We start from the raw sequence: 72,089 nt of genomic DNA on the forward strand, positions 1-72,089 counted from the left end.
CTTTCTAGCAATATGGACTCAATATTGTGCAAGAATATCAGGCCATTTCCAGATGTTTTAAATAGTGCATACAGAAGCCCAATATCCTTCTTTCATAAACTGGTTGTTTTCGATTTATTTGTTTGACTGTTGGTTTGTTGGATTTTTTTAAAAAAAGAATTGAATCATTATGTACACAGCTTCCTTCCCCAGTTACCCAGCATGCCATGTCATCAAACTCCATACCATCAGATTTCAGCAGGAAATTCAACAATACAGTTAGAGCTCAGAACATTATTTTATAAAATAAATTTGCTGTATTGCTTATTGGTTCTTGGCAGCCAGGGTGCTGTTATTGGTAACGTGCAATTATTTCGTAGAGCATTATTAATATACTCTGTTTCTTGGAAAACACTCGTGGGAAGTGTAGCTCTTTGAGTGTTTGCTACATATATCCCAATGGACAGCAAAATTACATTTTCCATAATATCCTAAGTCTCCCAGGAAGCACTGGGGCAGTAAGTAGGACCTAGACAGCCTACTGCCCTATTCAGCTGAGCAGCAACAGCAGCAGAGGGAAGGAGTAGATGCAGAGTGAGTAAGGTAGGTGCTGGGGCCCATGAAGGAGAATTGTTTTGGGGGGGACGAATGAAGCAAAGTGAAAGGCCAACAATGAAAAAGTTTCATGCTCTGTTTTGCTTTGTAAAAATGCAGTTTCCCAAACCACCCACAAATTATTTTTTCTTTTCTTTTATGATTTGTTTCTATCTCTACTCAGGAAACTGTATAGTACATCCACTCTGGGCGAAAACAAAAAGCACTATTGTCATTGTCAAATATATTCTCCGTCTTTTTCTGCATTCTTTTTGGATATTATTGGATGTGCTGGCAATGTAAAACTGAGTCAAGATTTAATGTTGAATTTAATTACCACTGAGCATAAGAAGCTTGAAACCATGATACAGATAGAAGCTGAGTGACAAACAATAGTAAAATGTACCAATAACTACCAATAAATGTACCACTTGGCAATGGTGTTGCTCTCTTTTATTTTGTATTTGTCTCAACTACATACCAAAATAGTTTAATCTTTAGAATATCTCTTCTTCATCTTGCAGTTGTGGGTATTGTAAACAATCAATGATCTTTCACTGAACTGTAAGGTAAAGGTAAAGGTTCCCCTTGACATTTAGTCCAGGCATGTCCGCCTCTAGGGCACAGTGCTAATCCCCATTTCCAAGCCACAGGGCCAGCATTTGTCCGAAGACAGTTGCCGTGGTCACATGGCCAGCGTGACTAGACACAGAACTCTGTGACCTTCCCACCATGGTGGTACCTATTTATCTACTCACATTTTTACATGCTTTCGAACTGCTAGGTTGGCATGACCTGGGAGAAGCCATGGGACCTCACTCTTTTGCATGGATTCGACCTTAGGGCTGCTGGTCTTCTGATCTTGCAGCACAGAGGCTTCTGCAGTTTAACCTGCAGTGCCACCACATCCCTCTGCAGTGCCACCACCTCCCTGAACTGTAGCCTTCTGTTTTATGTCTTCTCATCTCTTTGCATTAGTCCTGTTCAGTGTGGCTGCAGCAGGCATATATATGCAAGCTTTGAAACAGAAAGTTTAAAGTTATTTTTTAAAAAGAACTTCTTACATTTGTCATTATTTCTTGTCAGCCAAGTTGTCAGTATCATTTTTTTTTGGTATGCATAGTAAACAGGATTCTACAAGCAAAATCAGATGAGGGGAACCAAGCAAAAAAAAATTGCAACTATGAAACCGGACCTCAGATTTGCAGCAATTTGGAGTTAACATAGCAGAAAGTCTGCTCTTGCCTTTTCCCAAATTTGGGGTTGTTCAAGCAAAGTATTTTGAACTTTTGCTTTTTTAAAAAAATAACACTGTTTTACCCCAGTGCACATGCAAGTGGTTTTTCTCTGCAGCTGCTAGAAAAGAGATAAAATACGTAATGGTGCTAGGAGATTCCTGTTCAACACCTTGACCATTAGCCTGTGCAGTGTCTCAGGGTTCTATGATTCTCCATATTATTTCACATATACATAAAAAAACCTGAAAGGGGCTGTCCAGAAATTTGTAGTCTGGTACTACAAGTATGCTGATGAGACCCAATTCCATGTGCCAGGACTATATGTTTTATTTATTTAAAATATTTTACCCCATTGTTCTCCTAAAATGGGACCTAAACTAGCTTATACCATTAACAGCTAAAATCTGTAAGTGATTCAAATATTTACAACGAATTAATAACATTATATTAAAATTTTTAGATAAAAACAATATCAAAAGCAAATTTAAAAGGAATAAAATCTACACCGTCCCATTTAATGTCTCACTAAGCAAAAAGCCTGCCTAAAGATAAAGGTTTTTGCCTGCTTGTGGAAGTACAGTGGTGCCTCGCATAGTTAGGTTAATCCGTTCCGGATTAACCTTCGCTATAGCGAAACATCGCTAAACGGAAATTAAAAAGCCATAGAAACGCATTGAACAAAGTTCAATGCGTTCCTATGGCTTTAAAACTCACCGTTAAGCGATCTTCCTCCATAGCGCCGCCATTTTCGTGCCCTCGGTAGGCGAGGGCAGGGCGTGAAAATGCAGCGCGGACCTTCTGGCGGCCATTTTGGAACCGCCGATCAGCTGTTCTCCCCCGCTTCATTATGCGATATTCGCTAAGCGGATCGCTTAGCGAATATCGCAATGCAAACAAACGCCATAGGGGCCATCGCTGAGCGAATGCTCCAGTGATTGCCCAGAGCCCCTCGTTAAGCTATTTAATCGCTCAGCGGGGCGCTCGTTAAGCGAGGCACCACTGTACAGCAAAGATAGGCCAGCCTAGACTCCAGTGGGAAGGAGTTCCAGTGTTTGGGAGCAGTGACAGAGAAGACCCTCTTTTGTGTACTCTGATGGTTGTGGGGCCAAAAGAAAGGGCTCACCTGATGATCTTTACACTCAGGCAGGCTCATAAATTGATAGGCTTTCTGGCGTGGCAACGCCTGGTCTGGAGGTCCTCCACATGTGTGGGGCCAGGGATGGTATTGGATCTTGCTGGGTTACTGTGTGCCCCATGACCCTGCCATTTCATTACCGGAGCTGGCTGATTTCGTCTCCATGACACTGCTGGGTTCCCCAAGGCTACTGGTCTTGGGTGATTTCAACATCCATGCGGAGGTGGGGGTTTCTGGTCTGACTCTTGAGTTCTTGGAAACCATGGCATCCTTGGACATGTCTCAACATGTTAACAGCCCCACCCACATGGTGTTGAGAGTTGTGTGGAACTTGTGTGAATTCCCCAAAAATACGAAGCAAGACGTGCCAGCCGGTTAGGCAGAATTAACTGGAAGTTCCCCATTTTGGTAATCTCCCCTCACCAAACACTAGCACATAAACAAAATACTCAGGAGGTCTTTTTATCATTAAATAAAGAAGTCTATTTTACTCACATGAAGTTATCATTCTTAAAGGTTTCAGTTTGTTACATAATAAACATCTTAAATGTATGAAACAATAGCTTAATGTGTAAACATCTGAGAGAGAACAAGTAAGTGTCTTGTTTTAATCACCTCAGAGAGAAGAGGCAGTTACAGAGGCAGTTACAGACCAGTAACAGTTAAAGCTTCCCTCTGATTGGTTAGTATTCAAAACTATATACTAGCAAGTTAGTCTGTGCACTGGATGGTCTTCCCTTTTTGAAATTTACAGTTAGATTGGTTGACCATCCAATACATCCAACACATGGGTGGTCATATACTTGACTTGGTGTTCTCCTCGGAGCAGAGAGAGTGTGATCCGATGATGACTAAACTTGTGTCTGTCCCCTTGTTATGGTCGGATCACCACCTAATTAAATGCAACCTAACAATGGCCTTCCCCCTAGCAGGGAGCTAGGACCTAATTTAATGGTCTGCCCTTGCAGGCTACTGGATCCTATTGGATTCCAGGATTCCATGTCAGCGATACCGATTGATCTGGCTGGTGCTCCTGTCAAAGCTCTGGTTCACAGATGGTTCACCGCCGCCACCAGGTCTGTAGACACTATCGCTCCTAAACGTCCTGTCTGCTGCAGAGCTCATTAATCGCTGTGGTTCAACCAGTGGCTGAGAGCTATGAAGCAAAATAGGAGAAGACTAGAGAGCAATTGGAGGCGGGACCTGATGGAAAATAACCTAAAAGTTGTCAAGGTTTCATCCAACGTTTAACTTTCTAAGATAAAGGCTACAAAGAGAGCTTACTTCGCTGTCCGGATAAATGAAGCTTCCAACCAGCAGGAGGAGTTATTCCATTTAGTATGCGACCTATCTGGAATTGGTCACAGTGATTGGCCTCCCCTTAGTATTTCGTCTGATCAATTGACAGCCTTTTTAAAATCTAAAGTGGAGGCCATCCACCAGGACCTATCCCCCTACTTGAAGTCAGTAGATCGAGCAGATGCATCCAGCGCTCTGTCCGGTCCACTCATATATCTGGTGATGTCACTTGAGGTTGACAAGGTGCTTGACTGCTGTTGTGCCACCTCCTCCTCCCTTGACTCTTGCTTGGCCTGGCTAATCAAAGCAGGCAGTCCCGTAACAACTGAATGGGCCACTGCTTTAATAAATGGGCACCTCCAGGAGGGCAGAGTTCCTCTTGCCCTCAAGGAGACACTCATTAAGCCCATAAGGAAGAAATCAAGCTTGGCGGCGGATGACATTGGCAATTATAGGCCCGTCGCCAATGTTTCTTTCCTTTGCAAGATTGTAGAGGGTGGTTGCCGATCAGCTGTAGGCCTCTCTTGGATGAGACCAACGCCCTGGATCCGTTCCAGTCAGGCTTCAGGCCATGCCACGACATGGAAACAGGACTGGTCACCCTGCTTGATGACCTTGTGAGGGAGGCCGATGGGGGCAAAATGACTTTGTTGGTTCTCCTTGATATCTCAGCTGCCTTCAATACCATCGACCATGGTATCCTCCTGGGGAGGCCATCCAAATTGAGGATAGGTGGCCTAGCTCTTGCTTAGCTCCAATCCTTCTTGGAGGACCATTCCCAGAGAGTCCAGCTTGGAGAGAATGTATCAGCCCTGTGGCTCCTCAATAGTGGGGTGCTGCAGGGATCAATCATCATTCCAATGCTGTTTAATAGCTATATGAGGCTGCTGGGTGGGGTCAGTATGCTGATGACATGCAGCTTTACATCTCCTTTTTTCTAATAGCAGTGAATGCCATTGCATCTCTTGAGTACTGCCTGGGGGCTGTACAGAAATGGATGCAGGAGAATGGTCTGAGGTTGAACCCGGACAAGACAGAGGTCCTGAGGGTAAGTGCCCCTTCTATCAGTGATTTCAGAAGGTCACTTTCTTTTTGGGAGGCACTCTCACCATGAAGAGTGTGGTCTGCAGCTTGGGGGGTCCATCTTGACCCAGAGTTTACCATGGAGTCCCAAGTGGCATCTGTGATCCGCTTCGCCCACTTACATCTTCAGCGGATTGCCCAGCTGTGCTCATATCTTAATGTTGGGTTGCTCACCACTCTGGTCCATGCGCTGATAGTCTTGAGATTAGAGTATTGCAATGTACTCTATGTGGGGCTGTCTTTGAGACTGATGCGGAAGCTACAAATGATCTAGAACGGAGGTCATCAACGACCGGTCCCCGGCCCGGTAGTGGTCCGTGGCCTGAGGCCGACCGGGCCGTGAATCCAGACCTCCGACCCCGCCCCCTGCATGCACTCACCCCTGCAAACGCTGTTTGAGCCTGAGCGCATGCTCGTGCGCATGCACGAACGGCGGCACAGGGCTTGTGCAGGCAAGAGACAGAGTGGTCTGTGGGAAACTTAAAGGTGCCTAAACAAAAAGACACCGCTTTTCTTCTCCTCCTCTTTGAATGGTGGAGCGTTGTTAGTGGGTGGGGACTCGTTTGGCGGGGAGGGAGAACAAGCGGCGGCCTTTCTTTGTGAGGAAGGAGTGCGGGAGGGTGAGCCAGCCCTTCCCTTACTCCCCAAACTGAGGACGCTCAAGGCGAAGGAGAAGGGGAAAGCGCGCGGTGGGCGGGCTCGTAGTCCCTGCTATTGTGTTGGAGTCGAAGAGGGGCTGAGATTCTCCCTTGTCCCTGAAGTCAGACACTTCCCTCCCTCTTTCTTCCCGGCCATCTGAATCATCTTTCCCTCAGCCGCTGCCCGCTTCCTCCCCCCCCTCCAGCCATGGCCCATTTCCTGCTGGTTCTGGTGGGGGCTCCCTTAACCAAATGCCTCCAGGGTTGTCAGCCTGTTAGGATATACAGTCATTGTGCTTATTTGTTGCTGTTGTTTAGTCATTAAATGGACCAGAGCATGCCCATTTCTGCTTATACTTTTCATCAAAAAGCCTGGCATGTCTAGGAGCGGAGAGCCAAGCAGCCTCACCAGCAAAGCTGGTGGAGCCTTAGGAAAAGATAAACTTTTCAGCAGCTTAATCTTTGCTGGAGGCACAGAAAGCTGGGGGGGGGGGAGAGAGAGAACTAGCATAACAAAGGTGGCAATTCCAGCCTCTTTTCTGCTCTCTTTAAGCATCTTTCCTATTTTAAAAGCAAGTTCTTATTTCCTTAAGACACCAATCCTCTGGGTCTTATGATTCTAAAACAAACTCCCTACATAGTAAGCCAGAGTGGGTGCTGGGACTTGTTTTTAATTTCTGCTAGTCAGACGTTTGCTTGCAGCAATATATGGAGTACTTTCCATGCTTGATGTTTAGCATCAGGTCTGTGTACAATCGGGTTGGGTATTTTCAAGTCAAGTTTAGGGTCCCTGCTGATTTTACAGTGCAATATTCAGAAATGCAACAGAATTGGGAGAACTGCTTTGATTGTGGAAAGCAGGGATGGCCACAAATCTTTATTAGGGACCCTCTGCCCCTTTCACTCCCAGATCCTTGCCTTTAATCTACCCTATAGCCTTGACTGTTATGCTCATAGGCATGCTGTTGGCACTAAACTCTTCCCATGGTGGTGTAAAATTAATAGTGGTATTTTATAGGAATAGTGCTGACTGAAAATTTCAGCCATCTCTTCAGTTAAGATACGTAATGAAATTTTGGTGTATTTAAATGTTGGTATGCATATTGAGTGCATAAGAAAATTCAGTCTCAGCATCTGGGTGTTTCTTTGCTTAATGTTTTGTTTGGGATCTTAAGACAACTCTTGTAGCTGAATGCTATGCAGAGTTAAATATCCTTAAATGTATTTACATAGAATGAATGAGAAACCTCTCATAGTCCAAGAAAAATGACTCTGTTTAAGGATTTTGTCATATTTCTAACTGTTCTGCCACACATACATATACCAACACATATTCTCTACCTAGAAAACCCTGGAAAGGGTTGTCAAAAGTCGGTATTGACTTGATGACACACTGTTAGTATCATTGTCTTATTAGGTGGCAATTCATGGGTCATCACTGGAATTCTTGGGGACATATGTTCCTAGTGACTTGGCACACAATCTAAAATCTCAGCTAGGGCTTGTTAACTGCCAGCCAGAAGCTGCTGGAATTTTTTGTTTGTCTTCCATGTATGTAAGCAACAGGATTTCAGCCATAGTTTTAATGCAGATACATATTTTATGTGCAAAGCTATAATCTTCAGTACATTTCCCTGAGTGTGAGTCACAGTGAACACAGTTGACAGAAGTCATTTGTAGCTTAACTTGTACAAAATCATCTTGCACATCTGTCTCTGCTAGTACTGTCTTAACCTTTACACACAGTATATATATGACAAATAATTATGTTGGATAACCGGAGTTACTGTAATTAGTTTGGACGTTTTCCAAAGACTGAAACTCAGACTCATCTGAGCACCTTGTCAATTAGCTGCAGTTAGCTGTGGCAAGTTATGCAGACCTTGCCCACATACTAGTAGGATTCCATCTATTGGCTGAAATCTTGTGCAGTTACACAAAAGGCATACGTTTTAGACACAAATTACCCAAAATGAGGAAGTTTCTGTAGACATCTGCTGCGTGCAGATAAAATCTATGGAGATTTATTAATGAAAGGCAATTTGTGTCTAAATGTTATAATTTTGCATTGCTGTGCAATAGAATGTAAGCCATTGACATATTTTCTTAACATTCCTGAGCTTATGTGGCACAATGTGCTGCTGTGCTGATTTTTAAATTAAGAGCTACAGTGGATATAAAATGTTTACACACCACTGTTAAAATGTCAAGTGTCTGTGATGTAAAAAATGAGACAAAGATGAATAATTTCAGAATTTTTCCACCTTTAATGAGACCTATGAATTGTACAACTCAGTTGAACAACAAACTGAAATCTTTTAGGTGGAGGGAAGTAAAAATAAAAAACTGAAATAATATGGTTGCATATGTGTGCACACCCTTAAACTAATACTTTGTCAAAGCACCTTTATGGGTTTGAGTCTATCAGTATGGCACATCTTGATTTGGCAATATTTGCCCTCTCTTCTTTGCCAAAATGCCCCAAATCTGTCAGATTGCAAGGGTGCCTCCTGGGCACAGCCCTCTTCAGATTACCCCACAGATATTCAATCAGATTCAGGTCTGGGCTCTGTCTGGGCCATTCCAAAACATTGATCATCTTCTGGTGAAGGCATTCCTTTGTTGATTTGGATGTATGCTTTGGGTTGTTGTCATGCTGAAAGATGAAGTTCCTCCACATGTTCAGCTTTCTAGCAGAAGCCTGAAGGTTTTGTGCCAATATTGACTGGTATTTGGAACTGTTCATAATTCCCTCTACCTTGACTAAGGTCCCTGTCCCAGCTGAAGAAAAACAACCCCAAAACATGATGCTGCCACCACCATGTTTCACTGTGGGTATGGTGTCTTTTGGTGATGTGCAATATTGTTTTTGCACCAAACATATCTTTTGGAATTATGGCTGAAAAGTTGAAGCTTGGTTTCATCAGACCATAACACTTTTTCCCACGCGCTTTTGGGAGACTTCAGGTGTGTTACTGCAAAATTTAGCCAGGCTTGGATGTTTTTCTTCATAAGAAAAGGCTTCCATCTTGCCAGTCTACCCCATAGTGCAGACATATGAAGAATACGGGAGATTGTTGTCACATGTACCACACAGCCAGTACTTGCCAGATATTCCTGCAGCTCCTTTAATGTTGCTGTAGGCCTCTTGGCAGCCTCCCTGACCAATTTTATTCTAGTCTTTTCATCACTTTTGCAGGGACATCCAGTTCTTGGTAATGTCACTGTTGTGCCATATTTTCTCCACTTGATGATGATTGTCTTCACTGTGTTCCATGGTATATCTAATGCCTTGGACATTCTTTTATACCCTTCTCCTGATACCTTTTGAACAATGAGATCCCTCTGGTGCTTTGAAAGCTCTCTGTGGACCATGGCTTCTGCTGTAGGATGTGACTAAGAAAATGTCAGGAAAGACCTACTAGCATAGCTGATCTGTATTTGGGATTCCTCAGAGGCACTTTAAATGATGGCATAACATATTACTGCATAACAAGTACCCCCACCCACCGACGCCCCCACCCACGCCCCATTCACGGACGCCAACGGCGGCAGCAGCCACCCCACCGGTCCTTGGAAGAATGGTCTTCAACAAAACCGGTCCGCGGCATTAAAAAGGTTAGGGACCACTGATCTAGAACACGGACACCAGATTATTTACTGGGGTAAAAAGACACCAACATATTGCCCCCACTCTGGTGGCTTTACACTGGTTACCCATTCATTTACACATTGATTTCAAGGTACTAATGCTTACATATAAAGCCCTAAATGGTTTGGGGCCTTGATACCTGGCAGAGCACCTATTCCCACCTACCTCTACTTGGGTCACTTGATCAAGCCAGACCAAACAGCTGAGGGGCTAACCCCGAGAGAGGCCCGTAAGGAGAGAACAAGAAACTGGGCCTTCCTGGTAGTGGATCCTCATCTTTACAATACCTTACCACTGGATATTTGACTGGTACCCTCGCTGGGAATTTTTAAAAACAAGTTGAAGACTTGGTTCTTCCCCCTCCCATTACATAGCTTATTTTCCATCTTGGATCCTGTTTTCTTTATTGATTTATGCTCTTTGATCAAAGTTATTTTAATGTTGTTTTTATCTTTATACTCTGTAAGCAGCCCAGAGTAAATTCCTGAATCTAGATGGGGCAAGGTAAAAATGCAACAAACAAACAAACAAACAAACAAAAAAGATAGATAGATAGATAGATAGATAGATAGATAGATAGATAGATAGATAGATAGATAGATAGATTGATTGATTGATTGATTGATTGATTGATTGATTGATTGATTGATTGATTGATTGATTGATTGATTGATTTATGGTTTTGAGATAACTTGTACCTAAGCCACTTAGGACTCTATAGGTTGAAACCAGCAGCTTAAACTGAGCCCAGAATTTGATTGGAAGCTGCTATAGTATAGGAGTTATATATTCTTTGTAATCAGCCCTGAACACTTTGCAAAGGCAGTCCCACAAAAGCATGCCAATGTAATTTCACCAAGATGTAACTGTGTTACTGTGACCAGATCTGACCTCTGAGGAAATGGGCATGGCTAATGCAGTACTTTTAACTATGCAAAAGCATTCCTGGCCACTGCTGAAATGTGGGCATACTAGCTCAGAGAGAATCCAGGAGCACACCCAAACAGCAGACCTGATGTGCTTTTCAATTCACCAGGAGCATCTTGTCTGGATTACGTTTCAGTATATTTTCCCTCATACAGTCCATTACTGTCACTAGACACTGATCTAAAATTGAAACAGGTTCCTCAGATTTAGATGAAAAGGGCAGGTAGAATTGGGTGTCATCTCCACACTGGTGAAAGTGAACCCCAAAACTCCAGACATCTATTTCTAGCAGCTTCATGTAGATGTTGAATAGTATAGGGACTTGGAGGCACTCTTTTACAAATTGTGTAAAACTGAACCCTGAGGTACCCCACAGGTCAATAGCCAGAGTGTCAAACAGGAGTCTCCCAGCATCACCTTCTTTTTCACCTCCAGAAAGGATGGAAGACACTGTAAAACAGTGCTTCCGAGTCCCATCTCATAGAAATGACCCAGAAGTAAAGCATATAAGGCAAAAAAGGAACCAGGGAACTACAGGCTAGTCAGCCTGACATAAATCCTGGAGAAAATTCTGGAGCAGATTATAAAACAGTCGCTCTGCAAGCACCTTGATAATAATGCAGAAATAACTAGAAGCCATAATAGATTTGTCAAGAACAAATCCTGCCAGATTATTCTTATCTCATTCTTTGGTCAGCTAACCTCCCTGGTAGAAGATGAGAGTGCTGTAAATGTAATATATATTGATCTCAGCAAAGCCTTGAACAAAGTGTCTCATAATATTCTAATTAGCAAGCTAGTGAGGTGTGGACTGGATAGAAGATGTGTCAGATGGATACAGTGTTGGTTACAGAATGGAACCCCTTCTCGGATTGCTGTCTTGTCATGGCGAAGGGGCTTGAGTTATTCAGAGAAGCTATGGGATATGCCGTGCAAGGGCACCCAAGACTGACAGGTCATAGTGGAGAAATCTGACTAAACGTGATCTACCTGGAGCAGTAACTGGCAAGCCACTCCAGTATCGTTGCCAATAAAACTCCATGGACAGAAACAAAAGGCTAAAAAATATGACACTGAAAAATGAGCCCCTCAGGTCAGAAGGCATCCAACATGCTACTGAGGAAGAGTGGAGGACAAGCTGCAGAGGCTGAAATTGACCAATTCTATGAAGACTTACAACACCTTCTAGAACTGACACTAAAGATGTTTTTCTCATTCTAGGGGATTGGAATGCTAAAGTCGGGAGTCAAGAGATAAAAGGAACAACAGGAAAGTTTGGCTTTGGAGTTTGAAATGAAGCAGGGCAAAGGCTAATAGAGTTTTGTCAAGAGAACAAGTTGGTCATCACAAACACTCTTTTCCAACAACACAAGAGGCGACTCTATACATGGAAATCACCAGATGGGCAATATTGTAATCAGATTGATTATATTCTCTGCAGCCAAAGATGAAGAAGCTCTATACAGTCAGCAAAGACAAGACCTGGAGCTGATTGTGGCTCTCATCATCAGCTTCTTATAGCAAAACTCAAGGTTAAACTGAAGAAAGTAGGAAAAACCACTGGGCTAGTCAGGTATAATCTAAACCAAATCCCTTATGAATACACAGTGGAAGTAAAGAACAGATTTAAGGAACTAGATTTGGTGGACAGAGTGCCTGAAGAACTTTGGATAGAGGCTCGTAACATTGTACATGGAGGCAGCAACAAAAACCATTAAAAAAAAAAGGAAATGCAAGAAAACAAAGTGGCTGTCCAATGAGGCCTTGCAAATAGGAGAGAAGAGAAGGGAAACAAAATGCAAGGGAGATAGGGAAAATTACAGAATGCAGACTTCCAAAGAATAGCAAGGAGAGACAAGAGGGCCTTCTCAGTTCAGAAACCTTTATTAGGCATATACGGAGTAACAAATTAACAGGTAAGTCAAAATTAAAATTTTAGACAGAATATAAATGGGATCTTTGTTCCATTATATAGTTGTTCCTGAGTAGCTCCGCTTTTATGTGCATATTTGGTCGGTTAACTCTCTGGTTGAAGAGGGCCTTCTTAAATGAACAGTGCAAAGAAATAGAGGAAAATAACAGAAAAGGAAAAACCAGAGATCTGTTCAAGAAAACTGGTGATAGTAAAGGAACATTTTGTACAAAGATGGACATGATAAAGGACGAAAAGGGTAGGCAGAAGAGACGCTGTTAAGGTGCTACACTCAATATGCCAGCAAGTTTGGAAAACTCAGCAGTGGCCAGAGAATTGGAAAAGATCAGTCTACATCCCAATCCCAAAGAAGGGCAGTGCCAAAGAATGCTCCAACTACCGTACAATTGCACTCATTTCACATGCCAGCAAGGTTATGCTCAAAATCTTCCAAGGCAGGCCTCATCAGTATGTGGACCAAGAACTCCGAGAAGTATATGCTGGATTTCAAAGGGTCAGAGGAACTAGAGACCAAATTGCTAACATGTGCTGGATTATGGAAAAAGCCAGAGAGTTCCAGAAAAATATCTACTTCTGCTTCATTGACTGTCATCAAAGCTAAAGATTTTGACCAAACTCTGGGAGGCAGTGGAAGACAGGAGGGCCTGGCATGCTCTGGTCCTTGGGGTCACAAAGAGTTGGACACGACTTAACCACTAAACAACAACAACACAGAATGGAAATCAAAGAGTGCTTATCAACGGCTCCTTCTCAAATTGGGAAAAGGTAACAATTGGGTACCACAAGGCTCCGTCCTGGGCTTGGTGCTCTTCAACAATTTTTTTAATGACTTGGATGAGGGAGTGTAGGGAATACTTATTAAATTTACAGATGATACAAAATGATAAGTGCTGTCATCCCACATTCAAATCTGACAGCTTGCTCTCTTCCAAGAAGCCAATATGGAGCTATCCCTTCCATCTGGAAGATTCCTGGGAGGGAAGGCTTGGATTAAAGTCACTTTCTCATTCAAGATCATTTTCAGAAGGGACTGAGAAGGTGGGCCACAATGCTTAGCACTTGAATGTATCAACCAACACCATTGCAAAACATTGTAGCACTGGCTATACACCCTGTAAAAAGGCAATTAATTAGACTAATTGGATCATTAGAGGTTCATTTACATAGAGATGTCCCCATTTGATGCTGCACTTAGTGCACTTTTTAACTCTGACTGTATAGCAAGTCTTCTCTCAACAAGAAGTCATATTCAAGATCCTGTATTTCTATAACCTATATCGTAAGATACAATATGTATTTTGTACATTTACAAATCTCCACTCCAATTAAATATTCATCTCTTGATGCAGCTCAGTGTGAATTGATGAAACTGACCATTTTTTTCTTTCATCACTGGTTGCTTCAAAGATTTTTTTCCTGCGGGGATGAGTTTCTTAATCAACCATCTTTGTTCACAGAAGAGCTAATGCTATGATGTGTTGTATAGCACTGTGATCACTTCACTAGTATAGTAGCATAGCAGCTGTCAAAATGATTGATTACTCCCCCTTGACCTCCCCCAAACCCCAGGACAGAGGTTCAACCTCAAGACCCAGACTTCAGGGGGTTGAAGGCCTGTAATTCATAGATGGCCATTGGGGCTTGCCAGGGTAAGCCCCTGAGAGACGGTGGATGGCTGAAACACTTTGTGGGGCCAGAGGAAGAGGTGTGATGCCCTGCTCTGAAATAGGCGATCATTGGGGTCTTGCCAGGCAAGCCCAGACAGGCCCTTGGGAGACTGTGGGCAGCTGAAATGTTTTGCAGGACCAGGCACTCTCTGAGGAGAGAAGATGGCAGTTCTGAAGAGTCTGCAGAGTCCTGTAGGATTAACTACCAAGGCAAGGCTAAGCCCAGAAAGTGTTGTATGAGCACAGATTGTGACATTGAGAATATTCCACTAATAGAGACCAGACGATCAGGTCATAGCAATTTCAGAAATAGCTCAGAATTCTTTGAAAGGAACTATTGCTCCAACACCCCAGCATGTAGGCATTTTAAACAAAAAAAAAACGTAATCAGATTAAAACCCTGGGTAAGCAGAGATTCTCCCTGAGAAGAAAGAAATACCTGGTAAAGCAGTCTGGAGGTTTCTTGGGCCCATTGTTCAGTATTGCTGTCCCTCTAATAACCAGCCTTTTAAGTAGTAAGTAATGGAACATGCTGAAAAGATGTATTTGGTTCCTAGCAGACAACTAGAAGAACTGTGGAGTATACCAGAAAATATCAGAACCATTACAGTGAGACTCTGGACTCTGAGATGAGAGAAATTCTCTTATGATCAGACTTGTCTGAGTATGAAAAGACTGAACTTTACATTGGTGTTCTAAAGCGATTTTTAACATTGATCAGACAGGATAATGTGGAAAAACAATTCCTCCTGCACGGCCATCCTCACAACTCTGTCTCCTTCCCCGTCAACCTCTTCTGATGAAAGTGATGTGGTCGTTCAAGAAGGTTTTGATGGTATCCACAGCAGGTATGAGAAAAATGCAGAAATTTTGCTAAGCATGTTAAAACAACATAAAAATATCTCTTCATGGGACACAAAGGCACATTCCTGTATCAGGGAGAGGTTTTACCCAGGTCTAACATTCTAGATCCGGTCAAAGGTGTAACCTGATCTAATATTATTTCTGCCAAGAGAAAACCTAAAGGCTGGGATGTTTTTTTCTGAAAGCTATGCCCAAATTAAATATGCCTGCATCTGTTGTTGGGAATTCATCTACAGTATTAGAGAGCAGTTACAAAACCTGAAAGTATCTTCACCTCTACCTAAGACTGTTGCTGTTGCCCATTGCAAAAAATAATTCAAGAGACCAGAATGCTTGCACGTGGACAACCTTTCTATGACATCTTTGAGAGAATTAGTCAAGGAACCAGAATGGCTCACTTTCTAAAATACAACAATAAAATGATCAAACAACCTTGTCTTTATTTTATTTTATATTCAGAATTACAACTACGTCTGAACATGTTGAAACATATGGCAGTAGTGGTGAGCTTTTGTGATATTTCTGACCTTGAAAAACCTACAACCATGTGATCATTTCTGGAAATCTCTTTTGAGTACATCTTTAGAATCTGCTCACATGATAGGCCTTTTGTTCTGTTCTATCACACAATGATAGCTGCATGTCACTGCTAAAGGATGTTATAGCTGTCTCTTTTGATTACACCATCTCTTCACACTGGCACAATAGAAAGTCTGTGTTGGCTTCACGAATGAGTGGGTTATCTGGTGCTAATTTGTATGAATTGAAAAACTCTCCAGGGTCATTAGTTGGCAAATAGATGGCCAGCCAGTGTTCACCAGGCATATTGTGGGGTGTGTGTTCACCGCTATTCCTGCAGGTCTTTTGGTGATAAGGTTCCCTGGTAACAGATCCCAGGGGTAGACATAGAGAAAATTCCTGTTCCAATATAATAAATTAAATATCTGCAACATGTTCATCTTCACATGTAATCAAAGAAGATGTTTCTGCTATTATTAATTTCAATTACATTGCCAAATATCCTATATAAAATCATATTAATAGTGGAGGGCAGGGACCGAGCAAAACTGATCTCAGCCCTGAGATTTCCTGTTTTGATCAGAAAATAGTGGTCAGAGCAGCCATGACCAGGTGATAAATCAAAGGCATACAGGGTATAGTGCTGACAAGTTCATAACTGTTAATTAAAAGGGGCCTGTGGCATCCACCCTGTTCATGAATATTCATATGCTATCTGCATAGACCAATGGGAGTGCTGGAGGGGTGGAGTCATGAGACATAAGAGACTCAGCAGGAGGAAGGGGAGACTAGATTGGGAGATTGAGAATAGAGAGAGTTTTGGAGTTTGGGCAGGGGAGTGGTGGTTGAGAGTGGAAAAAGGATGTTTAAGAGTTAACAACATTGCTTGTCGTGACAACATCTCTAACAGTAAACAATTTCTATTGGTTCTTTTAAAATGACATATGGCCTGGATCTCGATTATTAATAATAGGTAATCTTAATGTAATCAACTGGTGACAGCTGAGGGGCATGTAGTGTGAGTTCCTAGTTTTGTGAAACAATCAGGGGCTACATGGGGATTGTGATAGGGGCAGTCCTTCATTTCTTTCCCAGTCACTTGTACCAGTTGCATGTACTCCTGCACACAATTCTCATTTGTATAATCAGGCTGTATGGTTTTAGATGGAACATGAACCCCGTTAACGTATAATGCTACAAAATTAAGATTGTAGTGCTTGGAATAGAAAGGGTTTCTGGCATATCCTGTGATGAAAGCAGTGTTGTCAATACATCATATGACTAATTGCTTAGGCAGTTGTCCCAAAAACAGATTTTCTTGATTGCACACTAGGCTACCAGCTCATATACTAAACACTTTCATTCCCACACTGGGGTATTTGGCATTAGAGGTCAGAAGAGCCTCTGAGTGTCCTAGCTGAACACCAGGGGATACTTTTACCCTTTTCACAAACAAAGGTGCACTTTAATTATTTGCTGCATAATTTTCATTGGCATCCCCACTCATCAAACAGAATGTGTCCTTGCTGAGGATGAGTTCACATCTACCCCATTCAGTAGCATATCTCCTAAAAAAAAGATCACTGTGTAGAGGACCCATCATATCCCATTTCCAGGTGTTTGCTGTTTGTTGTGCTCACGTTTTAAAGCCAAGATTTCCACCAACTGTTATGATGATGTGTTCCATCATTTAGGAGGCATCTTTATGAAATCCTCCAGCTGTAAACTGTGTACTCAAGGTGTCAGCACCATAATTCAGGATTGACTCTATCATGGCTCTGTGTGGGTAACAGTTGTTGCTTTGGCTGATAAGTCTATCTCCAAGGATGACATTGAGTTGTCTAAATAGAGATGCAATGGGACAGTTCACTAAGGCTGTTCTGGCATCAGTCTAATCCATCTGCTTTTGTGATCTTACATCCCACATAGAGCAGTGTGTTGTTTAAATCAATATAATCCTCAGTGTTCCCCATTATATGAAATCTGCTATGTGCATTTGCAGTAAGGGCTGCCAAAGGTGGTACTTCGACATACATGCTGCTTTCAACACTGTTTGTGTACACGATAACTGAAAAAGATGTAGTTCAGATTTGATACATTCTTCAGAAGAGCCATGTATGAATGCCATTTTAAAATTACTGTATTTTTCCGTGTATAAGACATCCCCATGTATAAGACACCCCCCACTTTTCTAACCCAAAATTAAGAAATCTAAGTGGGGCTTAGTAAGTGTAGGGGGAAAGGGATCAAAGCACTGCAGGATCACTTTGATCCCTGGCTTCTCCCTTCATGCTAAGCCCCACGGGGCTTAGCAAAAGGAATGGGAAAGGGATCAAAGCCTTCCATGACTGCATGATCGTTTTGATCCCTTTCCCCCTTATACAGCCATAGGATTGCTTTCAGCCTTCCCCCCTTCTTTTGCTAAGCCCCATGGGACTCAGTAAGCAGAGTGGAAAGCAAGGATCGAAGCCAATTTGCAGTGCAAGTGGAGGAGAAAGCAGGGATCCAAGCCCTGCAGGATCATTTTGATCCCTGCTTTCCCCTCCACTTGTTTTTCTCTCCTCAGCTTACTTTCATGTATAAGACGACCCTCAATTTTTAGTCTAAAGATTTTAGAAAAATGTATAGTCTCATACATGGAAAAATACGGTATTTGTGTCAGGTGGATACACAGTTGGCTACAGAATCATACTCAGAGGGTGATAATTAATGGCTCCTACTCCAACTGGGAGGAAGTAACAAGTGGGATACTCCAAGGCTCAGTCCTGGGTCTGGTGCTCCTCAACATTTTTATTAATGACTTGGATAAGGGAGTGCAGCGAATGTTTGTCATTTCTGAGGATGACACCAAATTGGGTGGAATAGCTAGTAACCTGGAAAACAGAAACAAAATTCAAAATGATCTTGATAGGCTAGAGAGCTGGGCTGAAAACAACAGATTGAAATTCACCAGGGATAAGAGCAAAGTACTGCACCTAGGAAAAATAAACCAATCACATTGTTACAAGATGGAGGATTCCTGGTTCAAGAATACTATAAACAAGAAGGATCTTGGATTCGTGTAGCTCAGAAGCTGAATATGAGCCAGCAGTGTGATGTGGCTAAAAAAGGGCAAACGCTATTTCAGGCTGCATTGATAGACGTATAGTCTCCAGATCTCATTAGGTACTAGTCCTCCTTTATTTGGCACTGGTTAGGCCTCATCTTGAGTTCTGTGTCCATTTCTGGACATCACACTTCAAGAAGCATGCCAACAAATTGGAACAAGTTCAAAATAGGGCAACAAGGATAATCAGAGTGCTGGAAAGCAAGCTCTATGAAGAAAGACTTGAAAGAATTGGGCATGTTGAGCCTTGCAAATAGAAGACTGAGATAAGATATTAATTCAATGAAAAACATGGTTTAATCTTCCTAGCTATCAACACCAGGCCATTAAGAATGGAAGATGCTTGAGTACAAATGCTGACTAATCTCCGTAACATTAAACCTTTCTAGTAACAAAGCATATTTATTGAACAAAGGTGACATCTATTACTCAGCCAGATCTCAAGAGCATCTCGCTCCTACACTATAAATTAAGCAATTCAAAATACAACATTTGAAGTGCATCAAGTGAATACTTAATTTTCATAACTCTGAGTATGCAAATCCCGAGCAGTGATACGTATTGTTCTGTGATATCAATCTACTGGTTCTGTTTCAAGTCTGAAGGAAGTGCATCAAGCTATAAGGTCAACTTTGTTGTTCATATGTGATGCCAAGTTTCAAATTATATATTCATATAAATTGCTGCTCCCAGACTCTGGAATTCCCTCCCACAGGAAGCTAGGTTTCATTTTTGCTGTCCTTCCACAGGCAGGGAAAGACTTTTCTCTTCAGGCAGGTATTTCCTTAATGACTGCTGATCTGAGAAGGGTTTTAAATGGATTGTTGTGGTTTGTTGTTTTAAATGTGTTTTAATATTGATTTGTGTTACCAATTTAATATACCATATTTTTCCGTTTATAAGATGCCCCCCACTTTTCTAACCCCAGAATTGAGAAAACTTAGCTTTGAGTATTCAGCCTCTGGGTTCAGAACGTTGGACATTTTGAGTCCCTGTTGAATCTGAGCCTATAAGCTCCACCTCCAAGAGGTGTGTTCAGCATCAGCTGACATCAGTTCCATAAGGCTTGTGACTGGAGAAAGTTAAGTCTCCTGGCTGTAGGAAGCTAAGACTCATGACTGAAGGAAGCCTGTTTACAGAGGAAAGGTACAGCCATTTTGTTCTCTGCTCAGCTATCTCAGCTTACTTCTGTGTAAAAAACACCCCCCAATTTTTAGTGTAATGATTTTAGGAAAAAGTAGCATCTTATACACGGAAAAAGACAGTAATTTTTTTAAATATTTGTATACTTCTTGTTTTTAGCTTTTAAATACTGTTTTAATGATGTAAGCCTCCTTGGTTCCTTTTGGGGAGAAAGGCAGGATAGAAATACATACATACATACATACATACATACATACATACATACATACATACATACATACATGCATGCATGCATGCATGCATGCATACCTACCAGAATTATACATGCACCAATTTTCACTTATCTGCTGTGGATGCCAGCTAGCTTCCAAAACTACTTAAATATACTGGTACAAACTTTTACAGATTGTACACATAAATATAAAGGCTCACCTGTTGTAGGAGCTCATCTTTTCATATGAGCCTGATCATCCTTCTAGTGTGAGCCCAATATGCTTTCTTTTGGATTCCCACTTATGAAGAGCAGTCATCATTTGATGCAAGGAGCATATCTTTCTTTGGTTCAGCTCTGTGAGCAAATTACAGTATTTTAAAAACACGATGTTCCACTTGGCAAGTCATTTGGAAAAAGTGTTCCCTCTCTTAAATTTGAGAAGACTTCTACTTTACCTGCTTTTGAATTCTCTTGATTAATTTTATCAGTTCTTGCTGTATGAACTTAAATGGTGTCTCCTGCACTAACAGTATCTTTAATTTGCTGCAAGACTTCCCTAGTTTTATCAGTTGATGAATAAATCAAAGTTTTAAATGATTAATCACTGGAAACTAATTTTAATCAGTGAGTGTAGATTTTAATCGGTATGGCAGAGAGTTAAACCTTTTCAAAAAAAAAGCTTGTTTTTTGTGATTAATCACAGCCCTGAAACTCTCAGTGTTATTCGAATGCAGCACTGTTCAGCTTCAGGCCCTTCAGATGTTTTACACTTGAATTCACAGATTCTCTGACCATTGACCATGTTCTGGAGCTGAACTCCAAAATATATGGAGATTCAAAGGCAGAGAAGACTTGATCTAATGGGAATTGGCCTTTGTCCTATCAATAGGCAAGGTGAGGCAGCCACGTCAGGTGATAGGTGCTGGAGGGAGGAAATCAGTGCACACAAGAGGATAAAGACTGGAAAAAAAGAATAATTTCAAAGTTTAATAATCAGTCTGCATTTTCCAAATGAAGACGCAATAATATGTTTGACTTTATATCATGGTATGGATGTGTTAAATAGTTTGACCATTTGGTGGGAAAATAACTTATCAGTTTGCAATGATTATCAGGTATGAAGGCATAGGGAAGCATAACTAAGGCATGTAGAGGTAGAAATTACTTCAAAACAAGAGTATAATTTTGCCCCAAGTTTGCTGTTTCTGATTAATTTTCAACATTCATTAATTCATTCATTTCATTTCATATCTCCCAGTACAGGTCCAGGTACCTAATAGAGCAAAAGATGTGATTTTTTTTAATTTGACTCACTGCATTTCTCTGCATTTCATAGGGATTCTCTTTATATCCTAACTCTGTGCCTATTGTGAGTTCCCCCGTTACTTTTGTCCCTATTAACAAATGGAAATCTGTACATATTTTTGTGCATTTTTGGAAAAAAAATGTATAGTTCTTGTATGCATTTTTCCAATGCATTTTATTTTGTACATATTTTTCAAGTCGGAGAAGTGTGTGTTGCACATTGTTCAAATCTACTCATTTTTAGTCATGCACATTAAAAAATGTGCACAGGATTTTATGAAAATTTCTTTTCAGCCAAATACGTTGCTAGCTTTTGTAATGTGTGGATTTCCAAAACAAGAATCATTTAGTCCAATTTCTAGACTTATAAAGATGCAAACCCACTGAATTTCTTTTCTGACCCTACTGCTGTGATAGATCATCGTGGCTCTTTGCTGCAAAAGTGTATCTTCCAAGCTGACCTGTGGCACCAGTTACAAACTTTGGATGATACGGGACAAGTGTATTAGACTACAGTTGGCCTCCTAAGCAGATGTAAATAATCTACACCATGTCTTGAAGTAGCTGTCTTGAAGTCAGATTCTGCACTCCATACAGCCTATTGAGATGTCAACTGGTTTTTAGGAGATGGAGAAGCTGGCGTCCTGCTGTGTACCACAGCAGAGCCAGAAAACATGTGAGTAAACACCTAAATGGGGAGAGTTTGAATAATTCTAAAGGTTGAAAATCATTGTGGTATTGTTTTAAAAAGTTTACCAATGACCCTTCAATGGAGAAAGGTTCAGAGGCCATTCACACTGGTGCCCAATGTGTGGCCACTTCCCAAGCCCCAGCAGCTGCTGAACAATAGATTGCCTGGGCCACACAGTGGCAAGAACATCTGGTCCAGCACATGGCTGGACATCAGTGTGTGCTGATCAAGCAGGTACTGGCAGGCCAACAGCAAATGGCTCGGTTGCTTCAGACCCTGCCCATGTATGCTGCTCATTCTCCCTGGATCCAAGGGCTCCAGCCCATTCAAGTCCAAATGATGGTTCTGGATTATGGCCCTGAGGCATTTCTGAACACTTTTGAGGAAGTGGCTACTGTAGCCAAATGGTCCAAAGCCAGTGGTTTTATTCTTAGTTCTCTGCCTTATTAGATTAGCCCAGGAAGTGATAGATGGACACCATGGAAGCCACCAGCTATGGCAAAGTGTAACAGACTATCCTGAGTATCATGAGCATATTGGAGGAGGCATACTGTAAGTGGTTTCAGAAAATCCGACTGAGGGGCAGGTTGCACTCCTGCACAGTAGCACAGAAGATACATGTGTATGCTACGAGTTGGTTTAAGCTGGCAGTCAACAACACCTCCGAGAAGATTGTGGAGTATGTGGTTCTTGAACAGCTTGTCACCATCCTACTTCCTAGGTCCTGAGGTTGGGTATCCTGTCTCCAACCCAGCACCATGGAAGAGGCCATTCATATAGTAGAGGCTTATTAGGGCACTGAGAAGAATTGGTACCTACATGTTGGTACCTACATGTTGAACCAAGTCCTGACAGACCCTTGACCCAGGATTGCACCCTTGGGGCCAGCACCCAAACCTATACATGGCATATGTATACCTGCACCCAAAGCTATACATGGCATATTTGCTTTCCTCTCATGTGGGTGTTCTGACAAGGGTGTTGTTCCACTACCAGCGACAGTGAAGGCTGGTTCACCACTCCCATCAGGTGCCATAAATGAGCTTGGCTCACATGGTGTTGCTGTTCCTCAGGGGAATTTTGAAAAACCCACTTGTTTCACTTGCAGAAAGGATGACCACATGCAATCCCCTGACTTCAGTATATTGTTCATCCTGTTTACAGATGCCTCTGAGCAAGAGTTGGGAACCATCTTGGCCCAACATAGAGATATGGGAAAAGATATCATTCTCTTTCTTAGTTGCAAGTTGACACCTTGAGAGCAGAAATACACAGCCATAGAGAGGGAAGCTCCTGCTATCAAGTGGGTCACCTTCTCTCTGTGTTACTATCTACTGGGAGCTCTCTTTTTACTGGTCATGGATCATTCCCATTTGAAGTGGTTGCAGAGGATGAAAGACACAACTCCAGGGTGATGTACTGATAATTCATATTGCAGCCCTTTGCTGTTCAGCTGCAGTATTGGAAGGACAAGCAACATGCTAACACTGACTATTTCTCTCAGCAGAGACCATGGGATGCCAAAGATCACAAGGGGGGGTGCCCACTTGGACAGGTATACATGTGAGCCTGATAGCTTTGTCCATGCTGCAGAGTGTAGGCTTTCCACCTCCTCAGAAGCAAGTGCCCAGCTTGACACTAGCAGCTCACCTATGGATTGGGACAGGGTTGTGGACGATGCCCCTGAGGCAATGCAAGTGAGCATGAGAGCCCTGGATCTTTAAGAATATTAATGGGGTGGACAAGGAGGACAGCTGAACAAGTGCCATGGATCAGGAGTTGCTAGAAGCCCAGGAAATGCCCATGTTGAAGGAATACTCCACTGGGGGTTAGAGAACTATCCACCACCATGACCTGCCCACTGGGAGGGATTCTTTGTCCCTCCAAAGGAAGTGTTACAGGCACCCCAGAATGAGGCCGCATGACAAGAGTGGAAGTGCTGGAGTGACCAGTGCCAGTCATGCCACTGCCAAAGGAAGCCACAGGGACTCACCGGGCTAGCCAGCTGCCGCACCTCCCACTCTGCTGTCAGACTCACCATGCCCGCGAGGTCTCCTGGGTCTAGTTGGCATATAGCACTGTGGCCATGCCGGCATCCTCAGAGGGACATCTGGTGACAGAGTTCTGTTTTATGCCGATATTGTTTTGGTTGACATTAATAGGAATAAAGTAGTTTTCCTTATCCCTTCTAACCCTTCAATGGAGGGAGGTGCAGCGGCTGCTCAGACAGGTTTTACAATATTGTGCTTTGAACTGATGAATTCCTGAGTGTTTCTAATGCTTACATTGATATGCATTCTGTACATTGCATTGCAGTGGCTACTTTTCCTCAGTGTAGTTCCATTGTCACTTACTTTAGCTAATCTGTTTTAAACTGTGATGCCAGTTCTGTGCACTGAATGTCTATACACATGCCAAATGTAATTCACATTTTTTGTGGAAATGTGTGACTGGAGTTAGTATATTAAAGACATTAAATATTCAATATATAAATAGGAAAACACATAGATGTTTGATTAATACATATGTTAATACAGTATATACATATTTCACACAGAATGCCTGCCGAGTTTCTTCCTATGTCAACAGCAACGACAGATATCACTTTTCTTCAGCAGCATATATGATATGTAAATTCACTACTGTTGATGCTGGTAGGGAGAGAAATCAGCTTGTCTCAGAGGTACGTTAGGTAGGTATGGGTGTCACTATTTATAATAGGGTTTCTGAAGAATGACAGGTCAAAGGCTTGGTTTTCAAAGTACTTGTACAGAGTGTCAATCATTTGCTCATTGCTGGTTCAAAATGCACAACCTTCCAGATATACCTTTAAGGGATATCCATGACTTTTCATCAAAAATTCTCTCTTTCTCCCATCTATTAGGGTTTTCTACTAATGACTCTAATTCGAAACCAGAAAATTGACAGTTTTGAAAGTCAGGTCATTCTATATATACTTTTTCATTCAAAAACTATTATAGTCCTACAATAATTGGTTTGTCATGCTCTTCTTCCCTCATTCTTTTTTTAAATCAAGCTTTCATTGACTGTATTTTAACCTTTACATGTGTATACTGGTGGCAGCAGTTTAATAAAAAGCTATATTCTAACAAGAAATATTCCTGCGGTCATTTCATGGCTTTACTGGCTATAATTGTACTTTCTTAGGAACTAAATATTCTGGAGATTGTCAGAATCCTTGTGTGTCATACAGAGGTCAATTTGGGAATTTCTTAAATTCTAGAAAGTTCCAAATATGTAGATGGGTCCAATATGACCATTAGACAAAAGTCAGGTGATGACTTCAGGCAGCCAAAATTCATTGCTCCTCATGCCTTCTTCCCTCCCTCAGGTGAGATGCCACTCTTGTGTGCAGATTCCTAGAACTACTGTTGCTCCCAAAAGGAGCCAGGCATTTTAGGATGGGTCGAATGGAAAATTACAGTATAGGCAATTTTCCTGATCATCTTGTCTAAACCAGCTGGCCTTGAGGTGTTCTCAAGATCAGTGATATGGAGTGAGAGCCTTTACATAGAAACATATCCACCTTGAAGGTGTGGACTACCTCTTGCCAATCAGTGAGCAGGCTAGATTATCCAAATGGCCGGTAAAAGCAAGAAAATCCCTTGTCCTTGAGAAGCTGGTGGCAAATCATGCACTGGACCTCAGATAACGGGCCTGTCCACACTGGCATATACATACATTAATGGCTGTGTGTTGTGTTATTTTGAGGGGACAGCACATTTACACTGTTATCCAAGTTGCATATTCACTGCTTTACATTGTAGCCAAGTGTCATTTCTTCAGTCTTGTCACATGAAAAGATATACTAAAATATTTATGAGATGTGAGGGGGTGTGCTCACTTCAGTGATATACCATAAATACTATATATAGCTCACTAAGGACACATTTTGGATTAAAAATCCCACCTCACATCTACTTATGTTTATACTTCGATTGAGCCTTCTTCCCCTTTAAGAGCTGTGCCTTACCTTTCTGGCCCAATAGTGGGGGGTTTCTTCTTTTTGGTATTGGGAATGGGAAGAGTACCAGGCCAGGGCTGCCCTCTTTCATGTTATGATGCTCTCCTGCAAGAACAAAATATTGAGTGGGGAGAGAGTTAAGATACTTCTTCCTCTTGTGCTGTTGCAGTACTCTTTCTGAGGGAGCCTGGCTAACATGAGCTCTATAAGCAACAAGGATACATCCCTTAAACAGCCATATTAGGATTGTTACAGCTCTTTGTGCCTCCCACCCATGTCCATCCTCCTGTCTGTCTTCAGCAGCAGCATACACATTCCTAAGAGACTCTTACCTATTCTGGCAATTCTGCATGGCCTTGGCTTGTCTGATGAGAAATGCCTTTTCTGTGCACGGGGAGGTTCTGCCCCAGAGGGGGGGATGCTTCCATATCCTAAGCAGCATGGAGCCACCTGCCAGCAGCTGCCTTGTGCCTTTCCCACATTTGTGCTTTTAGGACACAGAATGACTTGCTGTGAGATGGCTATAGGTGAACAGCCAAAGGCTTCCAAGAAGCGAGAGCCCAACTGGTGGGCACAGGAGAAGGCAAAGATGTATGAACTAGTCACACAGGACCATGAAATGGTACTTAATGTGTGGGCTGGGTCAGGGACAGATGAAAGGAAGAGAAGGTGGTTTGATGAGACTGCCCAAAAAAATCATTGAGCTTGTGTTCCACCCTTGTTTGGAGACTGCCACACAGAGTAGATGGAATCAAACCTATTTAGAACTGAGAAAATAAGTCAAGAAATACATCTGTTCTGGCAAGGCCCAACGAGGCCATTCTGAAGGTACTGCTTCAAGAACACAACCCGGGACACATCACCCCAATGGCAGCTGTGTGTGGCACAGGTCCTAAATCACTTGGTTGTAAGTATTTGTTTGGGTGGGGACGGGGGGGAACATCTTTTTCTTGTGTGTGCTGGACTTCTTCCCTTTGTATTTGTACTCCTCTTCCAGATCAGACTGCCTGTGCAAATGATGCTAGTCAGGACTCTTCTTGAGCTACCTCAAGGACCAACAAATAGAGCAGCAAATACCCTATGGTCTCTCTCCTGGTGATGTCCATAGAGGGGAACCATCTACCCTGAATGTGCTACCAGCCGAAGGAACACCTGGCAGATCTGATGCATTTCTGCAGCCATGCCTATCAGAGCCTGTGGAAACACCAATACTTACCACCTATATCACTGCTGATGGCCAGTATGGATCACCTCTGTGGGGGTGATGGGGGGCATGCTGCTAGGGATAGCAACATCACTCAAGAACATGGTGGGGAAGTGACATTGCTTGCCTTTTACTTCAGGTTCTCTGAAGGTGTAAAAGCCTTCTGCCACAATGGAAGCTCTAGGGTGTCTCTCACAGAAGGTGCTGCACGCACGGAGAATTCTACTAGACATCCATTGAACTGGGCAGCCTGCTTCTGATGTGATACCCCTCAGTGTGAAATTCCATCCTGAGGGCTTATCTCCAAGGCAACTGGTCTGTGGCTATGAAGGGATTCTCCCTTGGAGTATGGCACAAGCAAAGTTACTCCCCAACGGATCTGATGCTGACAGTGTTAGCCTGGGTTATGTCATTACCCAACATTAGTGAGAACTATCTGTTGAGGTGGTTGAAGGAATGACAGTTGAGATTGAAGATGAAGAGATTTTCAGAGAAGATGTCCACCAAACCAGCAATCCAAGAGAGCAGTATCACATTGCAGCAGCAGAGAGGCAACAGGGAGATCGGGGACAGGGTGAGGATGGTCTGGTGTTCTGCCTATGGGCCCATGGTTCACAGCCTGCACAAGCATTGCCCCAGCATATGGCTTCCCTTTGGGCTCTGGTGGAACATAGGTGACTGAAAAAAGCCTGTATGTGGCAGAATGCAATGGCTTCTTCCTGGGAGGCCATCACCACTCTCAGCAGGAGTTTGCAGGACCTCATCGAACAGATGCTGAACATAGCCACTGATGTTGGAGCAGCTACACCTTACTGTGAAGGGAGGCTTTAAGAAACTGCATGAGCATGTGGAATGAGGGCTAAGATAGCATCTAGGCAGGCAGAGAGGGCCTTGCTCCTTCATGATGTGGTGTGCTCAGCTGGTGCAGCATTTGTATTGGTTCCCAGCTCTACAGCTTCAGCACCCATGGAGCTTGGGCAGAGGTGAAGGGATCACCCAGCTGGCAGCCACCAGCATGGAACTCTGGAGGGAGGGGTATTAGGTTAGGCTCGATTGTGCACCTGTTTCCCCAACAAGAGGTGCTGCTGCCACATAGGATTGTCAGGTTGTGTTCTCCCTCACTCCCCCTCATCCCCTTTTCCCTCTTCCCCTCCCTTTCCTTCCCCTTCCCTTGTCGTTCTCCAAACTTTGGCAGTGAGGCACATTGGCCTCCAGCTGATTCATGTGGGTTGTCTGTGGATCCAAGAGCTCTTGAGGTCAGGTCTGTCCCTCTCTTGGCCTGCTTAGAATATACATGCATTTAAATACACACCTATAGACTGGGATACATTTCAATCTATAAATCTAACTATTACAAACTATTCCTTAATTAATTGACCAAAACACTATATTAAAAATATATTTAAGTGTGATATATAATACTATCCCTATTATTATTTTGATGCAAAAATTCACCGAGCAGCTAAATTCACAGCTGCTCAGTAATAATCTCCCCCTTATGAGATAAGATGGTGTCTTTTAATAGTTATGACATTGTGACATTATGTTTTTTTAAAGTATCCCCCCCTTCTATTCCAGTGGAGTTGTATTCCTCCTCCCTGGATAGGGAGCACTTCTGCTATCTGAATATCCAGGGTTGTTATCTTGATTTTCTTAAATAAATTCTGTAATTGGTTCAACATGGTGTGAGGGTTTGGCTTTAGGCTCCTCTTTCAGTTCAAAGAAATCAGTAGATTTTTGTTGCTTCAAAACAGGTGAAAGATTTATTGGTGCATTTAACAATAAACAAGTGTCTGTGACATGATTATGTGTCTTTTCTCCTTCTGCCAAAGGGTCCTAAAAGGAATGGGTTGCCATAACTATTGTTCCATGGTCCCGATAAATCAGCAGGGACCCAGTATTTCAGAGTCTGCCCCATCAAACCTTCCAGCAAGGGCACGATCTCATCATCCTGATTGTCATTCCACAGGGTTCGTCCCTCAGGGTCTCGATCCTCCCAGGGTCCTCCCTGTAGTTCTTCTTCCTCATATCTCTTCTTCTCCAGTCTAGCCTCTCTCTCCTTTCTCTCTCTGCTCTTTCCTTCTCTTCTCTCAATCTCCTCTTCCACTCTCTAGGCTCAGCTTCTCCCTAATAAGAGGGTCCGGGGGGAATCTTGCTTCGACTCCTGTAATCCACCTCCTCTTTAGGCACTCTCAGCTCCTCCCATACTCCTGTCCTGGGATCCTCCATCTACATCCATTCCCAGCCTGGCAGCAACTGACTCTTCTTCCTTTTTACCTCCCCTGTCCCTGCCTCAAACTTCACCCTCTTTTCCCTCTATTTTCCCACCTTTTCCTCCTGGGCCTCTCTCACTGTCACACCCTGCAAGTTCTCAGTCAACTCCTCTATTTCTGTTCCTTGCTGAGCTTCTGCCGCAGGTCCTGGTGCTGGCTGGGGACTCTCCTCCTTATTCCTGTTGTGGAGGAGGGACAGCTCTCCAACGAGTGTGGTATCCCTCTCGCCTTCTGTCTCACACATGGACGCAGTTCTTGGTTGCTGTCAATGCCATATTATAAGTTTGAAGGGGAAACCCCACATATATTTTATGTTATAATTCCAAAGAATCTGTGTAAAGCCTTCTATTCCCTGTGTTTCTGCATTGTCTCAGCAGCTAAGCCCTGATAAACTTGAACCGTTTCCTCTTTGTGTGTCAGCTCCTGCACATTGCTCAGTGCTCAATATACAGTTACCTTTGTTGTATAGAAAGAGAACCTCACCAAAATGTCTCTCTGAAGTGTTTCATGTCTAGGTCCAGTCCTATGGTGTTGTTCCAAGTCTTCTGCTGAAATCTCCAAGTTCAGGCAGAGAGTTTTGACCTATTTTAAGATTATATCGTTTAGGTCTTCCCTCCTCTCTCCCTCTCTGATATTTTTCAGTCTTAAATTATGATGTCTATTTCTGCTTTCTTGGTTTAAAAAAATCATGGTTTTAACAATGTTAAATCATTCTCCAGTTCATTGTTTCTTATTTGTTGCTGCTGAGCAAGCTCAAAAGTTTGCAATTTTTTCTATTTGTTTAATACTAGCTTTGAGTTATGCCAAATCCTCGTTCTCATATCAGATTGTATATATTTTCTTAATTGCTTTAGAAACTTTTTCATGTCATCATTAGGCTGCTTAGCTTTCCTTTGCCCCTTCCCTTTCTTCTTACCAGCTGTCACCTTGCTGTCCAAACCCTCCATGATCCTGACTGAACCAGTTTTTTCATCTTCCTCTGAAGAGGCATCCAATCTATTTTCTTTTGGCTACTCTTTGGATCCCCCATCCTTATTTTTTTTCACCATTTTTTTCTGCTTGCTAATATGCATGTTTAATAGTTTATTAATAGCAGGCTTTGAGAGGAGCAGATCTCTTACACTGCCATCTTTCACAACAGCAAACCATGTCCCCTCTTTTGCCTGTTGAGAATTGTGGTAATTTGTTTAAATCTCCAGCAAAATGCATAGCAGAAGCCCAGCTATTTAAGGTTAGAATTAGCTACTGAAGTCTTCCTTTATAATACTACTGAGATTCTCCCCTCTTCTAAGCCAGCACTTTATGAAATAAGACTCTTTATGTATGAAAGGTAAAAGATGGATTTTAGTTTCTGAAATTCCAGGGATACAGCTGGCAAACATAAGGTCAAAGTTAAGAGAAGGAAGTAGAAGATAAAAGTAGCAAAAAAGAGAAGGTTTTCCCTCAGCCCACATGGCTTGAGAAGACCTATTGAGGGAGGCCGATAGGGGCAAAGTGTCCCTGTTGGTCCTCCTCGACATCTTAGCGGCCTTTGATACCATTGACCACGGTATCCTCCTGGGGAGGCTCTCTGAGTTGGGAATAGGTGGCCTGGCATTGTCCTGGCTCCGTTCCTTCTTGGAGGACCGCCCCCAGAGAGTTCAGCTTGGGGAGAGAGTCTCGGCCCCGTGGAGCCTCAATTGTGGGGTTCCACAGGGGTCGATTATCTCCCCAATGCTATTTAACATCTATATGAGGCCGCTGGGTGGGGTCATCAGGGGGTGTGGTGCTTCGTGTCACCAGTATGCGGACGACACGCAGCTCTACATCTCCTTTTTGCCAACTGCAGGAGAAGCCGTCCTGTGCCTTCAGCGCTGCCTGGGGACTATACTGGAATGGATGCAGGAGAACGGGCTTAGGCTGAACCCGGACAAGACGGAAGTACTGAGGGTGGGCCCTCCCACAGTTGGGGATTTGGGAAACTCCCTCTCTTTTGGGGGGGTGACTCTCCCTGCAAAGGATGGTGTACGCAGCTTGGGGATCCATCTGGACCCGGTGCTTTCCATGGAATCACAGGTGGCATCGGTGGTCCGCACCGCCTTTTTTCACCTCAGGCGGATAGCCCAGCTGTGGCCCTACCTGGATGTGGGGGCGCTCACCATCTTAGTACACACGCTCGTAATCTCAAGATTAGACCACTGTAATGCGCTCTACGTGGGGCTTCCTTTGAGGTTGCTGCGGAAATTACAGGTGGTGCAGAATGCGGCGGCCAGATTACTCAGTGGAGTGAAAAAATTCCAACATATTTCGCCCACTCTGGCCGCATTGCATTGGCTGCCCATCAGGTTCCACATCGACTTCAAAGTGTTAACGCTTACGTATAAAGCCCTAAATGGTTTAGGGCCTCGATACCTGGCGGAACGCCTACTCCCACCAAGTTCTACCCGGGTCACACGGGCGAGCCAGGAGGTGAGGCTGAGGAGCTTAACGCCGAGGGAGGCCCGAAAAGAGAAAACAAGAAATAGGGCCTTCTCGGCGGTGGCTCCTCGCCTTTGGAATAACTTACCTCCTGGCATTCGCGGAGCTCCCTCGCTGGACACCTTTAAGAACCTATTAAAGACTTGGATGTTTCAGCAGGCCTTCTCTCCAGATTACTTTTGATTTTCTTCTCTCCTTTATTGTTTCCCTATTTTTAATTGTTGTTGTAATTATGCTGTTTTATGTTATTGTATTTTATCTGTGTTGTTGGCCGCCTAGAGTAGTCCACCACGACTAGATAGGCGGGATATAAATTAAATAAATAATAAATAATAATAATAATAATCTGGATGCTGCAGAGATGCAGCCTACCAGTCAGGCATCTTGGAAGGATTAAAAAAAAAAGATAATGGAGTCAACAAGAACATGTGAGAGAGAAGGAAGAAAGGCAGAGTTTCTCCTAGAGCCAGGAAAATAAAATCCTCTGATTAATTAGTATTCAGACAGGTAAGGATGTTAGTCTGTGAAAGATACTCCCTCCTCCCATGTGTTGAAATTTTCATCAAGATTGTTAATTGTCCAACACTGCCCAGGTTGGCATGAATGGGCAAGACATGTAATATGATTGTAGATCTTTGCTTTTCTTCACTATGGAGTGCTTTGTGCAGGAATGCCAGACATGATAGTATTAGAAATTGGACACAATTCCAGGCTTCTACCCATCTCTCTCCCTCAGTCATTTGGCCTTGCACACATGGAGGTTTTGGGGTGCTGGGAATAGGGAAAGCACAGAAGGGGACCTAAGCAGAATTGCCTCAATTCTGGGCATGAAAATGGCCTAACATATGTAAACATCACTTCCTGAATTGTCACTACAATTTTCAGATTATGAAAACAGAGGATGGGTGGTGATCCCTATTGTGGTTTATCTCCATTGCCAGTTATTAGAAATAGTTATATACAGTGGTGCCTCACATGACGACGTTAATTCGTTCTGCAAAAATCGCTGTAAAACAAAAACGGCGTCATGCGATTTTAAAAAAACCCATAGAAATGCATTAAAACCCAATTAATGCATTCCTAGGGGCTTCAAACTCATCGTCCAGCGAAGACCTCCATAGCGTGGCCATTTTCGCTGCCCGTGCAGTGAGGAATCCGTGCCAGAAAACAGCGGGTGGCCATTTTTTTACCCGGTGGCCATTTTGAAACCGCTGATCAGCTGTGCTGAAACAGGGGAACGATCATCGCAAAGCGAAATTCCCCCATAGGGAACATTGTTTTGCGATCGCTTTTGTGATCGCAAAAACATCGACGTAAAGCTATTTCGTCGTCAAACGGAGCGCTCATAATGCGAGGCACCACTGTACAGTAGTTGGTATTTAAGCAATCACGATGTTAACAATCACTATGAATATCTGTTATCATAGAGGACCTGATCTTTTAGGGGTTGTTTTTTGAAAGCTAGTTACACAATAAATAACTTATCACAAGTGTTTTGTGTTGAAAATAGCATTGTTAGCTCTTTTAAGGCAATGTGCAATTACAAAGCAACATAGTAATGAACTATAAGAGCCCTTTCCCAATTAAAGAACGAGATAAATGTCTGTTGCTTGTGATAATGTATTATATGGGAAATATTTATAACTAGATAGTATAGCCATGGTTCAAATTAGGTATTAGTAATTTGTCTTCCTTTTATTGTGTTCTCTTTAATCAATATCATTTAAGGCAAAGGGTGATGGCAATACTATATGTTAAACACTAATAACTCTTTCACAGACTTGGGCTTCTCCTTGGCTGTTTTATCCTGCTGAAGAAATAGTACCTTGCAATACATTAATGATAGCTTGTGGCCTTTTTTGATTAGGTTTATGCCTGTGGGTCTATTGGCTTCCAACACTGTGCATATCTATATAGAACAGCAGTCCTTGAAAAATGTACTTTCTAGAATTACAGTTCATCAGATCCCTTGGATAGAACAGCTGTGCTGTTGGAGGTATTTTGAAGTTGCAGTTCAAAACCAAACAAACAACTGAACAACTTTTCTAAGCTTTATAAAAGAGGACACTGGGGGATCAACAATTTGACAGACATTTCAAAGCTCTGAAAGTAAAAATGAAATATACAGGAACTGTCGCTACACACACACAAACACACATACACACACGATTCACTTGTTCAAAATATCTGATAATGTAAAGAAGCATACTGAATATAAAGTAAAACAAGTTGTTGTTGCTCTGTGCTATTACGTTGCCTATGAATTAATGACCTCCAAAATGTCCTACCATTAACAGCTCTGATAGGTTCTTGCAAGATCAGTAAAAGAAGTGGGGGCCTAAAATAAATCTACTCCGATTTAAATATATATTCCAGATGTATTGTTTATGTGAATAAGCCTGAGTCAACTCTGGTTTGGCCATGTTATTTGCTGGGGCAAATAGACATTGTCTGTTTCAATTGCGATAATTGTGGGGGTGTTTTTTGGGGGGCTGGGTTTTACAATTAAAAATTCACTGAGTTTGCACACATGGAAGATGGTACTTCTGAGTGCAACCATGCATTTGTGGTAGTAGTGAGCATGTAATACACCTGGACAACACCACAAAATTGTCCTATATGAAAGGATTGGGTACTGAATGGCCTCAGTTTATTATACCCTCATATGCTGCCTTTAAGAAGTTTTGACTGGAAGGGAGCTTTCTGAGCTGGAGTGAGTGTCAGTTGTGCTAGTAACAGTCAAATGTTCCCTCTTGGCCTCAGATTTTGAAGAGAGCCATGCCTTTCTACATATATATGGCTGATTCTTAACATTAGGCAGAGTAATGTAGCCACCTCAGGCCTCAAGTTGACAAAAGGAGTGAAATGAAATACTCCCCCTTTAAGATGGCCTGTACAACTCTTGTGATATTTTCCTTTCCCTTGCCCACCTTTTGGCCTGCTGGTACCTCCCCTCCCCTACTTCCCCTCTTACCCCTCCCTTTCTCCTTTACTCTCTCTATTTTTGTCTTTCACCTGTGCTCTTTGCTTTCTTTGGATAAGTGCTATCTGATGGGTAGTATTTGACTATTTTGTGCAGAGATCTCATGATTTATCATCCTCTGTCAGCAGCCAGGATTACTTCAAAATGAACTATTGGCTGCAAACAACAACTATGAAGAATAGTGGTATTGGAAGCAGCCAGAAGGGTTTTGAAATGGGAAGGGATAGGACAAAGATAGCACTGGCTAGATAGCTTAAGCATCTGCTGCCCATTTTGGCAATACAAGGAGTGTAATTTAGCTCTGAACATTGCAAACTGATCACACAATGATGGACTAAACTAATGGGGATACACTTATACATATGTAAAAGTATTGGCTATGACAAATGCTGAGGCAAGCAAGATATAGAGATTGTAAATTTAAAACATTCACAAATATTTATGATGGCAGTGTTCTGTGGGAATTGTACTTACAACTATAACTTATAGGCATTGCCTCATTAATGCTGCTTTTTACACTGGTTATTTCATAGCCATTTGACAATATTATTGTGTTGGTTCTCCATGGGGCTTTTTGCCACTAGTTTTTCTCAAGAAATAATTTGAATGAACTGAAAGCTTCCTCTTTTTAGGTTCCATGTGTCCCGAGGGCTCCATTTTGCCCTGGAGAAACCTTTGGGAGTCTTGGGATGAGTGGAGGTAGCTTTAATTATGTACTCATTTTGGACCGAGAAGATAGGTGGTTTGAGAGAGGGTTCAGGGAGGCCATACATGTACATATAGAAAAACCCTCACTCAGCAGGGGTGGAGGCCTTAGATACAGTTTGTCTCCTATTTATTATGCTCCCCTTTCATCAGCTCCCAGGAAGATTAGGACCACACACAACAGAAAGACCACTGTTAATGACCATTAACAACCCATGATAATGGGCTGAGAAAGTCTGCAGAAGTGAGATTTTCACTCACCCCCAGTCCTTTGTCCTTCTAACAACCCTATTCAGATCAGGGGGGAATGAAGTCAATGTGGAGAATATGTCAGGGATCTCCTACCAACTCTCCTCAGACAGAAGAAGCTACAGTGGTGCCTCGCAAGACGATGTTAATTAGGTTCAGCAAAAAACTTCATCTTGTAAAAACATTGTCTTGCGAAATGCAGTTCCCCATAGGAATGCATTGAAATCTAATTAATGCGTTTCAATGGGGGGAAATTGTCGTCTTGCAGAAAAAAAGTCTTGCGAAATGCGTTTTCCCATAGAAATGCGTTGAGATCTAATTAATGCATTCCTATGGGCAAAAAAAGTCAGAACAAAGTCAAATAAAAAAACTTTGCAAATATCATAGAAAACAATTTGTCTTGTGAAAAAGTGTCCGTTAAAAAATTGTCTTGCGAGTCGCAGACCCAACTGTCAAAAACATCGTCTTTCAAAAAAGCGTCTGTTTTAAAAAAAATCATCTTGCGAAGCATAGACACAAACATCATCTTGCAAAAATCGTCCATAGGAAAAACTGTCTTGCGAAGCACAACAGTGATTGCAAAAACTAATCGTCTTGTGGGTTAATTGTCCCTTGAGGCAATCGTCTTGCGAGGCACCACTGTACTTGGATGAGTAGTGAAACATTTCAATCTAATAAGAAAGAAGTCCAGTTGCCATGAATCAACTTCCAGATATTCTACGAGGTAATGCTAACAAGGATAGCAGTACAAACAAAACATAACTTCTAACTTAAAAACTAGATCAGCACCCAATTTGGTACAGTGGGAGATGACAGGCCACTCCTTCTCTGTGCCAGATTTTGGGATATTTGGGCAAAGGGTTCTGCTTTGTCCCTGGGGATTTTTTCAAAGCAGGTTTTACCTGGTTTACTCATGAGTAAGGAGATGGCAGCCAAGGACAGCTGCAGCACGAGGGTGGGAAAATTGTGGTGAAAGTTAGAAAGACAGAAGGGGGGGGGAACCACCTTCCCCACAATACCTTTCTAGCTGCAGATGAGTGACTGAGATCCAAAATATGAAGAGCTCTGCTCAGATCTTGCAAACCAACTGCATCGTTGCAGGGGAGGAGGCTGGGTGACCACACACTGGGGCCCAAGAGACTGAGAGAAGGGTCTCCTGGAAAATATTAAAAAGCAGATGGTGTTGGGTGTCATCAGCACACTTTTGATACCATATCATAAAATTCTGGACAGTCTCTTTCAAGTATTTCGTGTATATGTGAAACAATATGGGAAATCATGGAACTCTGAGACATTCCACAGGTCAAGTTGTTGAACAGGAGCCCCTCTGCAGCACTATTATCCGCCAAGTGACACCACACATGGGAAAATCCAAGAAGCTGACTCCTTTTGTCATCAGCTCACCTCACCCAAACACAAAGCAATTGTCAGTGCTTTTTTTTAACAAGTGTGAATGGTAGATCATCTTGACTGCTGCCATTGGTGACGTTAACATTAAGGCTGCCTTTGCTATGTAAAACTTGGCATCCTTTTTCCTGCTGCCAATGTGAGCACAATAATGTGCAATAATATTGGGCCATTTCCTGGCTTTTTGAAATGTGGGTACAGAAGCACAATATCTCATATTTATAAACTGGAGGGTTGTGTGTGTTTTTTTTAAAGAATTGATAGTAAAAAATTGCCACTGGATCTCAGCTTGAATTAGAGCCTAGATATAGTTTACACTGGCACGACTATGTCAACAGGACTTTGTCTACTTTCTGCCTTGCCCTAAAAACATGACTGCAATTTCATTGTGTTTAGGAAAAGCAAAACATGCTCTTTATTTCTGAGGACATATATTTTTGGCAACAGACAGATATGACATGTTCTCATAATAGTATTATTCATTTTTATTCTCACAGTTGTACACAGTTGATTTTATTGTGCCACATTTTCTCCATTTAAAAGCACTGACACTCCCATAACAGCCATGTGCAAATTGGAATAATTATGGTCCATCATATACACAAATCATCTTAACTATGCTACATCACAACTTCCCTCTTCAAATTTCTGAAGGGGATATATTCTCAAACGTACTGCTTGCAGAGTATATCAACTTATAGTTCTCAGTATGCCCTCAGTTTTTCGATGGAAATTCCTTTCTACTGTCTTATTGTTAAGCCATGTACTGAATGCATTACAATTCTCTGAGTATCATCAGCATTGTGCATTTGAAAAGAAACGGTTGCTGGAATAGAAAGTTTCATTTTTATAAACTTATAAATGGACTTTGCAAAAAGATTAATTTAAAGGGCATGGCCAAGTCAATCACCCATCAGGTTAATGTGATTATCTGTGTATTCATGTGAATCTGACTTTGTCTATTCCAAATAACCAAACATATGTTTTTGCCAGATAGATTTCTAACTCCACTTCCAGCTGTTTACAAGGTAGTTTATATTCAGAGCAACATGTCAACCATATTGTTCCATTTCTCATTCTTTTATTTAAGAAGACCTCCTGACTTTGAATTTTTTTTTAGTTATCACTTTTTCTTCATTCCTCTTCAGTATATTACATAAGTTAATGAAGTTTGTTGTTACTTTAGGGACTAAGTAAAAGCTGGAATGGAATAGAATAGGGCAGAATGGGGACTTCTTAATAAAAATTATTTTTAAAAAATAGTGAAATGCAAAGGGCAAACATGAGAACAATATTTTAGACCTCAATTATTTTTTAAATAAGGATTTATTAACACTTTATTGCCACCCAAAAGGGAAGAACAGAACAGCTCATGACAGGTTCAAGTAAGAAGTGAATCCATGTAGGATAATCAACCCAAATTCACGCCACATGTATAAGCTGATGAAACAGATGCAGCAAGCCACAAATCATCCTCAGGAACAATATTACAGTACCTTTTCTGGTCAGAACACTGATATTGCAAAAAGCAGCCCAGAACAATGACTCCTCAGTAGGGCAGACAAATGAAATTCACCCATCCCATTTAGTTGTTCAGAACACAATACATATTGCACATTCATAAACTCAAGTGTTTGGGGATTTTTTGAAAAATGAATCGAGTTAAGTTGATTGCCCACTTGTGACCATAATCTGGATAAGAAATGCCTAGCAATACTGGTTCATACATTGGAACTCTCAAAAACAGACTACTATATTACTCTATATAGGACTACTCTTGAAAATAATATAGAAACGTCAGCAAGTCGAGAATGAGGCAACCATATTGATCACTGGATAGAATATATTCAACCATATACCCTAGTCTTGGTAGGCTTTCATTGCCTCTGTGCTCAATTCAAGGTTCTAGTTATGATTTATAAAGTCTTTTATGGTTCAGGTCCTTAATACTTGTCTGAACAGCTCTCCCTGAAATCAAGTGCCCGTTCCACCTGCTCCTCTCAATCCATGTTGTTAGAACTGGCTACAGCAAGGGAGATGACTAGAACGAATTATTCCTTTTTGATGTTGCCCCAGTCTCTGTACCAACAGAGGTACACCCTTCTATGTTCAGAAATTGATAAGATGGAATTATTTAAAGCTGTCTTGAGAAACTAAATCTCCTGGATGTTATTTTTTGTACAAATTTTAGATTTTATAGTGTTATTTATGATTTAATACTGTTACGTATTATATTGTTTTTGACAGTATTTTTGTTATATAGGGTCTTGAGAGTTTTAAGTTTTAACCTGTAAGCTTTAAGTTTTAACTCTCGGCAGTTGCCAAGAGAAGAGCTACAGATAATTGAGAAAAGGTGAAGGGAGTCTATGGGTATCACTTACCTTTCCTTTGAGGGCAGCAAAAGGGATGGCATCGTGGTTGCTGTTGCTGGTTCTGAAAGCACTATGGGGGCGAGTTGAAGGTCCCTGAAAGGGTCTATCAGATGATTGGGGTTTGTATTGTTGGTATGGTTGAAATTGTTGGTATGGTTGCTGATAAAAGGATTGTCATTGGTATTGTGGTTGCTGGTATTTGTAGGTCTGTTCGGTTGAATAGAACCGGGCTGTTTTATGGATTTTATGAAGATAGTCCGTTACTTCATCTGTTTTTTGATTGAACAGTCCAGCCCCATCAAACGGCAGAACTTCTATTCTAGATCTGGTATAGTCTGAAAGTCCAGCAGATTGAAGCCATGCATGATGCCACAGGGCGACAGAGGTGGCCATAGCTTTAGATGCGGCATCTGCGGTGTGGCAAGATGCAATCCTTTATTGCTTAGCGAGGGTAGAAGCCTCAGTATGGATCTTGATGGCTTCTGATTTAGCTGATCTGGGGGCTGCTTCAAGTATGGGTAGAATTTTGTTCCATAGTTGCCTATGGTATACTTCCATTGCATCTTGGTAGTTTGGCACTCGCATCATGAACGGATTAAGGGAATAAAGTATTCTGCCAAGTATATATAGTTTTCTTCCTTCTCTGTTTGTAGGAGCAATATAGGATTTATTCTGGGCTCTTGACTGGTTTGACTCTACTATGATGGAGTTCGGTGTGGGATGTTTGGTGAGAAAAGCAGTATCGGGACTGTGGGTCTTGTAGTGGTTTTCAGTACATCTGGAGATCTGTAAGTATGAAGGAGGTTTGTCCCAGGATTCTTTGATTAGATCAAGCATGGCTGGAATGAATGTGAAGCTGAGAAGAGGTGTTTTATCTTGATTAATGTCATCAAACACCAAATCTTGCTTAGGTGGTGATGGTTCCTCAATTTCAAGTTGTAAGGATTTGGCCATTCTCATGACAGGTTGAGAGTAAGAGGTGAAGTCCTCTGATGGAGATGGTGGATGATTCTCAGTGACATTGGAGGTCGGTGTTGGTAGACTGGATGGTGATTCTTGTGATATATCAGAACCAAGGTCATGAATTGATGACGACGATGATGAAGGAGATAGGTTCCCAGGTTTTGACATTGATGCTTGAGTAGAAGAAGAAGGGTGTGCCATAGGAGCCGTATGTGTAGAATGTCTCTCTGTATTGGTAGGTGGAGGAGGAGGACCTTTATAAGTAGTAGTGGCTTGCAGTGATGATTGAGGAAGGCATTTGGAGGAATGCTTGGAACGCTTAGATTGGGAATGTTGCACAATCGGTGGAGGATGTTTCAAAGTTGGTTTAGATGGAAGAGTTGAATGAGTAGGCATGGAATGCTGAGGTCAGTGTCGGAGTCAAGGAGGAGACGGAAAGGATGACTGTGAATATCAAGGTGGGCGTGGTAAGGTGTAGGGGAACCATTTGGGCTCCTCATAATAGAGGTGGTCTTGAGGATCCTCAATGAGATAAGGGCCATATTGGTAATATATATCTCTCGTATCATCTCGAAATTAGTATCAAAACGATTGTAGATAATAATAGTACTCCTCATGTGGGGGGGTCGTACAGAGGAGGTGATAGATGCTTTCATTTCTCCCTGTGTTTTCTAGGAGAGTGGTGAGATGAATCAGAGCCAGAAAGCTCAATTAGAATTGCCCACCTTGATGATGCAGGGCTCAAATGGGCCAAGGCCTGGCTGGAGTGAACATCAGCCAGAGAGAGGCCAATACTCAGCGACAGGCTACCAGCAGAAGCTAGAGCTTGGGCTGGAAGTAGAGATGGGTCATCTCTGTCAGATGGATAGCCTGGAGCACCTCTAGATGATTCTTCCAGAATAGGAGATGGAAGAGTCGGTTGTGGTGGATCAAGCTGAGTGGATTTTGAGGTCTTTTTTTTGTTTCTTTGATGTCGTTTTGTCTTGCTTCTTTTTTGAAGAATCTAGAGGCAGAGTCGAGGTCTTAGACGTTGATGTCGATTTCAAAGTGGACTTCAACTTCTCATGATGGGGAGAAGGAGTCACAGAGCTGGAAGCAGGCATGGATGGATTTTGCCGCTCTATCTGAGGGTCAGGAGATTGTTCAGACTCCATGGAGGCCGTGGATGGATTGAGAGATTTTTCCTAGAGGTAAGACCTCAACCTTTGAAGACGGAGTTTAAGGGCTGGTTTAGTTAGCCTCTTACATGCGGAACAGGAGTGGGTAGGATGTTGTTCCCCAAGGCAAAAGAGACAACGGTCATGACCGTCAGTTAGCAGGATCTTGTTTGCGCAGAGAACGGCCCACTTGAAGGGCCCGGGGGGCCCATAAAGAGCAGGAGAGACAGGAGGGAAAAAACAATTGTGGAGGAGAAGGGAGGAATAGGCAAAACACGGGTAGAGAAAAACTGGAATAAACTCACAGGGGGAAACATCAAATAAAGAAAAATGATTGTAGTAAATAATGATGATTGAAAAGGGGAGTACGATTCAATATAATGTTTCTCCAAACAGGTCTGTTAAACATGGTGGAAAAAAGGAACTGAGGAGACCAAGGATGGGTGAGTATGCGCTCCACAGGAGAACATTCCACTAATAATGCGTCTTTAAGCTCTAGAAACTTCTGAGACATTTAGTGCAGGCACAGAACAACCCAATTGTGTGCATTCACAGAGGCCACGAAGAAGAAGCCTGACCAATGCCATTCCGCAGCCCCACTATCTTTGCAAAGGCAGCGGAGCTGGGGTTCTCTTTGATCCCTTTGCTCCTCGCTGATGCTGATCAGACCAAACTCTACTTCACTCAGTGCCCAATGGGGGCTAACTCTACTTTGCTGCCAAATGCCTCGGTGCCCTCTGGCGCCAAACTGTACGTCACTGTCAAATGCCTCTGTGCCTGCTGGAGGCAATCACTACCTGAATGCCAAATATCTCATTGTCTGCTGGGGGCAAACTCTGTTTCACTGCCAAATGATGCTGCTGAAGAGAAACTCTGCCACAATGCCACATAATTCAGTGCCTGCTGGGGGCAAACTCAAGTTCAATACCAAATGCTTCAGTGCCTGCTGGGGGCAAGCTCTACTTCACTTCCAAATGTGATGCTGCTGAAGACAAATTCTACCTCAATGCCTTATGCCTTTGTCTGCCTGCTGGAGAAAAACTAAACTACCTCTAGTGCCAAAGAGCTCTCATTCTGCTGGGGTCAAATCAAACTCCTTCAATGCCATCCGTTTCTATGCTGTGTGGTAATCTTTGCCAGCTGGCTTTGTCACTTCCTTGGGGGGAACCCTATTTATGGGTGAATAATTCAGATGTCTGATATCCAATTTTTGCCAAACTCGCCAGGCTTGCTGGGGAAAGATAGGAAGCATCTGTGTGATTTAAGATCTTCTAAGTACCTGGGGGAAACTTTCCTGAGCGTGTCCTACTTGTGACTATATAACTCAGGGGTCTGGAACCCAATGTTGAATTCTGGGCTTGTAGAAAACAGTCTGAGGAAGCTTCCATGCAAATTTGGTGTCGCTAGATGCTTGGGGGGCAGTTTTATAGCATCTAAAAACAAAAACTAATTGCCAAATTGATTACTCAGTTCATCAGAGAATATTTGTAAATGTGTATTCATTGATTTGTTAACCTTGACGAATCACAAATCACAATGAATTGCCATTTTTTATTCGTCCCCATCTCTAATTAGTAACTATTTTAATACTGGGAAAATTTGCTGTTTTTCTTTTTATCTCATTTTGTAGTACAAGTTGATGCAAACGCACTATCTCACTCTCTGGAATTTTACTCTTTCTCTATCCATACCTACCCTCCTAATCCTAACTTCCCTTCCTCATAATCCTATCCCATTGAAAAGAATAAAAAATTAAGAGACAACCGTAGCATTCACCCTTTGTTAGTTAATAGGTCATGTATTATTCATGTTCTATGCTAATGTGGTTAAGAGGCAGAGCAGAGAGAGAGATGTTAAAAAGGCAGAGCCTGAGAGGAGGAGTCAGTTAGAGAGTCTGAGTCAGGGTTTGGAATCAGAGAGAGAGAGAGAGAGAAGGATAGTTTGGGGTCACCCACTTGCAGTACATTATCCATGGCAACTGTCTCTAGCATGCAGTTGCCTCTGAGGAAAGAGAGCCCCTTGGTGCTGGCTGGGGCACCTGGAAGTGGCAGGGCAAAAGGCACTTCTCTGGACTGTCTGTATGCCAAAAAGAAAGAATCTGCCGCTGCTGGGTCAGAAAGGTACGGCACAGCTCTTAAAGGGAAAGGACGGTTCAATCTAACAAGAAACACAAGCAGATGTAGGGTGGGAGATTTGATCCAAAATGTGTACTTGGCAAGCTATATATAGTATTTATATGCCAATGTGGACAGGCCCGTTATCTGAGGTCCAGTAAATGATTTGCCACCAGTTCCTCAAGGATAAGGAATTTTGTTGGCGTGACTAGGCACTCAAATAACCTAAGGTGCAAACTGAGAGGTAGCTCAGAAGTGGAGATGTTTCTATGTAAAGTCTCTCACTTCCAAATTACTGGTTCTAAGAACACCTCAAGGCCAGCTGTTTTAGACAGGATGACCAGGAACATTGCCTGTGCAGTGATTTTCCATTTCACCCATCCTAAAATGCCTGTGTTGTCATCTGAGAGAGGGTTTGCTTGGATTATGTTTATATACTGGTGGTGGTGTGCTTGGATTGGTTGGTAGTTGTGTTGGATCCTAATGTCAGCTAAGCACATCTCCCTGAGAGGTGGGAGAGCTGGGGCCTTAACTATTTTGGGAGATCCCATTGGGATTCATGTGCTGGAAATTACTTAAGATTACTATTTTCCTGAACTAACTTGTGCCAGCATAAATGGTGTAGATTTTGAGCTGAGCAGAGTTTTGGATTTGGCGTAACTCAGCTCCTCCCCTGCCCTTCTCCTTCTCCACCCCTTCTGCCACCTAATCTCATGACAGCATAGCTTTGTGCTGGCAGATGCGAGATCAGCCAGCACAGAGGCTTAGCCTGGCCTAAGTGGGTTAGGCCAGCAGGACAGTTGTGCTGGCACAAGGGACTTATGCCCAATCCAAACCCTCCACAGCTAGCTTATCTTGGAGTTTAGATTATGCCCTTAATCAGTTTTAGGCGATTTTATAATCAGTAAAGTTTTGATTTTTCTTTCCTGGTTCAGTTCACTTAACTGAGAAATATTCACAGTCCATAGCATTGCTCCCCCCCAGGGAGGATATATCTCAGAGGAATATCACAGCAGTTCTTTTTCTCAAACTGATATTTTTGTTAAACAATTTTAAACCATTTTATAAACAGCAATGGGTCAGCCAAGTTAAGTTTCAATTTCAGTAATTTCTCCTTGCTGAGACATTGCTGCTTTTTCCAGCTAACATCCAGTCTAAAGTCCACTTCTGCCTCTTTCCTCCCCTCCAGTTTCACTTAGAAGATTCATAACTCACATATTGAATGCGTCTGTGGAGTTTTCTTATTTCTTCTGTCCTGGGAAAGCTTTCTCAGGTGAGGACCCACAGGAAATTCACCTCTGTGCCATTTCTTCAGGCAACCCCCCCAACCCCTGGTTAGGTTTATTTATCTCAGATACTTATTCACTACAAGCTGCCTGTATAGCTCAATGACTTCAGTAGGTTGGCAGTTCAATTCTCCATTGTGCTTTCTGAAAGAAGAGTCAGCCTGTATAGTCTTGACCAAGCTGGATAAATCATTGATAACAATCTAGAATTAGAAACCAATGTGAAATCAAAGCTTAAAGTTGGCTTGTGAACCCATATTCTCTGTGCAGAGCCCCCATTTCTCAAATAAGAAGGAACTTGGTTTAAATACAGAATTCCAGCTTCTTACTTTGCATGCAAAAAAGGAAGGGGGAAACAAAGCTGGGTGCACACTCTTTATTCACATCCTGGCTTACATGTTTGTCTGATGTTCAAATCAGAACTAAGACTCAGTTCAGATTTGTTTAAATGTTTTCCAGTACAGGAATAAGCCATGGTAAACTTGTTGCTGAAGAGCTTCCTCTCTCTTTCTTTTGCACCCATGAAGAGTGGATGAAAAACAGTTTCCATGCATCAAGTCAATACATTTCTTTTATTATGTTTTGTTTTAAATGTTGTTAATGACATATTGCTCAACCGTGTAAACCACTCAGAGTGGCCTTGGTAGCCAGAGGCGTGATATAAAAATCAAATGAATGAATGAATGAATGAATGAATGAATGAATGAATGAATCAATCAATCAATCAATCAATCAATCAATCAATCAATCAATCAATCAATCAATCTGAACTCAGGGATTGGGAGTATGTTCAAACCATGGCTTGTGAGAGTATCTCAGGGCTTGTTTGTTTTTAGAAAAAAATCTAAACTATAGATGTCACAGGAAGTGTTGACACCTCTATTTCAGAATTTTAAAAACATAGTTTTTAAAGGAAACTGACAGTTTTAATGTTTGAAAACTGGTCACAACTCCACATATGAAATAGAAACCATGTAGAGGGGCAATGCATTAACCTGAAGCTTGCCACAATTATCCAGCCACAGAAAACCATAGTTTTTATTATGTCAAAATATGGAAGCTCAATTTCTATTTCCTGCCCCTCTCCAGCCATTTATATGTTGTCTAGTGTTGATACATTGTTTCAGAATGAAGATCTGAATCATATTTGATACTGAATGGATATTATTTCCTATAATCACTTAATATATTCCCTGTTCAAAGGCAGAAGAATGAAGCACAAAGGTTTCTCTGAGAAGTAATTAGACGTTGAGGGGACTGGGGCACTTCAAGTTTGACAGGCCCCTCATATACTGGAATAAAAATAAATAGCAAATTTACAGATCAAAGTCAATGTATTGCATGTCATTGGAACGTATATGTACATAGGAACATTAAATTAATGTTCCTATGTACATATATATATATGAAGTAAGTACATGTATACATGTAAATATCTGCCAGTGAAGCTCTAAGGTAAGATGAATTACAAAAAAATAGATATGCTTCTATGTATTCTGTAGTTTCCATAATTACAGATAACAATGGCTGACTCAATGATATTAAACTCTGAACCAGTCAATGCAAAAGTTTTAGGTTTATCTAAACTAAGTACAGTAAGTTTTACAAATCAAATCCAGATGGACCATTACAATGTCTACAAAAAATCCAACAGGCACACAGCACTTAGCCTTTCGTGAATCATCATGGTTCTCAGATAATTCTTAATAAGTGTCAATTTGCTGAATGACCTCTCTCCTGAACAACTAGCGACCATCATGCTCAAATATATTCTAAGAGCTATATTAATAGTTGGAAAGGTATCAATGAGTTCTTTATCATGGAGTAAAACCATTTGTTGAGATGTAGTGAGATATGACCTGAGCTTGGCAAAGGCTGCAAACTAGACAATTTCATCCATGAACACCTTACTAAAATCATAGGAGAAAGCAGTGATACATTTCTCAGCTTCAGTTCTTGTCTTTGCATCAGGTAGATAGCATAAGTTGACAATGACTTTGAACCTGCCATATGCTGATTGGTACACTGTGTTTTTTCAAGGCAACAGACAACTGATCTCAAATGACATTGAAAGTCCCACACCTGAATTTTTCTCTTGAAGAATGGACAACTTCCTACTGAAGTTGGTTTTATATCATAGCATTTGTTTCTCTTCATTGAGCTGCCCATGGTTGCTTTATTGTCTGTGTTGCCACAGAGTCCCTGTAATCCAGTTCCAGCTCTTCATACCTATGCTGAAATGATTTCAGAAACTTACCCAGAGAATGAGTTAGGTCCATCACTTTCTTCAGGTCAACTCCTTGAATAGCTTTATGTGTGTTGTTGAACTGTTCAAGAAATAAGTTCCAAATTGTGGCCATCAGTGCAGTTTTAAGACAGTCCATTTTGTCTGCCAATGTCTGTGATTCATGTCTTGCTTTAGGTGCTTACTTAATATCTCTAAGGGCATTTTGAAAGCAGTTGTATCCATCCACAAGGGCTTCAGTAGCATCAGCTTTTGCTGCCCAACATGTATATGACAGGGACTTCACAGTTCATGTTATTTTATCAACTCTGTGAGTTGATAAACAAAAAATGAGTATAACCCTTGCATGAAGCCAAAATAACTCACAGCTTCAATATAGCAAGAGACAGCAAACTGTCCAACAAGATTCAATAAGTGAGCAGCACAGGGAATGAAAACTGTTGCTGGGTTCCTATTTTTAAGTCTGGCTTGCATTCCTTTGTAGTGGCTGTATACATATTATTTTCATTGTCATAGGACTGACCTCTGCAGTCTTCAAAATTAATACAGTGGTGCCCGGCAAGACGGGCACTCCGTTTGACGATGAAATCGCTTCACGTTGATGTTTTTGCGATCGCAAAAGTGATTGCAAAAACAATGTTCCCTATGGGGGAATTTCGCTTTGTGATGATCGGTTCCCTGCTTCGGGAACCAATCATTGCAAAGCGATGATTTTTTAACAGCTGATTGGTGGTTTCAAAATGGCCACCGGGTAAAGAAAATGGCCGCCCGCTGTGTTTTCGCACAGATTCCTTGCTGCACAGGCAGCGAAAATGGCCGTGCTATGGAGGATCTTGGCTGGACGGTGAGTTTCAAGCCCCTAGGAATGCATTAATCTAGTTTTAATGTGTTTCTATTGGCTTTTTAAAATCGCATTACGACGTTTTCGTTCTACAGCAATTTTGCTGAAACTAATTAATGTCATAATGTGAGGCACCACTGTACCTTGCTTTTCTCGAAATTCTAGCAGATATGTAGCCAGTATTTTGGCCTTGTGAGAGTCAGTCTTCAGGAAAGTTTAAAACCTTTCTACCAGCTTCCCAGAAATAACATATTGCAGAATTACTGTTAGCTGCAACATGAGCCAGGACTGGTGTTGAATCTACAGGAATGGAGAAGTACATAGCAATTATTCAGCTATGCCACAATATAATTCTTAATGTATTTTGCCATCAGTAGAACAATTTTTCCATAGATGGTTGGTGATAAGTAAATCTGTTTAACACTTCCAGGATTGCCAAGTTCTTTAAGGTGACCCATCAGAAATTGATCAAATTGTGCAATCAGTTCCATAATTCCTAAAAAAATTCCGTGATAATTGGATCTTATGATTTCTTCACTATGCTTAAATGCCAGGCCTCTCTCTGCTAAAAAAAATGGTCATGGCCACAATGCGGCACAATATTTCAATCCAGTCTTTCTTGTTTTCCTGCACCTGCTTTTTTCAATTCCCTGTTAACATGAGAAGATCTGCTACATCAAAAATTGAGCTTCATCACAAAATCTCTGTGGCTTTGGTTTTGTTCATGAGTTCTCATATTTCCCTCTGCTTTTTTCCATTAATTAAAGCCATCATTGCTGGAAAGTCTGTTACATCATCTGGACATGAAAGTATAATAAAAGCAATAAACATTATCCTTTGATGGGCTGTACAGGAGCACTTTCTGAAATGCTGTTCAGCATTGTCATGAGTAGTGTAAAACTTGGAATTCTTGAAATAACAACAATGCCCATCCAGTTTACTTTGACCAGATGGATAATGGCATTGAGATTCTGGTTAGGAGTTAGACTAATTTTTGTTTTGACATATCATAGTTGCTTTTGATCAAAAGGACACATGCTGTTCTCTGACAGGAAGCCACATGGCTGTATCTGGATCACATGAAGGCACTTTACCATCCTTGTCTGTAGCATCTGTCAGATGTGATGACCTTCAATGATTTGGTATGTTACTCTTAATTTCTGAAGATGTACTTTGGAGTAGGGTTGGTTCATCAGAAAGAATATCTAAATCTGGTTCTTCACCATTAGCGTCTATGTTTTCCCTTGTTGAAGCAGAGGAAAAATTCTGTACGGCATTTTGTCTTTGGCAGGAAAGCAAAATTTCTTTCATTCCTTTCTTTGGAAACCTTTATTTTCTGAGCTCCAGCACCTGAATTTTCCATGGAATACTGGGTCTCCTGTAGGAGACTGTAATCTGAAGTCATTATAAAGTCACACACATACACGTGCATGTACACACATACATACGCAGGCATGCATGAATGCACGAAATCATTGACTATCTTCTTTAAAGGCATAAACACTCTATGCCTGGTTCATTTGAGCCATCACAATTTATGTAAAACTAATACAATATACCCAGAGCCAGATTAAGCACTGAAAATATGATGCCCCTATAAATGTAACATGTGGTGGGTCCACAACTTGTATACAAAATCATATATAGCTAAATTTTACATTTTTACACTTTATTTAATGTAGATAGGTTTTGTCAGAAACTTTAAACTGAAGAGATCAAAAAAGAGGTTAAACCCCCTTTTGGGGTATTTTTTTAACAGTGGCTGTTATCTTTAATCTTTGGCTTGCACATATAGTGCAGAGGTCATGGTGCAGAGGCCAGATCTTTGCTCTCCTCAGCTGAAGCAAAGATCTAGAGTAAGCTCCACTTCCTTCCAGCTAAGTGGAAGGAAGCAGTAGATCTCCTCTAGATCTTTGCTTCGGCCAAGGAGAGTAAAAATCTGGTCTCCTTCCTTTTTCCTTTTGCAAAATTTGTGGGGCCCTCCTCTTCCTTTGGGGCTCTAAGCACCTACTTATTTCACTTAATCGTCAATCCAGGTCCTTTCACAGATGATTGCAGGCAAAGTATTGTTTCCTAATATAAATTTTAATAAACTACATATTATTGAACGCTTTCACGGGCAGGATTTGATGGTTGTTGTAGGTTTTTTTGGGCTGGCTGGCTAGACAGCCTGAAAAACCTACAGCAACCAAAATAAACTATTTTTAAAAATTATTCTATTTTTGTATGGAGGGGGGGCATCTGGAAGAGGGGCCCAGGACAATTGTCCCCTTTGCCCCTTATAAATCCAGCACTGTCTAGAAAAATGGGGACCTGCTTTATATTGAGTTAAATCACTGGTCTTCTTGTTGCAACATTTTCAACTCTTACTGACAGTGGCTTCCTTGATTTCAACACCAGATTCTTTCCTACCTGGATACCTCTGGTATACCTTGGTGGTCTCCATCCAACCACTAACCAGGTTCAAACTCCTACTCAGCAATGGAAACCCATTGGGGGTTGCATTGGTAAAACCATTCTTTAAATATCACACATGCCTCATATACTCTATTAGGGTAAACATCAGTTGAGAATTACTTAGTATTAGACAGAACACATACACATTTGCTCAGCTTACAAAATCAGACAAGACTGGGTGGTTTTAAGGTAGTATGATACAGTACAATGTGGAAAACTAATCATTACTATGGCAATGATTTCTATGTGCAAGCATTTATAACCTTAAAATAATTTAAATAAGACCAATTAAACACAAATATGACTTTATAATTTTTCTAAAATTAGCACCCATAAATGAAAAATTTTATTCTTCTTCACTTCCAGTGCAGAAGCACTAGCATTGAAGGAATCAAATGAACATTTTGAGAGTAAAATGGTTATATCTGCCCTGCTTCCTCTGGGTGTGGCATCTAAGTAACTTGTTTAGCTGAAAAACTAACCAGCATGAACCACTAAACTCATCTCAATTTACAATTATATTTTTTAAAAAATGAAATTCCCACTAACTATCTATTTGCAGAGGGACTCTCCTTTTAATTCTTCATGATGGTGTTCCTGAGATGATTCGATTATCACATGATTGTAACGATTTATACTAATTATCAGTCAAAATCTATATAGAAATATGTGTCCTTTTTGATGTTGTATGGTGTCAAGTGGGAACCGACTTACAGTAACCCTAATAGAGTCTTCTAGGTAAATGAGATATTTAAGGAGTTGTTTTACCAGTTCTGTACCTGCAGTAAATTTCCAGGTATTTGAACATAAGCTTCCTGAATCATAGTGCATCACTCCACCCACTACACCACAATGGATTTCTATGTCTCCTTTACTCAGTGCATATTTCAGCTCTCCCCTTTTCATTTGGATTAGTTAGTCAATTTGCTCAGTAACTAAGTTGAGATGATTGCATTTGCAAAGCTTAGAATATTATAGACGGTTTATATTTTAATGTGGTTATTCAACTAATGTCTATGAACTTCAATGTGAATGTTTGATCTGCCCTGTTTTTCTTGTCTGAATTCTTTGAGTACCCAATTAAAAATGATCTATTGGTTGTTAGTGAAGCATGGAGCAGGTGTATGACTGTGTACTGAGAAACAGTGAGTGGCAGTTTAGAATGGATTTAAATTATCTCTGCCTTTCTGTTTCCTGGGCTTGATTATCTGGAGGCAAATATTTACTGCTTTAGCATTCTTTTCAAATTCATCTCCAGAGTTAGCCATCCATGTTTAATCATTGCAGATAATGAGATTCATATAGGCCCAAGGGGTGAGTATAGAATTGAGCTGAAGATAACTGAGTGGGTATTGATCAGAAATGGACCTTCCAAGAATATTGAAGGAAGAACTCTTAGAACCACTGTATATTATTTTCTTGAAATCATGGAAGATTGTTGGAATGCTGGATGATTGGAGGAGAGCTAATGTTTCCATATTTTCAAAAAGAGCAAAAAAGGAGGAACCTGTGATCTGCAGACCAGTCAGTCTGACATCATTCCCTGGGAAAATTCTGCATCGGATTATAAAGTAGTCACTCTGCAAGAACCTTGAAAACAATGCACTAGAAGCCACCATAGATTTGTCAGCAACAAATCCTTCCAGACTCATCTTATCTCCTTCTTTGATCAGGCAACCTCGCTGGTAGATTAATGGGATTAACGACTTTGATAAGGGGATGAAGGGGATGCTTATCAAATTTGCAGATTACACAAAATTAGGTGGAATAGCTAATACCATCAAATACATAAAAAACATCCAAAAAGTTCTTGATAGGTTTGAGCACCAAATGAACAACAGAATGAAATTTAACATGGATAAGTGCAAAGTTCTTCACCTAGGGGGGTATAAGACCAAATGCACAGTTACAAGATGGGGGATACTTTGTTCAAGAACACTGCAAGAAATAAGGATCTGGGAATGGTTGTAGATCACAAACTGAATATACGTCAAGAGTGCAATGTGGATGCAGAAAAGGCATTGTTTCAGTCTGCATTAACAGAAGAACAGTCTCCAAATCTCATGAAGAACTATTTCCCACCTGTTTGGCACTGGCCAGGCATCACCTTGAATACTGTGTTGATTTATTGACACCACACTTTTAGAAGGATGCTGACAAACTGGAATACTCCCAGAGCAGGGCAATAAGGATGCTCAAGGGAGCCTTGAGAAAAAAGAAAAGAAAAAAAAACCCTGAGGGGACATACGATAGCCCTTTTCAAATACCTGAAAGGCTGTCATACAGAGGAGGAACAGGATCTTTTCTTGATCATCCCTGACTGCAGGACACACAAGAATGGGCAAAAGTTACAGGAAGCCAGATTTTAGTCGAATATCAGGAAAAACGTCCTAACAATAGGAACTGTAAGACAATGGAACTAGTTACTTCAGAAGGGGGGAGAAGTCCTTCAATGCTGGAAACATTCAAGAAAAGATTAGACAACCATGTGCCAGATATACTTTGATCTGGATTCCTGCATTGAGCAGGGGATTGGATTTCTTGGTCCTTCTAACTCCATTATTTTATAATTTTATGATTCAGTTATCAATGTGTCAGCCTTGTGAGTAGTTCCTTCCTTAATCACCTATGGCAAATAAGACATATCTGCAGTTGATCAGATAAGGACACCTGGAAAATGTGCTTTGCCCACCATCCCAAAATAATGAGGTGAGACACAGGTGATGGTGTAAACTAGGGCCACACTTTATTAATATTAACCATATTATTAATTTCAGAGGGGCTGCCGTAGTGCAGAATCAGGTTTGTAATAGAGGTCTTACCGGACCCCTTCTTCATGGAAACAGCGAGTCTCATGCCCCAAGGTTGCATGGTTCTGAAGACAGTGCGGCTCCAGCCAGCGCTGATCTGACCACCCCTAGGCCTCAAGCCCCCTGTCTCTTGGCGGCCATCTGCCTGCAGATGGCCGCAGCTCATCCTTCATCCCACATTGTAATTTCACAATTGGCAGCAGTGGGAGTTTGGATGGGCTATAGCCTCCCATGTACTCCAAGGGGAACTCACCGATCCATCTGCATTCTGCACTACCCGCCAGTGTGACCAAAGACAAACTCTGCTCATAAGTAGCATTCCTGATGCCCTCTACCAGTGTAGGATAGGCAAAAAAGCCCCACTCCCACTGGCCAATCAGGAAGTGGCTCAAAAATTCCTATCCAGCCTCCCGAAAGGCAACTAGTAAAACTCACATTAGAACTGAGGGTGGGTGGGTGGGTTGCAAGCCTCAAAAGAGGCTGATGTAGGGAAGGAACAACTTTAAATATACTTCTCCTTCCCCCTCCCCTCCCGGATTGCAGAAATACAATTGACGTGCCTCGCGCTATCCCAGAAGGGAGGGCAAGGAGGCTCTACTCGGAGAAGTGTGCTCACCTGCAGAGCTGCCATTTTCAACCAAAAGGTTTAACATATGAAATTAATTTCAAATTATTTCTACACTGGCCTACCTAAATCCAGCATAAAACTAGTGGGGAAAATTTGGTAATATAGTTGTGTTGGATAATACCGTTATGTAAGCAGCTGTAGAAGTGTTTATGTATATTGTGGTCCCTACAGTTGTGAAACCTCTTGCACACCTGGCTGCCCTGCCATTTACACAACCACGTTGACTAGTCTATACTGGACACTATATTTTTGCTATTCTATTTTTGTTAATTGCAATACCACAGCTGCTCTTCTGCTAGCATGATGACATAATTGGCTACAATTATTTTTAATTTTTATGATGTTTACTAGGCTTTTTGACCAAATAGGCAATGTGGACTGCTTGGAAAACTTCCACAAGCATAACTTTATTCTTTGCCAAGTGCAATACAATTTTGAACACTGAACGGAGTAACAAGAAGGCTGAAGTGGCTTACAGCTTAGCACCCATGTGAACACAGTGTGTTTCCAACAATGTGCCCCAATATCCTGAACAAATGTCCTGGGTAGTACGTTTGACAGCTACTGGTATATTTAACTGAAATAAATGCAACAGTAATGCAAGAGAAATTATATTTTGGTTATATAGCAATAATCAGTTTCTCACAATTAATTTATATAAAAATGTGTTTGGCAAATAAACATAAATGCAGTGGTAAATTTAAAATGCATTTTAATCTGCTGTTGATGAATTCATTCCTTGTGGTAATAGAGAAACTGATAAATATATTAAGTCTTAGTTTTAGAAAATATTATTTGTCATCTAGGTCCAACTAATTATATCATGAACTCTGCTCAACCTGTTGACTCTAATTAAGACACAGAAATGAAAAAAAAAATACTAGTCTACTAAAGGCATCTGATAGTGAACATTTATCACTAAATGCTCTGGCATTCAATCCACTGAATACTGGCTTTCTTAAAATGTATAAAACCTAGTAATATATTATTTCCTTGGAAAGTACTTGCAAATGAACCCATAAAGGGTGATAGTCTACAAAACACAGAGAGAACTTGGTTGCCATGAAGCAGCATCATTCCCAGGAACATTTTTGGGTAGGTTGTAGCATCACTTGTTTAGCTGGGAGGGGGCTGCCCAAATTTAGCTGGGGGGTCCTGCCCAAATTGCTTGCCTCCCCAAGAAGCTTCTCTGGAATCTTTTATGATAAACTATGTGGAGGTGCCCTAGGTTAAACCGCAGAAGCCTCTGTGATTCAAGGTCAGAAGACCAGCAGTTGTAAGATTGAATCCACGTGACAGAGTGAGCTCCCGTCGCTTGTCCCAGCTCCTGCCAACCTCACAGTTCAAAAGCGGGCAAATGCAAGTAGATAAATAGGTACCACTACAGTGGGAAGGTAAAGGCGTTTCATGTCTATTCGCACTGGTCACATGAGCACTGAAACTGTCTATGGACAAATGCTGGCTCTACTGCTTGGAAACGGGGATGAGCACCATCCCTTAGAGTAAGACACGGCTGGACTAAACGTCAAGGGGAACCTTTACCTTTTCCTTTTTGTAGTTTTATAAGGCATTGTACATGCAAAATCTCCCTGTTTCAGTTCCTGGTATCACTTCCCAAAGTATATCTATAAAAGAGATCTCAGACTGAGACCTTGGACTACTGTTGCCAGAATACTGAGAAAGCGAGGATGGTGGTCTGGCTCAATATAAGGCAAAAGTGTTTCTGCTCTAGAATTTCACAAGCAGAGAGTGACAGCCTTCCCCTGTAGTCCTTCCACATTACTTGGGTATCTGCCATGCTGCCCTTGGAAACAGAATTACTGGACACACTGGACTGTCAGGCACCCACAGTGGTTTCTATGCTAGTATGCAACTTTGGTTGATTGGCAGAGATGTTTTTCATTATTGCATTAATCTAATAGCTAAGGAATTAAATGAGGTTTTGGTGAAAAGGAGGGGAGGGAAGCATCCAGATCTGTACCAAGTCCTTCTATACAATATCCCTTTTTCAGAATGCCCCAAAATGTCTGACATGCAGGAAATCATGATGTTCAATCTGAAGTCATCCAAGCAATGTAATAAGACCCCCCCCATAGATATTTTTTGATACAGGAGGCATCATGACAGCAGATGAAATCCCACAGGTGGTACAGCACCAAGATAGGCTTTTCTTCACTTTTGGTTTTTGGTTTCTGACATTTCATATTGTTTCTGTTCACTTTTCACAAATCTAATTGCTTCTGTTTATACAGTTTGCTGAGAGAAATGTTATAGGGGAGAGGAAGGAGTGCCAATATTAAGGACCTACAGATGATCTGATTTGGGGGCAGGGTTTGTAAAAACATGAGGACAATCAGATGGACATTTGCCCCACTGTTTTGCTGCAGGAATGCACTGGTTCACTCCTTCTTCCGGTGATTGCAGCTTCACTGAGGGAAGCAACATCACCCCGAGAACATTCCTATCTGCACCTTTCAGAGTCCCTGTCAGGGGCTACTGCTTTTTTGGTGTAGGTAGGAATAATCCATTTTCATTTGTTTCTAGTTTGTGCAATTGCTGAAAACCAACCAAAGCAAGCTTGTAGCTGTCAATTTTACTTCTGCTGTAATATCATTAAGTGGCTTAAGAAAAGAGTTTAGCCACTTCACAATAGAGTAGTACCTCACTTTACGAAATTAATGAGTTCTACAGGACATTACATAATGTGGAAAATTTGTAAACAGAAACATGGATTACCATAGGAATGGGGATGGCGCTACAAACCTCCAGGCACAATGCATCCTGGGGAAACTTCCTTCATACTCCGAAAAAAATGGAAAAAAAAATGTAAACCAAGGCATTATTTTTAATGGATTTTGCTTCGTAAACTAAAAATTACGTTAACTGAGGTGTTTGTAAACCAAGATACCACTGTACTGGGAAATGCAAAACTTCCTCAGCTCCTTGGAGGAGCAAAGTAAAAGGTGTTTTAAAAAAAAAAAAAAAAAAACCTGCATTATGACAATGCTGATATGCTCGTCGTCATTTAGTCATGTCCGACTCTTCGTGACCCCATGGACCACAGCACACCAGGCCCTCCTATCTTCCACTGCCTCCCGGAGTTGTGTCAAATTCATGTTGGTTGCTTCAATGACACTGTCCAACCATCTCATCCTCTGTCGTCCCCTTCTCCTCTTGCTTTCACACTTTCCCAACATCAAGGTCTTTTCCAAGGAGTCTTCTCTTCTCATGAGATGGCCGAAATATTGCAGCCTCAGCTTCAGGATCTGTCCTTCCAGTGAGCATTCAGGTTTGATTTTCTTTAGAATTGATAGGTTTGTTCTCCTTGCAGTCCAGGGGACTCTCAAGAGCCTCCTCCAGCAGCACAATTCAAAGGCATCAATTCTTCAGTGGTCAGCTTTCTTTATGGTCCAGCTCTCGCTTCCATACATCACGACAGGAAAAACCATAGCTTTGACTATTCGGACTTTTGTTGGCAAGGTGATGTCTCTGCTTTTTAAGATGCTGTCAAGGTTTGTCATTGCTTTCCTCCCAAGAAGTAGGTGTCTTTAATTCCATGGCTGCTGTCACTTTGAAAAATAAAATAAAAGTGTCATAAAATGTGAACGCTTCCTCCCAGAAGCAGGAGGAGGCAGGTGGGGGCAAGGATGGAGATAATCTTTCTTTTCAATCTTCTTAAAGGAGCCGGACCAAATACTGTTGCTTGAGATGTGTATGTAATTTGGATGCAAGGATTGCACCAGATGGCATATTGGACCTGTACTTGACCTTAAGTGACCCTTTTTATCCTGCACCAGACAGCTCCATTTAATATATATATATTGATGTTGGTATTCAGTTAAGTAGGTAGGCATGAATCAAGGCAGGAGCATCTGTAGCCCCCCAGGGGCTGACTGAATACTGAATACCAATGTTGGCCTGTCTCCTCCTCTTGTTATTTTGGTTCTCCCTTTTAGCCTAGCCACTTTTATCTAAATTTTTTTTTACTGTTGAACATCCTTATAGCATTCAGTATATTTTGTCTTTTATGCCTTTTTACTCTTCTACCAAGCCCTCCCTTTTTGAACGTTTTCTTCTTCATATTGGTATGTATTATTGCTTTTGCTTTTAATTGTGAGTAAAGCTAATTATTATTACTACTACTATTTTACAAATGGACTATGACTTGTTACTTCTGAGCCAGGCATATGCAGATGGGTATGTGTATATATATTTGCATACTTGCTGTTTATTGAATAATTTCCCCCTTTATTTACTCCTGGCTATTAATGGTGCCTAAGGGACGTAGTGGCGCTGCGTGCTAAATCGCAGAAGCCTTTACTGCAGGGTCAGAAGACCAGCAGTTGTAAGATCGAATCCACGCGACGGAGTGAGCGCCCGTCGCTTATCCCAGCTCCCGCCAACCTAGTGGTTTGAAAGCATGTAAATGCAAGTACATAAATAGTGACCACCTCGGTGGGAAGGTAAACAGCGTTCCGTGTCTAAGTTGCACTGGCCATGTGACCACGGAAGATTGTCTTTGGACAAAACGCTGGCTCTATGGCTTGGAAACAGGGATGAGCACCGCCTCCTGGAGTCGAACACGACTGGACAAAAATTGTCAAGGGGAACCTTTACCTTTACCTTATTATTGGTGCCTATCACTGTGCAACTCAAAGGAATTAATTAATACTGTATAAATAATTCCATAAACCTAACAAATACTATTGGGGATAAGGGGTCACCTTGTTTTGTTCCTCTATATACAATGAATTTATCAAATTCTATTCTATTAAGAACTAATGTAGCCCCCATCCCTACATATTTTTTAACACTTTAAGAATTTTTTCTCAATAGATATACCGCCATTCTACATGATCAAAGGCATTAAGTGTGTCTAACAAGAATATTGCTAATTTCCATTCTTTTTTATTCACTGTGTTTATGAAATTCAGTACTCTGCGAATAGCATCCTGCATCTGTTTTCCTGGCATAAACCAATATTGGTCTACATGAATATAATTAGTGACCAAACTATTTAATCTCTGTTCCAATACTGATGAAAATATATTTTGGTCCTGATTTTGCAGTGTTATTGGTCTGTATTGTGAGGGTTGTACAGGGTCTTTTTCTGGTTTTAATATAGCTATTATTCTGGCTGTTCTCCGTGGTTCTTGTATTCTTCCACCTTCTAGTATTGAATTAAACAATTTTAGGAGGTATCCTAAGACATGTTCTTCCCAAATTTTGTAAAAATCTGTTGTAAACCCATCACAGCCTGGTGATTTTCCTTTTTACATCTTTTTAATAATTGATTTTATATATATTATTGTTACTGGGGAATTAAATTGCTTTTGTAAGATTTGATCCTCTGGTAGTAAATTCACAAATTTCTTTGTATTTTTGTCTGGTGTTTCTGTTTCATACAGGTTTTTGTAATATTCCATAAATGTTGCTATTTATTGTTGAGAGGTTACTATTATTTCCTCCTTAGTTTTCACAGGGACAATTACCCTCTTTATTATTTTCCTTTTTTTAACTGCATGTGATAACGACTTAGAATTCTTTTTCCAATACTCATAGTAAATTCTCTTTAAATAATTCATAGCTACATGAATCTTGCTTGTATCTAATGGCTCTAATTCTATTCTAGCTCTTGCTAGCTCATTATACCTTAATCAATCCTGATTTTTAATAGAAATCTTGACTTTTTAAAAATGTTATTGTCCAGTTGTTCGTGCAATCTATTTCATTCTCTCTCTCTCTCTCTCTCTCTCTCTCTCTCTCTCTCTCTTTTAAATCTAGAGCCTTCCATAATGAACTTTCCTCACAAAATTACTTTTAAAGTACCCTATACAATGCAGGCTTAATTCCTCCTTTATCATTTGCTTCATAAAAAGTTTTTATGTCTTCTTTTATTTTTCCAATGATTTCTGTATTCAAACATATATTAGAACTTAATGTCCAGATTCTAGATTTCTTCTTTACTTCATTAGTCCAAAGGACTTTTATTTGTGTATGATCAGAAATCATGATTGGAGCAAATTGTATTTTATCTAAATGGGGTACCAACATTTCTGAAATAAAAATATGATCTATCATTGAATAGGGGGCATACTTTTTAGGAAAAAAAACTTCATTTTGGGATTTAAATATCTCAATCTATCAATTAAACCAGCTTTTAAAACTAATTTTCCTATTTTCGTTCCATCACTTGATGTCTTTATTTTCCTGGATGTTGTATCCTTTTTTCAACTTAAAATACAATTTATATCTCCTCCCAAAATAATTTGCTCCAAATGAGTCCACGTAGACAAGCCTCAAGAGCAAAACATTTTGTTCTGTATACCATAGCTAATTTTGTTTTGCTCTCTCTCTCTCTCTTTCTTTCTGTCTATGTTTTATCTTGGACTTTTCAAATATTGGAATTGCATTGTTTTGGTCCTTCTGGATTGTTGCAGATCATTTCTGGAGAACATAGATCATGATGTATCCTGTGAGGCTTGGTGTGGGAGTGAACCCTTCTCCTTGTTGTCTCCAATGGCTTGCAGTAACCAGGAGAGTTTGAGGACAATAACCTCTCATTTTCTTTTTTAAAAAATGTGTGCATCTGTTTCACCACTAGATCAGTTGCTCTATCATGCTTTATTGTTTCCTGTCAAATAATAAAACAAGCTTTTGCACTACACATATAGACCTGTCAGTTCAGCACTTATCAAACTATTTCTGTGATTAACTGGTTTGTAAAAATAATTTTAAAAGACTTTCAATCTGCAGTTATATATAGCAGAAACATGAAATATCTGTATTACCAAAAATTGGTTAATATGTGCCTCCAAAATTTTTCAAAATCTGAACTGGCTTAGCAGTGGGTAGGCAGGAACAAGATGTGCAAGGAGTGGAAAGGGAGAAGACAAAGGTGGAGAAGAGGGCAGTAACAGTGGCAGAGAAGAATGAAGAGGAAGGAGAGGTATGTGGCAAAGAGAACTGTTGTTAATATGTTTCAGTGTGCAGACAGTTGAAAAGGCATGAATGAGTAAAGAAAAAATGGATTTGAGAATGTGGGAAGGGAACGCAGCCAGTAGGTTTGCCAGGTTGTGATATTGGGAAATGTGCTCCAACCTGGAACAAATCTCCTTGTTTGGTTGCCCCTTAAGTTAGATTAATAATGCACTAGTAATGCATTAGTAACACATTGCTTTTAATTACCCTCTTGCTTATGATTATTGTTATTTTTGGGGAAAAAACATTTAAATGAAAGAGACGTGCTGATATCTCCCCCAAAGTACACGCCCTAATCAGAATTAGCAGATGTTGCTTCATTTAATTTTTTTATTAATTGAAGAAAAATTACAAATAACAAAATTAAAACTAAAATGCAAATTCAATAGTGACTACACACAATACACATTGAACTTTCTCCACCCATGCCAGCTTCACCCTTGAGACTAGGTGACAATTAAAATCAATTCATATCCCTTTTCACCTCATACCTCTCCAAAATAAATTGATTCTTTCGCTGGCAGTATGTAAAGCTAACAACAGCAAGTATGCAAAAGCTAAAAGGATCAAATACCACACTAAAAGACAACAAAGAAAAGCAACACCAAATACACAAACCATCCATTTAAAAAACCCCACTCAGGCAGGCAGTCATTAAGGGAAAGAGTGTCTGAAGAGAAAGGTCTTCACTTGCTTGTGGAGCACAACCTGACCTCCTGTGGGAGGAAGTTCCAGAGTTTGGGAGCAGCAACAGAGAAGGCCCTCTCCCAAATCCCCACCAAATGCACTTTTGAAGATGGTGGGACTAAGAGAAAGTCCTCTTCTGTTAATAACTCTTGAGTAGGCTCATAAAGGGAGGTCATAAATTAGGGAGATGTGGTCCTTAAGATAGCTTGAACCCAAGCCATCCATCGCTTTATAAATTAGAATAATGTGCAGCCAGAGGTTGTCAGTTCAATTCTCCTTTTGTCTCCTGAGTGAAGAAGGAAATGGTAAACCACTTCAAAGTACCCTTAGACCTGGAAAATCTTGGAAAATGTTGCTGCATGTCCAAATTGACTTGATGGCACATAGTTAGTATTAATTAATGGCATTATTACTGCTTAGTAGTGTATTACAGGTAGCATTGTAAATCATAATGTGTTACATCTGATTGCCAATCAACTTTCCCTCTAGGCTGTGAGGCTTAGTGGCTGCACAGCGGTGTATTAGTGCCGCACACCTGCAGTTGGTGTTGCCAGTCATTTCATTCTGGTCATGGCCAGAACTTTGCATGTGGAGGGTGGAATTTCCACTCAGTGCTGGTGGAAAATTGGAGGGAACATTGGTGCTGATTACATGAGACTGGCTGAGCTGAATCAGTTGCAAAACCACTCCTTCCTTTAAAGTTTGGTAAAACAAAGAATATAGAGGACTTACAAATTGTTTTAAAGCAAAATATTATTGCACCAGAGCACAGAGTGCTACTTCTGTCCTCTGAAGATGCCGACCACAGAGACTGGCAAAATATTATGAACAACCTTCAGAATATGGCCAAAGAGCCCGAAAAACCCACAACAACCATTAGATCCCAGCCATGAAAGCCTTTGCAAATACATCAAAATATTATTCCTTGAACAGGGATTGAAATGGCTGTTTTTTAGTATGTGTGTGTGCTGGGTTTTTTTTTTTCATTTGTTCTTGCAGTGGCCTTTTATCCAGGAGAGGTTCAGGGGCCAAAAAAGCATTTGAAATCTCTCTCTCTCTCTCTCAATCTTTCTCGCACACACACACAAACACATGCACACACTTTTCTAGACTTCCTGTTCCCGCTGAGAATCTGACAGCAGCAGTTCCATGAGCTTAAACTAAGAATGCATCAAATATACTTCCTTCGATATTCATGGTAGGAAAATAGTCTACCAAAAGAGAAGATGAACTAGTTGGTTCAGCCTTAGCTTAAAGAACAGGAACTGCTGCCATTGCTTTCTACATCATATTCTCTGGCCACCACCTTATACTTCCAGGGCCCTATAATTCTCCATGTAAAGCAAAATTGGGCTTTCACCCTTCTCATCTTTTTAAAAAAGAACTGTAGAAGGGGGATCACAAAGCACTGATCAGTGGTGGCAGCTAGCTTTCCCTCTATTCCAAGAGTATCATTGGTTGATGGTATGGCATGATATTTTATCATTCTTATATATGGAGAGTGATGTCTGAATCATCTTTAAATTCAGGTCCACTCCACGTATGCAGATTTCACATTCTTAAAGATGCATCGGACATGGTCAAGAGCATTTCTGCCCCCTCAAAATGCCTCTGAAGTTCAGACTACATGCTTTGGTATGGCAGCGGTTGTAAACAGAGAACTACTCAATCTCTACTGCTGAAATCATCAATAAGTCACAACTAGAGTAGCGGACAAAAAAGCTCTACAGAAACCATTAAAATTGCCCAGAATATCATCGGGCTCCAGCTACCAACCCTGGATGACATCTTCACATCCCGCTTTCTGAGGAAGTCACACAGCGTCCTGAGAGACTCTTCCCATCCTGCTTATAACTTTTTTGAACTGTTACCGTCTGGCAGAAGATATAGAACAATTAAGACTTGGGCCACACGTTTTCTGAATAGTTTTTATCCCAGAGCTATAATTGCAATTAATAATGAGCTTAAAGACCACCAGTAGTGAATAATTAGTTGGACTGTGTTACTTGGCCTGCAGTGTAGATGTTTGTATTTTTAGTGGGTGGGGAGTGTTTGGGGAATTTTATGTGTGTGCATGTGTCTGGTCTCTGGGTGTCTGTGAATTTCGTTGTATGGGTATACTGTGTATATACTTACAATGACAATAAATTTTATTATTATTATTATTATTATTATTATTATTATTATTATTATTATTATTATTATTATTATTATTATTAGTAGTAGTAGTAGTAGTAGTAGTAGTAGTAGTAGTAGTAGTAGTAGTAGTAGTAGTAGTAGTAGTAGTATAGATGTGATGAGTCAACACCTATATAAGTTCCATTGATTCAATGGGTCTGTTTTAGTTGTGACTTACTGAGTTTCAGACATGTTAAAAAAAACAAAAAAGGATTGTTGAGAAGAGGATATTCTATGTGAGTGATCCTCAGTGAGAATTTCCTCCCATCCAGCCACTAGGTATCACTGCCAATTTGGCTGTATGTGATTTTTTTAACCAAATATAATGTGTAAAATGGTACCTTATTTTGCTAATGTACAGATTGCTACCTTGTTCCATGTTTATTTCTGCTCTAAGCTTATAAAGAGTTTTGTGAACCTTATTTTAAGGCAATGGAGGGAATTATTTTTATCCCAGCCAGGCTGCAGAGAAAGGAAAGAGTGCTATTTTACACCGCTGATACCTGGCTCTCATGTTGAATCTCTCCAATTCCCTCTGCCCTCTCTAGCAGTCTAACTTCAAAAATGATCAACATTGCATATGGTGAATTATTTTGAACTAAATTATATATCACTTTTGCCTAGTGCAGATTTCAGGAGAACATGAGAGATGGCCTTTTTATAACTTTTTAGTGACTCAATAAAGGCAATACACAATCAAAAACATTGTTTCTAAAGAAGGATCAAAGTAACATTTTTCTAATTCTACAGGTACTTGTCTTGTTGTGGCTCTTTAACCACTTTACACAAATTCTGCATAGTCACATGGGTCTTGCAATTCAGCAAAGGTGCATGGGAGACTGATATGTTTCCACTTAGTAGAAAACAGAGATGCAGCTAAGTGGCATTCTTGAATTACACCTCCCAGAATCCCCCCAGGTAAGGTGGTCAGTGACTGTTCTATCTGAGGGATTCTGGATGGTGTATTCCAGAAAGTAAATGGTCCAGGCCTTGCTATTAATCTAATTCCCTACTACAATATAGCTCTCAGCAGTCAAACAAAAGAGAGGCTAGCAGGTATGAAGCTATAGAAAGGATTTCTATTCATTAAGAAGAAACAGAAGAAAATTTGGAAGGTAACATAGTGGATTGCATTTGTTTTGGTATCACAGTGGATTGCGCTTTCCTGAGAAAAAAGAGTAATGTAAACTGAAAGCAAAAGCTGACTATTGCATGAATATATAACCAGAATTTCCAGTTTCATGCGAAATATAATTAAGTCTTTATAACCTCTGAATAGCTCAGTGGTTTAGGCATCTGGCTGGGGTTGGGGTTCTCCACTGTGTCTTGTTAACAGGAGCTGGACTTGAGAACCCATAGGGTCCCTTCCATCTCTGCAGTTCTAAGATTTATGCATGCACCAGCAGTGTGCATGGTGGTGTTACTATATAAATGATCCAAGTTTGAAGGATATTCAGAGGGGAAGCAACATGTATTGAGCGCCATTTGCACAATTTAGTTTATCCAGGTTGGAGAAACAGAATATGTTAAACTTTGGTTAAGGTTCCATCTTAATAGCAAATGGAGTGCACGAGGAAGAGAGTACACCACTACCACTTTCAGCTTACTTTTCTGCAGCCTTTCTCTCTCTCTCTCAAACTTAAGCAGAGAAGCAGGTCTTTTTCTTCACAGTATCTCCATATGGTTCTTCTCCCTTGTTTAGTCCTTAAATTATGTCCCAGTGATTTCATTCAATGAAGTTTTTATCAGCTAGAACAGTGGTTCTTAACCTTTTTGAAAGAAACGCCCCCTTGAGCCATTGAGGAAGTTATCATCGCCCCCCTCTTATTTCTTATTATATCTTATTTGTTTGTTTGTTTGCTTGTTTGTTTGTTTGTTTGTTTGTTTAAGACACTTAAATCCAATGACCCCTGAAAACAAAATTCAATTCCAAGAAAATGAAATGCCCCCAAAAAGTAACATTTAATGATTTAGTTGCAAGCGAATTTTAAGACTCAAAAAGAAATATAAAAAGGGCATAAAATGCAGGAACTAAAAATTTCAAGACGAAAACTCTGAAACTAAATTAAGATAGGAGGAAAATATATATTCATGCACGTTGTAAAAAGGCTGCAGCCATCTTCACAGGTTTGGCTTGCTCCAGCGCCCCCTACCACCCCCCCTTCTGCTCCAGTGCCCCCACGCCACCCCTTTTTGTTCTACCGCCCCCCTGAAAAATGAAATCGTCCCCTGGGGGGCATTATCGCCCAGGTTAAGAACCACTGAGCTAGAACAACTCTGTGAAGACAATTTCTATGTAACATTTTGCTGAATATTGCAGTTGGATAGGACTCGAACACGCATCTCATGGATTTTCTTTTCCTTCTTTTGATGGTGATGAAATAACTTTGGTCTTTTTTCATAGTTCTTCCATCATCCTGTAATAATGGCCGACATGGAACATTCTGTATGTAAATCTGAAATGGCTCCATTTCTGTATTTGGACATTGGAAAATGGTCTATAATAGCAGGAGTAAAAACTAACGAATCACTCCTATCAGTTATAAAAGATTCATGTTTAACTTTAGCTATGTAAAATATTAATAACTGAGAAAAGGCATTATTTTAAGAATTAAAATGTGCAATAAAAGGTCATAGTTTCAAATCAGCCAGGAAGTAGGAGGGTGAAAACAAACACAAGCTGTTGTATGCTAAATTGAACACTGTCTGACACAAAAGGTGCAGCTGAGATGACTGTTCTATAACAAGTCATCAACCAGAATCTAGAGGAGTGTACAGCTAGTAACATTATCAAACAGCAGTGCCATATGCCACAGACCAGATGGTAAATTCTCAAAAGAAGATGATGTAGCATCTGGTAGTGGTGGGAGGCTGTATTTTAGATCCTGGCTATTATATTTAATGAAAAGGGCATGTTCATAGCACAGCAGAGCCAACCAGGAATGACACATGTGATGTGCTGCCATGTTGAGAGACTAAAGCTGGCTTAAAGCAAAGATTGCTTCAAAACTACTCCTCTTGAAATAGGTTCCAAAAGTAGCCATGCTGTTGTTACACAACACAATGCAAGAGAAGGTGATACATTTATATGACCACTAAAAAATCAAGCTATCAATGTGAGCTTTCATAGAATAAAATTCACTTCATCAGGCATGCACCCATATCTTGTTGACAGTACAGAAAAATTATAAAGGAATGTCCCAGAATTCATGGCAGAAGTCTGCCAGTATGCTTCTTCAGGTGAGTTTAAAGCTGGTTACAACCAGGCATTGGGAGTGCAGTTTAATATTTCATCTCAGCATTCTGATAGAGATATTTTTTTCTATGTGCAGTTTTTTCCTCTACCCTCCAACCAAACAATAACCTTGTGTTTGAAAAATAGGCAATGTGGGGAGAGAGGTACATACGGGGTAATGAGTCATCTCTGTCTGAATAGCTCGGTGTACAATTCCAACCACATGTTACCAGAGGTGAAACATTACACCACACTCCCAAGCCCCTAGTGTAATTGCAACGAAAGTCTAGCTTTCTTTTCTTTCTTTCTTTCTTTTTTCTTTTTTGGCCTTGCCTCACTACTGAAGGACTACAGTATCTGTGGGGATTAGTTCCAAGCCCTGCCCCCCCAGGCAGATGCAGAAAGGTTCAGGTGTAGAAACCCTATATGTAGCATTGTCTCTAATTCCCTGTAGTAGCCAGTTCTTGGAAGCTCTTATTTCTGGGTTTTGTTTTGGTTTTTTTTTTTTTAAAAATAAGATTTTAAGGTGTCAGATAAGTGAAACTGTGGGTACTAATCCAGCAGATGCCACAGTCCTGCTATATTAGAGAGTGCCATAACTAACAAGGAAACTCATTAAATCTCATTGGGGCTATAAGAATGGTAACAAGAATGTTGAAGTGAACTAGTCATTTATAAGCACTTCTAACTCTATCAGAACTGCTTCTTGGGATTTAGACAGAAAGGAATAAAGGTCTGGTAATAATTCTCTCATTTGCCTTAAATAATCTGCATTCTTTTTCTAAATATTCTTCTGTTTTTCTCAGTTTTCTCCAAGCATGGCAATTTCCACACATCCCCTCTTTCTTAGAAGACAATGTATACTGTACAACTGCGCCTGGTTCACAGTTCAATTGTTGTTACCAGCTGCACTCTCCAGTCTCCAGATACATTCCAAACTCACACAGGTTCTGAGAATACACATTTAATAAGGAATCTTTGAAGCTTGGCAGTAGCACCCCCTTGTATATTAGTCCCATGACTCACATACAGTCGTGTGAAAAAGAAAGCACACAATCCTTAAATTCTATGGTTTTCTGCATCAGGGCCTAATAAAAATCATCTGGTCCTTAGCAGGTCTGAAAATTAGGTAAATAAAACTTCAGATCAACAACAACACATGCCACATTACACTGTGCCATTATTTATTTAACAAAAATAAAGCCTAAATGGAGAAGCCATATGTGGAAAAACTAAGTATATCCTTCTTGCTTCCAATTAAATGGCTGACAAATTTAAGGGGTGAGAGAAAACCTTTGGCTGAGTGTTCTCCACAGGAATTCACAGGAGATTCTGGGTTGCTTCCTCACCCCACCCCCACTACTTTTTGAACTGTTAATGATGCTAATGATGCTGGCACCGCTAGTTACTCTTATAGTGGTGTAAATTCAACTTTGCAGCATCTGGTCAATTATAAACTCCCTTTTACATCATGCTTAGCAAGTTATAGATTTCATTTTATGAGATATGGACTGGGGCTGGCTGCATCCAGATAGATACTGTTTTGTATCATTGAGTTTGACTGCCTTCCTCTCTGTCCATATGCTTGCAGTTAGCATGGACCAGCTAGTTAGCATTTTGCTACACTATGGCTGTCATGTTGTTGGCAGCCAGTGATTATGTTGACTCTAGAGGTAGTGGATCAGCATTTATTATATCCGGGCCTTGATAGATCACTGGAGCATGATTATACCATAGTTTCTCACATTACATATCAGGGATTTAAAATATTGTGGGTGGGCAAATACATCAGAATGACAATTGCATGGGAAATAAAGGGTGGTTGCTTAAAGATGGGGATGAGTAAAAAATCTGGGTATTCTAAAATGGAATTTCACCCTGGACTATGTGATTTTATTCTCTGCACATTTCATGTTGGGTCTTTTGACATGGCTAAAATGTGACATTTAGTGGCTAGGAGAGGCTATAACATCCGGCAGCACTTTACAGATTGAAAGAAATGGTAGAAGATCAGTGACATTGACTATTTAACTGTGAAACTCACTTGAGACATTTACCCTAACATACCAAGACCTAACTACCTACAGTTGTGTTCAAAATTATTCAACCCCCAATGCTGTAAAGGGGTTTAGGGACTATAGTGTACATTTGGAATTGTATTCAGAATGAAATCCTACAAGGACGTTTTAAAGAACCAAATGCAACTAAAATAACATCAATTGTTTATGTAATACAGTAGTAAATGTTTCTTTTGTGGTTTCTTCATTGCCAGAATTATTCAACCCCTTAAAGACTACCACTCTGAAGAAGAGAGGTTCATTCAGGTGTTTTCGATCAGGTATTGAAAACACCTGTGGATGTCACCGAGCACCAATCAAGCATAATAAGCACCAATTAGGCAGCTTTAAAATGGCTGTGATACTCAGCTCCTTCTAGACATTTACTGGTGTGGTTACAAACATGGTGAAGTCAAGAGAATGGTCCAGGAAGACAAGAGAAGAGGTGATTTGTCTTCACAGGAAGGGCAATGGGTATAAGAAGATTGCAAAGAAGTTAAACATACCAAGAGACACCATAGGAAGCATCATTCACAAATTCAAGGCAAAGGGCACTGTTGAAATGCTACCTGGTCGTGGAAGAAAGAAGGTGCTGACTTCGACTGCTGTGCACTACCTAAAGCGTAGAGTGGTGAAAAGTCCCCGTGTGACTGCTGAGGAACTGAAAAAAGGTTTGTCAGATGTGGGTATAGAAGTTTCAGCTCAGACAATAAGGCGCACACTGCGTAATGAAGGTCTCCATGCCAGAACCCCCAGGCGCACCCCCTTGCTGTCTCCCAAGAATAAGAAGAGTCGACTGCAGTATGCCAAAAGTCATGTGGGCAAACCACAAAAGTTGTGGGATAGTGTTCTGTGGACTGATGAAACAAAATTAGAACTGTTTGGGCCCATGGATCAACGCTATGTTTGGAGGAGGAAGAACAAGGCATATGACGAAAAGAACACCTTGCCTACTGTGAAGCATGGCGGAGGGTCAATAATGCTTTGGGGCTGTTTTGCTTCTGCAGGTACAGGGAAGCTTCAGCGTGTACAAGGTACCATGAATTCTCTTCAGTACCAGGAGATATTGGATGAAAATGTGATGCAGTCCGTCACACACCTGAGGCTTGGGAGACGTTGGACCTTTCAACAGGACAATGATCCCAAGCATACCTCCAAGTCCACTAGAGCATGGTTGCAGAGGAAAGGCTGGAACATTTTGGAGTGGCCATCGCAGTCAGCAGACTTAAATCCGATTGAGAACCTCTGGTGGGACTTAAAGAAAGCAGTTGCAGTGCGCAAGCCTAAGAATTTGACTGAACTGGAGGCTTTTGCCCATGAAGAATGGACGAAGATACCCGTAGATCGTTGCAAGACACTTGTGTCAAGCTATGCTTCACGTTTAAAAGCTGTTATAACTGTAAAAGGATGTTGTACTAAGTACAGTGGTGCCCCGCATAGCGAGGTTAATCCGTTCCGGATTAACCCTCGCTATGCGAAATCGTCGCTAAACGGGTAGGGGAAATGTATTGGAACGCATTAAACTTTGTTTAATGCGTTCCAATACCTTTGTTACTTACCCGTTCAGTGAGGATTCCAGGTGCCGGCAGCCATTTTCGCGCCTTCGCTAAGCGAGGGCAGGGCGCAAAAACGGCTGCTGGCAGCCATTTCCGGGCTTCCGGCAGCCATTTTGGAACCGCCGATCAGCTGTTCAGCGGCTCCAAAATGGCCGCCGCAATACCCGATCTTCGCAATGCGGGTTTTCCCCATTGCAACGATCGGGGATATTTCCGTATAGCGATCCCGAAAAAGGGATCGCTATACGGAAACATCGCTATACGGTGCACTCGTTAAGCGAGGCACCACTGTACTAAGATTGAATGTCACTTGGGGGTTGAATAAAAACTAATAATGATGTGAGCACAGAAAAGACATTTGTGGTTATTTCATTATAAACTTAAGGTTATATTTCTCTGACCTACAAGTGCCTCTTTCATGTAAATGTAAGCAAGATGACTGAATGATCAAAATCAATGTCAAAATGGCCAAAACATTCAATTTCAGTGGGGGTTGAATAATTTTGAACACAACTGTATGTGTATAGTTAGGCTAATAAAAATACAATTGGATCTTTGGAATAAAATAACATCTGATAGGGATATGTAATGAACTTAAGTAAAGTTGATTAATGAAAGTGATAAAATGGTGACTGGAATGTAGTGCATGATGCATAAATTAGAACATTATAAATTAATCCTATCATTAATGAATTTTTAGATATATATAACTAATGAACTAACATCGTAATTAACATCTTAATCCCAAAGGATATTCTCTGCTAGATCAATCCTTGTTCAATGAGTTCCATCTTATTTGAGTCTATTGTTATATATTTTAATTTTCTTGATTTAATTTTATCTAAATTAATGATTCTCTACTAGTATTTGGTTCTTTTCTAAAATTAATATTAAATCCATTGAATTTAATAATTCTATTCACATCTACAGTGGTGCCTCGACTTAAGAACTTAATCCGTTCCAGAAGATGGTTGTAACTCAAAATGGTCATATGTCGAAGCACCATTTCCCATAGGAATGCATTGAAATACATTGATTAATACATTCTGGCCAGGAAAAAAAATCACCAAAAAACCCCAAAACAAACCCCTACTGAAAGACCCATCGGAAAAGTGATTAATCCGTTCCGGCTGAAAGTGGAAAAAAACCAAAAAGCAAGCAAACCCTGCAAGACCCATCAGAAATGCCCCCCAAAAAAAGAAAAAAGAAAAGAAAAAGAAAAAAGAAAAAGAAAAAGAAAGAAAACCAAAAAGCAAATAAACCCTGCAAGAC

Source organism: Pogona vitticeps, chromosome 3 (genome assembly GCF_051106095.1).
Source record: "Pogona vitticeps strain Pit_001003342236 chromosome 3, PviZW2.1, whole genome shotgun sequence".
NCBI classification, from domain to species: Eukaryota; Metazoa; Chordata; class Lepidosauria; order Squamata; family Agamidae; genus Pogona; species Pogona vitticeps.